Genomic DNA, 60,948 nt, shown 5'->3' on the forward strand with positions numbered 1-60,948 from the left:
AGCCTGGACCAGAATCACCTGGAGGGCTTGTTAAAACACAGGTCTCCAGGCCCCCACCCCCTCCAAGATTCTGTATTAGCAGATCCTGGGCAGGGCCGAAGAATTTGCATTTCTAACAAGTTTCAGTTGATACCAAACTGTGGGGGAGGCTTGGCCAGACAGGAGGACACCAGGGACACGGAAGGGGCCTCGCATGACTCCAGCTTCCCATTTTTCAAGATGAGGCAGAAATCTACATTTATGTGCGAAATCTCCAAATTTTCTAATGAAAGCTCGATTTTTTTTTTTAACCTGTGCAGGCCCAGAGGAACATTCTGAGGACCAAATGGCACCCCAAGGTCACCAGTTTGCGAACTTCTAAGAAAAAGCACAGTCGAAGCAAATGTGTAAATTCCACAAAAGAAAACCCCCCGCAACTAGGGACAAAACATATGAAAAGAACACTGGGGGCAAGGACCGAGATGGTCTAGGCAAGAGAAATACTGGGAAGAAGGAGAGGCTGTCTCGCTGAGAGCTGCACAAATTATCAGCGCGGCCCGGCCACGTTAATCAAATCGGCCCGATAATTACTCACCTCCTTACCTCGCGGGGCCTGCGGAGTATTGGTTCTCACAGCTGCACCCTAAATTTAGCTCTGACTCTGATAACGGGGACCTTGCTGCCCTCTCTTCTCCGACCTGGTCCTGGCTAGCAGCCAAGGCTCCGCCACCCGGGGAGGTTTGGAGAAGAGACCCGAGCTGTGCTTCCCCGACCGGCCTTCAGGCCTAAGGCCCCAGAGCCCTGCACAGAACGTGAGCGGCCACCACCTGCCTGGGGCTGGCAGGGAGGTCACTGGAGCTCAGAGAGGTTAAATAACTTGCCCGAGGCCACAGAGCCAGGAAGTGGGGACACTGGGATTTTTACCTGGGCCCCCTGACATTACATAAGTCCACACCTCTTCCCTGTACAGCTCAAAGGGCTGTTGAAATTAAATCGATCCAAACTGCCGCCTTATTAAATGTTCTCAATAATTCCCTGGCCTCGTGCATTCAACACAAAACAAAGTCCAAACTAAGGGCACTCGAGGACGATGATAGATTGAGTCTTGGCTCTGCCACTTGCTAACATGCAAACTCAAGCAAGTGACTTGCCTCTCTGCTCCTCAGTCTACTGGCCTGTGAAGTGGAGGCTCTTTCTGCTCAGGAGCATCAGGAAGGGCACATCAGTGACTCATAAAAAGGGTTTAGCCCAGGCCCTGGCCCTGGAGCTCAGTTGGTTAGAGCGTCATCCTGATACACCAAGGTTGTGGGTTCAATTCCCAGTCAGGGCACATACAAAACTCAACCAATGAATGTATAAATAAGTGGAAACAACAAATCAATGCTTCTCTTGCTCTCTTTCTCAAAAAAAAAAAAAAATCTAGCCCAGGCCTGGCACAGGAAGCACCCACTACATGGGATTTTCCCTTTCCCGGTTCTTGGAAGGCTTGGTCCATTTACACACACACCCCTCTCTCATAATACTTGGCTACTTGACAGAGTTGCCGAAGGTGGGAGCCACTTCTGCACCCTCCTCTCCTCCCAGAAAAGTGCAGAGGCCCCAGCTTCTCGGCCCCACCCCTCGGAAAGATGGTGACCATCACCTCCAGAAATATATTCCGCAGAACACAGCTCTACATTGTATTAGTAGGTCCTGAGTCCATAAAGTCCCAAGTTAAGCAAAGTTGAACAGATTTTTTTTTTCCTGTGGGGCTTTTCAGTTTTTAAAATAATAAGATGCTTTGACAACAATGTACACACCCAAATGTATTTAACTACAGTGCCTTGATTGCTTTGACCGAGAATCTTGCCAGATTTGTGTCTTAAAGAACACATATTGGGAAATACTGGTGTGCTGCTCGGGACCTGGGCCTGGTCGGCTCCCATCACCAGACAGAAGCGGTGGCCGCCGCTCCGCTGAGACTAGGCATGGGCCTTTCCAGTGCCCCTCACGCACGTGTCTAATGGCTTCTCTTCCTCATAAGCAGCACCCACTGATATCCGGGCGGATCGTCATTTCATAGCCCCGGGCTCAAGCTCCATGTGAACTAGGACTGGAGCCTACAGATTTGCGGGGTAGAAGGAGGTAATGGGGGGGTAGCGCCACCTACAGTAGACTTGTGTTTCTGCACAACGAGAGCAGCTAAGAGACGCAGTTTATTCCTAAGGCGGTAAATCCCGTTGATTTAACTTCAGCAGCCAGTAGAAATCGCTCGATCCTCTCACTACTTAAAATGGCTTAACAGTGAGAGCAGGGTTTGCACAGGTGGACCTTTTGTTTTTGTTTGATGAGGATGGGTGGAGAAACATGACCTCGACCATTTATGTTGTAACAAAATGTAGGTATTGGGGAAGGAGGGGATTTGAAGATGTTTCCTCTGCGGGGTTGGATGGTCATTAAAATATATACAAAGTGGACTCATTTTTAGTGTCTTCATATCAACCAGTTTCATTGACCTGTAAAATTGTCTTTACCCTGACAGCCGGTGTGTCCAATAGTTTGTAGGATGTTCCACAAAAAGCTTGAGAGGTCTCCATTAGAGCAGCTGAAACCTCGCCCTGGTTTCCTAGAGGTGTCTTTAGTCTTTTGAAAAATAGACTTTTCTCCCAAGAAGCTAAGGCAATAGCACTTACATTGTAAGAACTCTGTCTGATGGACCATGTTTTGAGATAAATCAAGACGAGCAGCGTGCTAATAGACGTGCACACGTGTGTTCAGGCTGATGGGCGAGCTTCCCCAGGCCTCTCGTGGCAGGTGAGGGAGGAGGCCGCGCGCCCAGACAGACCATCCCCAGCTCCTGTGTGCGTAAGAAATGAGGGTCACCCCTCCATCCGACATCCAACAGTGTTTCCCAGAGGCCTGTTTCTTACCTGACACCATGGCAGTGTGTGGATAGCCTGTGTCCTGGTGACACCTGTCCCCACCAACCAGGGGTGAGAGCAACATCTCCAGGTGGGAAGCAGCCCAGGGATCATCCTATGAAAAATTCTAATGAAGAGATGTTTCCAGGTCTAGAGTAGAATTTGCCGACAAGGAGTAAAGAGGGGCCTGTTGCATTTTGTTAGGCAGGGTAGTTGTCCCCAAAGTAGATATCAGTTTGTCTTTTCCAACAATTCATTGGAAGGCAGGACCAATGCCCTTATGAACGCTTGCCAGGGAGGGCCAGGGAGAGGAGAGGGAGAGAGAAGCCGCCTCCCCAAGCTCACCCAGAGGCACAGCAGGCTGTGGACTCTGGTGCTGTCCTGCCCTCCTGACATCATCGCCACAACGAACAGCTTGACTTTCTGTGGATTTAGGGGAGAAAACATCTCTTGAAAATGTGTATTTCCTAAAATGCTATAAGCAATAAGTAGAAGAAGACCAAAGCCTGGGGAGGCGGGGTCCCCATGGGGCCTATGTTCATAACGGCATTATTTATAATAGCGAGACATGGAAACAACCTAAGTATCCGTGGATGAATTAAACGGGTAAAAGAGACATGCTGCATATATGCAATAGTATTCAGCCATCAAGAAGAAGGAAGTCCTGTCATCTGTGACAACATGGATGGATTTTAAAGGCATTATCTTAAGTGAAATAAGTCAGACAGAGAAAGGTAAATACTATATGATCTCACATGAGATCTACAACAAACCCCATGGAAAAACAGGCCAGATCTGGGGTTACTGGAGGTGGGGGATGGGGTGGAAGAATTGGGTGACAGTGGTCAAAAGTACAAACTTCCAGTTACAGCATAAATAAGCCCTGGGGAGGTACCCTACAGCATGCTGGCTATAGTTAACAATATTCTAGGTATTTGTGTATTTGAAAGTTGCTGAGAGTAGCTCTTAAAAGTTCTCCTCACAAGGAAAAACATTTCTATGTTGTACACCTGAAGCTACTAGAATGTTACATGCCAATTATCTCTCAATTTAGAAACTTTTTACAGAATGCCAAGTCAGCTCTCTGGGGGTGTCTGGCCAGTCCCCCAACTTGCAGCCCCGACTGCAGCCTCTTCCTACCAGTGACATGGCTGTGCCCGCAGTGGCCACAGCGCCGGTCACTCCTTGCCCTTCTCCGCGCACTTCTGATTGCGCGGGTCTGTCTGGCGGATTCGCGATCCTCTGACTCTCCCCTGGAGCATCGAGAGAGGAAATACACGTCTATAATTTACAGAAAGATATGTATGTAATAAAATAAACAGAGGAGCCTGATGCCCACGGCAGGAAATGCGTGTCCACGTTATCCAGCCACATCCAGACTATGGCGTGGAGACGAGGGACGGGGAGGCCGGGCCGCACGTGGCCTCGGTGCTCCTCGTGGGGAGCGGGGCGTGTCCGCCATAAGCTGGATCCCACGGCTTTTGTCACTGCGCAATGGACCCTGACCCCGGGTCCCTACAACATCTCTGTGTGAAAGGAGCAAAAGCTCCCGGAAATGCAAGGCCAGGTAATGGGCTTGAGGAAGGGAGAGATGCGCCCTCGGGTGCTGCCTGGGAGAGGCGAGGTCTTCCAGCACATTCTCCCTCTAGGGCTCCTAGGTGCCTGGGAGTCAGGCGGCTGATGAGAAAGGGCGCAGGACGGCTAAGGAAAGGGGACAGGCGGTAGGTCCACATGTGTCCCTTTCCAGACTCAGAGAGAAAAGAGGCCCACCCTGCCTTTAAGAGGCTCAGGCTGGAAAGGATGGGGCGGCCGAAAGAAAAAGGCGAATGACAGGGTGGGCTTGGGGCGGGTGGTTTTCGGGGAGGTGACGCCTGGGTGATTTCCCCAGGCAGAGGGTCTTTCTTAGCGGCCGAGGGCAGAGGGGAACCGTTGGGCAAGGTCAACTCTCAGGACACCCGGTGTCCGTTCCCCTCCCCGTGCTGGGCAGGAGGGGGAATGAAAAGAGGTGGCAGTGGAGGGGGGTCCTTCGCAAACTCTTAGCTCTCCACGCCTCCCCAGCGGGACCCCAAGGAAATACAAGCAGGAGACGGCTCTGGGAGAGGAGGCGCTTTCCTCCTCTGCGGGCCCAGTTTCAAAGCCAGACCCTCCCCTTGCCCTCGATGTTTCCATGGAGATTGCACCTGCCGGGAAGGGGGTTCGCCTTGGGAAGTGCGCACACAGACAGTTCACAAGGACGGCAAAATTATCCTGACCGTCCGCTTTCATTCTCTCCAGCTCACCAAATTTATGCTCTTACCCGGTGACCCGGCTAACTTCTCTGCTCCTTGAATCAGTGGCTCATGTCACCTTGTTCACGATGAGGGCTGGCGAGTCCATCAGAGAAATAGGATTTGAGTACCAACTATGTGCCAGGCATTGTCAGAGAGGGGGAAACTCTAAAGTGAAAAATACCCTCATCAGAGCACTAAAGCTGCAATCACGTTTCAGGAATGAAAATGTGTTGTATGAGTAATAAAAACGCAGGTGCAGAGAAGTTGCCCTAAACACAGAGTCACCAGAGCCCGGAATTCCTGAAATGGGACCCATGGAGAAGCGTCCCTCCCAGAGGGCCCAGGGACACTGGGGCCATGTGGGGGCGCGTCAGACGTGTGAGAAGGGCTTGTAGGGGGTGTGGGTGGAAGAGGGAGGGCTTGGGGAGCTGAGGGAGGTTGGGGTGCCGGTGGAGGAGCGTCAGGGCATATGTGGCCGAGGAGGAGCATGGAGGGGTTTGGGGGGCCTGTGGACGTGGGGGCAGTGTGGGGGACATGGGGGGCTTGTGGGAGCAGCCTCAATCGTGGATGTTTCCTGCTCAGGGCTGCCCCTTCACCGTCCAGACGCGGCCCCAGCACCTGTTACCAGCGGGAGGGGGCCTGTAAGGGCAGATCGGCTAGACACGGGCGCCACCCAGTGTTGGCAGCGTTCTATTATTTTACCCAGACTTGTATCCTTTGTCACCAACTTTCGCGGAGGCGTCCTTGTGCCCTGGAGCGCAGAAATGTGTCCAACAGCAGGGCAGAAGGGGGCCAGTCCTAGGGACGCCCGGAGCCACTTGGTCCTCAACTGGATGTGGGCAGCAAGGTGAAAAACAGCCACCTTCCCGTGCAAGACAACTGCCGTGGTGCTTACTTCTACCTTGCAAAAAATTTATCCACTGCAGTCGTCCTTGCCTTAGGAAGGGCACTGGGACCCTAATTGCCGGGCACACTGCTCCCTCTGCGGGGGCAGGCAGCTCGAGCCCAGGCAGGGAAACAAGGCTTTGCCTCTAAAACCCACTTTCATGCTGCAGAGATGGGGTGCTCTTCCCCAGGGCCTGACTCCTCCGCTTTTAAGGAGCAGGGGGCTGGGGCGGTGGATGGAAAACTACTAAGAAAAAACACAGGGGGTGGGAGAGTGAAGATTCTGACTAAATGGACTCTTAAAAAACAAAATGTGACCAAGATATAAGTTTGAAGGTATAACTGTCTTTATTAAGCAATTTATGAATCTGGCAGTGTCCCATCTAGCAACTAGAAGGGCACTCTGAGGGGTTGTACAAAATGGAAGGATTTTATAGGAAGAAGGGTGGGGCAAGGGAGCTATTAGAGAAGAAAAGGAAGGATTATTTTTAGAGGAGCATCTTTTGGGGGGAAGGGAGCTGCAAGGGCTCTTCTCTTATAGGTCACCTCTTCTTTCTATGGGGCATGGAGAGGGTCCATGTGTTGACCAGGAAATTCCAGACTGATTAAGATTATATTTCTGGGAGAGGGTGAAACAGCAATAGGGCAGATATTAAATCTAAGGGTGGTGTCAGGGGCTTTAGCACAAGTGGTGCCATTTGGGGCCTGGGGTTTTCTCTTCAACACGACCTAGCCGGACTCTTGCTGAAGGCAGGCCCAGCGACCAGACATCGCCTGGGGGATGGTAGAAGATGAGGACCCTGGTCAGATACCAGGGGTGCGAGATTCTGGCTAAACCAACCTAGTAAGATTCTTGCTAAAACTAGACAACCAAAAGCAAACCCAAAAGCCCAAAAGTCAAGGCCCAGTTGGGCAGAGGGCTCAGAGGAGCCTGACTTAAGTCTGGTCCCGGAGACACTCTGTCAGCAAACCACCAGCTGAGCCCTGGGCCAGGCTCTGAGAAAACATCAGAGGGAAATGCAGAAACACCCAGAGCAGGAGGCCAGGGGGCAGCAACACAAATCACAGGAGATGTAACCTTCAGGGCCTCTGGCAGGAATTCTCAGCCCTGAACACACACCAGTAACGCCCACGGAACTTAAAAACAAGAGCAAAGAAACAACCTGTACCCTCAGAGGCTCTGAGTGGAGAAGGGACTCAGGCATCTGTATGCTTGTCGGTCTCCCCAGGTGACTCTGGGTGCAGCTGGGGTGAGGCCCCCCAGGTGGGAGATCATGCCACACTGGGTATCCCTCAAACACAGCAACCAATACAGGTGGAGAGAGTTCCCAAGAGGACACACCTTCTACGGGCTTCAGGGTTCCTGAAGCAAAGCTTGTCTTGGCAGCTCTGACCTCAGAAAGCTGCAGTTCTGACAAGGCTCAGAGGAGGAAAAGGGGGGGAAGCAGCACCCCCTTTGTCCCCACTGGAGCTGGGGCCATTAAGCAGAGATGGCCTCCTCTCGCAAGGAGTCCCTGGGTTCGCCCTCAAAAGCTGGAAGCAGGATGAACAATTACAGCTCCTTACAATCAGTCCATTTCAGAGGATCTCCTCTCATTTATTTCCTAAATAAATGGATTGTTTGGGTATGGTTTTCTTTCCCATCAATCCTGTCAGCTCTCCGTGTCAGAATGTGGCATTTCTTTGATAAAGCACTTGCTGTCCTCTGTTTTCTTGGCTGTGGCATGAGACTGTACATTCTGAAGACTTAAGATGTTCGATTTTAACTCAGTTGTTTTCCTTGCGGCCTCCTGGGTCCCTGTTTCCCTGGCATCTTAGTAATGATGGTGCCAGGACCACCACCAGCGGGGAGCTTGTTAGAAATACAACGGTAGGCCCCACCCCAGACCTACTGAGTCAGAAACTCTGAGGGTGGGGCAGCAATCTGTCATTTTAAAAAACTGTTTTTATTGATTTTAGAGAGGAAGGGAGACGGAGAGAGAGAGAAACATCGATGGGCTGCCTCCTGCACGCCCCCTACTGGGGATTGAGCCCGCAACCCCGGGCACGTGTCCTGATCTGTAATCGAACCTGCTGCCTCTCGGTGCATGGGGCGGCCCTCAGCCAACTGAGGCACACTGGCCGGGGCAGCAATCTGATTTTAATAAGCCTTCAGGTAATACAGATGCACGGAAAGATGCCTTGTTAGTTTACTCAATATTCTAGAAACCTGCACTTTGGAGGAAAGGCTGTGTTCTCAGCTTTCTAGGCTCAGTTTAATCATCTGTGTAGGGCAAGGCTGTGTCATTGATTGAGCACCTCCCAGCGGGTTCATGGACACCCCGAACCAGGGCCCCAGGAGGAGCTTTGGGTTTCAGCCTCAGAGTTGTGTTACTGGGTAGATTTCCTCTGCATCCACTGAGCTATTTACCTCGTTCATCCCTCCATCCCTCAGCCCTGCTGCATTCGAATAGGACGGGAAAGCAAAGGCTAGGACCTTATTCAAAGATGCTTTTAAAACGGAAAGTTGGATGGATCCAGGGCTACTCCTTGAGCAGTCTCCAGACTCATCTGGGAGCTGGGAGATGAGGCTACGGGGTGGGGGCTGGGTGGAGCATGGGGGAGGGCTCCTGGGTGTCCACAGTTTTAGATCTTGACCTGGGAGAGGTGACACAGGCCTTCTTTCACTTCACAAAGATCCAACTCACTGTATATTTATGTTTTATGCAGTCAGATGCTTATTGTATCCGTTTTTTGGAACACAATTTTTTTGAAACATAGATTTTTTTAAAATAGACACTTTTTTTGAAACCTTGCTTTTAAAAAAGCACCCTGAATCATCTCCAGTTTCATCACAATCGTTGCCACCGAGGCCTCCTGGAAGAGGTGGAGAGCATAAGTCTGGACGTGTCTGGGAAAGGGACATGTCACTGTCCAGACACCAAAGAAAGGAATTTGATTTTGCTCTGTGGGAGGTGACAGACAGGGGAGCTCTGCCCCTTCCAGGATCCATGGGCCCTGCCTCCATACCCAGACGATGCAGAGCAGCACATGCCCCCGGGGGGATCCCAAGGGTGCCCCTTTGGGCATGGGAGATGGAGAGTGTTGGCACCGCTCAGAGGATGGGGCAGAGGGTTGTGCCGGCAGCTGCTGAAAGAAGTAGCCAGCAGGGGCCTGGGCGGGAGCCCGCCTCCTGGTCTCTGCTGCCATCCCCACTGATCATGTGGGGAAATACGTGTTCTTTATAAGGCCACTCCCAACTTTTCATTAGCTTGCTCTTTTCCTAACAAGAAAACTAATCAGGAGAAACCACAAGAGATCGCCCTGCTGAATCGAAGCCCTCTCCAGCGTGCCCAAATGTGGCTCAACTCAGACCAAATAAAGATGTTTACTGACAACCTAATAAACAAATGGGCCCCTCTGGATGTAACCTTGATGAATGGAGCATCCAGGTGTTTTCAATAACGGCAATAAGCACTACAACTCAGAGTATTTCTGATGCGAGTCTAATGCATTATTAGGCCATTAGAGGCTGGGCACCGAGGAGCATTTGGACGCGGCCCTATCAATAATGCTCTTTCCAGCCTGCATTTAGGCCCAGGGAATTAGTCATCCTGATATTCTATTTAATAAAAACCTCAAGAAGCAGCATCAAAAATCACATTACATTTTAACAGGGTTACAGCAGCCCGGGAGAACCACAAGTTTAATTTTCATAAGAGCATTCATTCCTCAATTATGTCAGACATGAAAATGTAAATGGCAAATTTAATGCTAACAATATCCCTCAAAGCACATTGGCAGGTAAGGGTGCATTATGTTGAGTGGATGCCGGCTGCATATCAAGCAGCCCCTGAGTGAGACTTGGGGGTGCAGGGAGGAGGGGGGATTTGGGCTACTTAGCCCGGCTGCCCCTGGAGGAGCTACAGCCTCAAAGTCAGGGGGCAGGTGGGGCATTTGTGAGTTTTAGGGACACAGGCTCCCTGGTGCTTGCTCAGGGCATTTCCTGTGGGTGCCCAAAGCCCAGTTTGTTTGTTCAGTGACAGCATCGGAAGGTGCCAATGAAGGTATTGCAGGACCTAAGGGTGAGCAGAACTTCTGAGGGGTTGCCAGGAATTGTGTGGAGTATGCGGTGGGGATCTGTATTTTAAGCAAAATTCCAGGGGAGGGACGCCCCTCCCTCAGAGGACTAGACCAGCTCTTTGGTCAAGAGTGTGATAGAAACAGGAGAGTATTATTTCTACTTTTAACAGAAGCCACTGACATCAACCACCAAAGAATTTCACTGCATTTTTCCATAAAGAACATTGCCTCTGAAAGATGGCTTTAACATATTAAGTTTTAAAATACCAGGTATTAACTGAGCACAGGCACATGCGTAGAAAACCATCTAAAAGATTACACACCAAACAGCTAAGGGTGTCCAATGAGCGTGTGTTACTTTGGTAAGCAAAAACGATAAAGATTTTTTTTAAGCTAGAAAGCCCATGAGAGAATTCAGGGACAGACCGTCTCCCCGATGACAAGCAGTCGCACCGATCCTTCCGAGTTGCTCTGTGCCTGTAATTCAATCAGAATCAGAAACCATGGGAGCAGAAAGAAGGCTTAGATGCAATCTGGCCTCATCCCTCCCTTCATTCAGCAGGAAGCTGAGGCCCAAAAAGTTTCATTCATTCAACAAGGATTTGCCAGGAGTCCAGAACTGTGCAGGATGAAAAGGCAGGACTCGAGGCTCTGGGCTTCCCTCCAGGGCGAGATCCGAGCCTCAGGCTGAGGACCACGAAGCGGACGCGTGGCTGGTACGTGGACATCACGGGGCCCGACCCATGACGCAAACGTTGCCATTCTTTCCTTTTGGTGAATTTTGTCGGAAAGACCTTAATAAAGATCGACTCATATGTTTTTACTCCAAATAATGTAATGAGTTATAGTTATATTCTTTGCTTTTTTTCATACGAATAAGCCTTTATAAAGGTCAAAAAAGGAAAATTTTCAAACTGTAGTATTTTGTATGTGAAAGGTCCTACAGAAAATGAAAGAGGGCGTCATGGAGTCGATGCCTCCTCCCTCCTGCTGTCTGCACCGAACTGATTGTTGAACCACTTACTGCTCACGGCGTCCTGGGCTGTTCATCAGCGTAAATCCTGTTTCCTTTGCTCTAGAAATTGCAGTTCTAGGGAATCGCTGTGCTTCTAATCTTTTTTTAGGCTCTGTAAATCCTCACTCTTAAAAAATATGCTTTTATAGATTTCAGGGAGAGGAAGAGAGAGGGAGAGAGAGAAACATCAATGATGAGAGTCATCGATCAGCTGCCTCCTGCACGCCCCCTACTGGGGATCGAGCCTGCAACCTGGGCATGTGCCCTGATCAGGAATCGAACTGTGACCCCCAAGTTCATGGGTCAACGCTCAACCACTGAGCCAGGCCAGCCGGACTGTGCTTCTATTCTTAATTATAAATTCTGTTGCTTTGTTTTCTGATGCCTATAATTTAATCAGAATCGTTCTCTCTCCAATCGGTTAGTGGCTCCCCAAAGGCTAGATAGACATCTTCCCTTAATGTATATTTCCATGCTTTTTGGGTGTTTTTGTCTAATGGATGCCTGTTATTTTTCATTGTGGCTAGTCACAAAAGACCTAAATATCATGTTGTAGGAAAAAATGAACTCCGCCCCAAAGCCTCGGAGACCTCCCATGACAATGTGCCATACTAAGGAGCCACTGCTGTGAGGACCCAGCCTGTGGATATTTAGCCACCTGCCCCCCCCTCCTTCGTGACTCACTTGTCCCTTGAATGTGATGCTCCGTGGATGCCCCAGCTTTGTCGGCTGGTTATGTTTTGACAGCACTGGAACTTGCTACAGCCATTTAGACCCACATCCTCTCAGCGCAGCCACAGCTCTCTCTACTCTAAATCTCCTGAGAGCCACTCAAGGCTTCCCCATCTCAAGGCCGTTACCGAATGCCTGCATTTAGAGGCCATCTGCAGACCAGATGGAAGGAAATCCAACATCCAAAATCTAGGAGAACTGGTTTTCATTTAAAACATTTGGTTACATTTTGGAAGACCCACCAAGCTAGCTTTCCAGACCATCTGCAGATGAGACAACTTCAGAAGTTCATCATTCGTGGCAAAGCTCCTCAGATTCGTGTCCAAACCCAGGAGCTCGGACAGCCCCTCTCGGCGACTCTGCCTTTGGGAGCATGTGAGAACAATGCCCAGGGGTATCTACCCGGCTCTGCCCACAACAGCTCGTCCTGGGGAGGCACCAGTTAGCCAAACAGGAAATCAGGCGGGAGGCGTGGAAAACACAGTAGCATCGAAGCACCCCATAATCCTTACAAACTAGGCTTGCGCTCTCTGTTGTCCCATGTTCCTGTTGTGCTCAATGGGGCCACCTTCTGTTAGTGCCCCACTAGATGCCCTGGAGACACCTCCACCTACATCCGCTCCCCCCCTTCCCTCACACCCAACCCTTCACCGAGGCCTCTCAACCTGCATCCACGTGGGCCTCGCCAAACTCACACCTTCAGATGTCCTCTCTGGGACTTGGGCAGCTTCCTTCTGTCAACCTGTTCCCACAGTCTGCAGAGTTCTTGTCTGAAAGGAAATCTGGTCCGACCACACCCTGTGTGAGAGCAGCCCCACCCCTGGTGCACCATCCTCCCTGGGGCCTCGGGGGCTCCCTGCATTGTCCCCCAGCCAGCTTTTCTGTCCAGCCTCATCCCCCACCTGACCAGGCCACAAAGGCCACCCGTGCCCGGAACACATCAATAACAAACTATCTGAAAGAGAAATCAAAAAGATAATCCCACTTACGATGGCACCAAAAACAAGGAAAACCATCTTAGAGAAACTGAGGTGACACCGTGGCAATTAAACAGCTGTGAGGAAATGAGTTCCTGCCATCAGGGCATAGAGACGCCAAAGGCACTCGCTGGCGTCTAGAAAACGCTTGGTTCCCTTCCCGCCTGAATGCGGGGAGCAGCGGGAGCAGGATGCTGAGAAAGCCAAGCTCTCCCCGCAGTGGGAGCTGCGGGTGGGCGGGCCAGTGGTTAGCGCCAACTCAGCCAAGCTGATAAGGGACAGTGGATGCAAACCAATAAATCTCTCCTTCCGGGCAGCCTTTTATCTAAATAAGAAAAAAATCTAGACAGGAAATATGTAACCCTAGAGCAGAAGCCCGATACATTTATTAGCCATAACTGAGTTTCCCAAAGATACAGCGTGAGTTCATTGAGTGCCCCGGCTTAAAGGAAGACCTAACCTGCTGGCCTCTACCACCCATTTACAGTTCAGAAAATCACAGTGTTCCTGATGGAAATCAAGATATCTGGCCAGTGCTGCTCAGCAGTTAAGCATCAAGCTATGAACCAAGAGGTCACGGTTCGATTCCCGGTCAGGGCACATGCCCGGGTTGCCGGCTCCATCCCCAGTGTGGGGCGTGCAAGGGGCAGCCGATCATGTTTCTATCTCTCTCTCCTTTCCTCTCTCTCTAAAATCAATAAAAACATTTTTTTAAAAAAGATAGCTGTATTGCCTGAAAAATATGCCCAGGAACCACTGGACAGCAAAATGCTCTGTCGAATGCCCGCTCCGCTCTCCCCCTGCACGGAGGACGGGCCTCGAGCGAGCGAGGGAAGGCTCGCCTGCCCTGGGGCCTCGGTCCAGGCCAGTCTCCGAACCGTCCGACTCCATTCCCTCAGGCAAGGTGGCACTAACAGCTCCATCTCCCTAGCTCCGAAAATCGCCAGGGTTCGGCGAGACGATCACGAAACGGCGCAGGCCGAGATATCCTGGAAACTCAAAGGCAGTGTCGCACGTAAGGGATTTTAACTCAGGTGGCCGCAGGCATCGTGGTCCGAAAACACACAAGGTGGGAATGAGCAAAGCGACTGCCAGTCTTGCCGTTACTCCCCTGCAGCCCGGAGGGGCCCTGCTGGGGTACAGGGCTGACCACCCCGGAGCCTGGCCGGGGGAGAGGGGAAGGGAGCTCTGGCCCTGCAGAGACAGACCTGCCCTGCTTCCATTTCTCTCATTCCAGAAATAGCAGGGCCCTCTCAGCAGGGCCCAGGAGCTGCTGGGTTTTGATTTTACCCAGAAGTTCTCCAAGGAAAGAGCAGGACCAGAGCCCCTCTGAGCAAGAACTGAGGATCAGGCACTTAATTCCCCCGATTTACTAAACACTCTCCCTCGGTCAGGCTGGGGGTCAAGCAAAGGATCTTGTTTTCTAAATAGAAACTGACCCGGGGCCTGGAAAGAAGAAATGCAGGCGCAGATTAGGTCTAGGGAACAGGAGCTCACACTAGGCCCGCAGCTGTGCATCAGACACGGAGCTGGGCGTGCGCACGGTCCTCCCTTTGCTCCTCACAGCAGCCCGTGGAGTGACTGTCCCCCTCACTCTGTTACAGATGAGGGAGGAGACACTCAGAGGGGCCGCCTGGCCTGCCGCCTGCACACAGGCGAGAAGGGAGCGGGGCTAAACCCAGCCTGCCCACCTATGGCACCCACGCTGCTTCCAGGACGCTCCGCTCGCTGACTTAGTCGGGGCCCCTCCAATGCCAGGTGACCAAGGAACAGACATACCATCGGGCCAGTACCTCTGCACCTGTCCAACGCCACAACTACTCTTCCTTCGCAGATTTGAAAAGCAGCTGCGAAAGACAATAAAACGGCCTCTCCTTCTCACCCCAGAATCATAATGAGCGACACCTTTGGACGCTGACGGAGGTGTCCCTGCTTTCCTGATCTCATTTAGCACTCAACTGCTAGATTCAATCTGCTGAAAGGGGAAGGGTGGAGATACCAGAATAAATCAGCCAATTAATCACCAGAGGTGACAAACCTGAGCCAGGGCTGTAGCCTTGGTGACAGATCAGAGGCCCCGGAAGGAAGCCGGGCCCCTTCGGTAACAGCAATGGTTCACCGGCCTCCATTCCTGCAACTCAGGAAGCATCAGGGTTCCTCCTGCTCATGGTCACACGCCTCTTAGTGACACCCCTGCTTAGTGACACCCACCCCCCCAGCTTTCCTTGCTGGGACTTGTCTTATAACTTTATGTTCATATTCTATAGAGACAGTCCTGTGTTTTGATTCTAGTGCCACATGGGACAGTGACAACCAAAGCTGTAGTGCTAATCCTAGTCACTTCGTATCTATTAAATTTTCTATTTAAATACAGCAACCTCGAATCATATACTATCGATGAGAGCTGCAACCGATCCTGGTTGGCCTTGACCAGGGTTTCAAAATGCTTCCTGGAGGAGGTACTGAGGTCAAAACCAAGTCCATCCTCTGGGTCAGAGAAGCTCAGAAATGAAGGTCTAGAGCCAAAAGTAGGGGAGGGAGCTAAGGATCCAGGAAAACAAAGAGCTGGCTGGAGGTCGTCTCAGGTTAACAGACGGAGAAGGTCTGCCTCCTGTGCCATGTATTGTATCTGTCCCGAGTGCACAGTGGGTGAGAGACCAGAACTATGGAAAGGAGCCCATCCCTGACACGCTCCATCCCACTGAAGGTCATGTTTCTCACCCCACGTCACTCATTAGCCATTCCAGCTTCTACCCACTTCTCGGCGCTCTGCCTGGCAGGTGCTGGGCTCTCGGTAAGTCCGGGATAAAGCACACGAATGAACAAAAAGTGTTAGTGTGCCCAGAGTTAGACTTACACACCTTGACCCCGCCTGAGAGGAGGCCCAGCTGGCATTCAGGATGACACCCCGTCTCTCTGTTGGGCGCCTGCACCCCCAGCTGGCCCAGCAGGGCCGTCCCCAGCCAGGAAGCCGTTGCTGCGCGTGGACAAGGAGCCCGGGCTCGCCGCTCACAGGAGCTGGACATCTGGACAGGAGACGCCCGTGACCTGGTCCTTTATTCGCAAGGGGAAAGTCTAGGAGGAAAATCTATTCCCAAACGCCAAAGCATGCGGCCGAGCTGCGACCTCACCGCTCATCGGCTGGACGCTCACCGGGCTACAGAGAGGCGCACGTGGGATTCAGCCCGGCGCGCGTGTCCTGCGATGCCCGACTCCTCCGGCTGCTGGGAACCGGCTCCCCTCCCGGGGCTAAGTGCAAGCAGGTCCCCTCGGGAATTTCCAGGGGCCAAAGGAAAGAAAGAGCCAGAGGCCGGAGGAGGGAAGAGGAAGCCTACATGGCCAGCAACCAAGACCACCCAGGAACTACAAGCATTAGGATTGTGTTGTCTTCATATGTTTCAAACTACTCGGTGCCTATTTATTTCCATCTCCCCTTCTCCTAATAGACACAAGGCTCCTATACATGCGTATTCACTCTGGAAGGAACAAGGCGGAAAGTTAATGTTTTAGTCAGGAGCAAAGATGCCTGGGTTTATATTCCGTCCACACCGTCAGCCAGCCGTGACCTTGGGCTGGCACCCCTGGCTTCAGTTTCCTCACTTGTAAAATAGGGGTGATAACAGTACCTACCTCATAGGAACACCGTGTGGAGTGACCTCCACCTGAGGCCCAAGAGAAAAATTAATTCCAGCTATTAATTACACCTGTTAAGTACCGAGACTGTACTAGGTACTTTTTCATACATTTCACCATAATCTTATAAAGTAGATATCACTGGTCACATTTCACAGCTGAAACACCAGAGGCTCAGAGAGGTGGAATAATTGGACCAAAACAATATAGACAGTCAGGGGAAGGTTGGTATTTGAACTTATATTATTTCCATAAAGTATTACCCTTTGGATTTGGAAGCCAAACAAAAGTGTAACTTATCAGCGGTCCTTTTCCCCCTTCATTGCAGCTGATGACTTGTCTAAATGTTCCACGTGGCACCAGTGTTTCACAGCTAAAGCCCAAATTTAATCATAGAATAAATTGTTTATATTGTAAGGGATAACCACTCATTAGCTCAACCCACAAAACCATTTTTCCATTTCTTACCCATACACTACTCTCTTATGGCTTCATTCATTAGCTAATTTAGATCACCAAGTGTTTTCCCCCCAGCTTTATTGAAGGATAATTGTCACGCGTCACTGTTTAAGTTGAAAGCGTACAGCCTGATGCTATGACTCACATATGTGTGAAATGATTCCTACAGCAGGTTCAGCTCATTCATCCTTATTTGCCGTCTTTATTTTTAGAGTGCGCCTTATCTCACCTGGATTTGAAGGCCCTCAAGAGAAGGGATCATGCACATCAACTGATATTTATTGAGCATGTGCTTCGTGCCGGGAGCTGCATTAGCCCCTCAGAAGGGTTTGCGCTCCTATCGCTGTGTTACTCGCTTTACAGGTTACAGTAGGCAGTAAAATAAGTTTATTGTCCTGAGCATCTTTTTGTTAATGACAGTATAAAATGTAAACAGATAGGAAGGGACAGCAAATAACAGCATACTTGCCACATATTAAAAGTAAAGTTCACTAAAGGACACTGGTGTGTGTGTGTGTGTGTGTATTTAGTGAGTCTCAACGCAGAATATTTCTCCCCATTAAAAAGATTTGAGCTTGGCCAGTGTGGTTCAGTGGTTGAGCATCAACCTATGAACCAGGATGTCAGGGTTCGATTCCCGGTCAGGGCACATGCCCAGGTTGGGGGCTCGATCCCTTGTGGAGGACACGCAGGAGGCAGCTAATCGATGTTTCTCTTTCATTGATGTTTCTATCTTTCTCTACCTCTCTCTCTAAACTCAATGAAAATATATTTAAGAAATAAGAAGTGGTCAAAAGCCAGAGAAAACCAAAGGAATTAGAAGTAGAAATAACAGCGACCATTCACAAGACACGCACCAGAAGGTATTTCCACCTGGTTACCTTGGCCCCACACTCCAACTCTGCCCTTCCCCTTCCCCCGCAGCCCGGGTCCATCCATCAGCAAGTCCCCTCAGCTGCACCTGCACAGACCACCCCAAACCTGACGTCTCCCCGCCTCCCCACAGTGCACACCACGCCAGCCCCCAGCTGCTGGAAGGATCTCTCGCCCTTGCTCTGGCTCCCATTCCCCTTCCGTGGTCCATTTGTCTCATTACAGCCAGCGTGAGCTGTACAAATAGGAAATATATATGTACATGGGATATTGAGTTTATGAAAAGATATTCAATCTCAACAAGCAACTAAACGTTTTCAAATTAAAATAACACACTGCTCAGCGTAGTGCTTGGCACAGAGGGCTCCTCAATGAACATCCATTGCATACATGAGAAACAATTTTTCATCCGACAATTGGCAAAGGCTTTGAAATATTAATTCGTAGTGTTGGCAAGGGCTCACAGGAACAGCACTCTACACACTGCTGGAGAGATCATACGTTTTATCAGGAAATCTGTCTCTAAGGTCTGAAATGGACACATTCTCTGAGCAGCCACTTTCCTATTTCAATGTTTATGGATTTAATTAGGGATGTGCACAGAGCTTATTTATATTTAGTAGTCCAGGCATTTTAAGGAGAAGTTGAGCCTTATACGTCTAAGAATGGATTTTTTTTTTTTGGTTATAAAAATTCATTCTGGAATAGAAAGGATCTTCTGTTGTCGAGGAGTATATTTATTCCCTGTGGCTGTTGTAACAATTCACCACAAATTCATGGCTTAAAACAACACCCACTGATTATCTTACAGTTCTGGAAGACAGAAGTCAGAAATGAGTCTCTCCGGTCTAAAATCAAGGCGGCCCCAGGGCTGTGCTCCTTCTGAAGCCTCTAGGAGAGAATTCATGCCTTCTCCAGCTTCCAGAGGCCTCCTACGGACAGGATACCTACATGTCTTGGCTCGTGGCCTCTTCCTCAATCGTCAAACCAGTAGAGTATCGTCTTCAAAACTCACTCTGATCTGACCGCCTCTTCTGCCTCCCTCTTCCACCTGAAGGGACCCTTCTAACTGCATTAGGCTCACCCCAATAATTCAGAACAATTTCCCATTTTACAGCCATCTGATTAGCAACTTAATTCCTCTGCAACCTTGATTCCACCTTGCCCTGTAACATGACATAGTCAGAGGGTCTTGGGATGTGGATGTGGACATTTTTGGAGGACTGCTATTCTGCCTTCCACAGGGGGCATGAGCATTTTGCTCTCACTCCTAAGCAAATGATGACCCTTTCAACCTACAGGTGGGTCTTCAAACTTCAAAAGAAGGCTTGAGACTGTGGCCCCAGGCTGCAGGTAAGGAAAAACGTCTCAGCACATTCAGAGTATCTGCATAGTCAAGATGATTGGGAATCAGCCCGGCTGGTGTGACTCAGTGGTCGAGCATCAACCATGACCCAGGAGGTCGCGGTTTAATTCCCAGTGAGGGCACATGTCTCCGGGTTGCAGGCTCGGTCCCCAGTAGGGGGCGTGCAAGAGGCAGCAGACTGATGTTTCTCTCTCATCCATGTTCTACCTCTTTCCCTTCCTCTCTAAAATCAATAAAAACATTTAAAAATATTATAGTTAACTTCATAATACCCAGCATAGGGAAGGTATGAAGGACTGTATGGAGTAGAGGTAAAGGAGGAATGCATCTCAGCTAATTCTATTTTCCCCAAAAAAGATCAATAAGACAAAAGCCCAAGTCTGTATTATAAACTCTCATTGAGCACCTGAATCCTAAAATTCTGCAGACTATGAGACAAGAGCCACAAGTCACTAATAAGCTAAAAGAAACCAGATCAGGGCGGACCTATCTTGAGATTCCATCACAAACAGTAGCCTCCCTCCCCGACCCGCGGGAACGTTTGCTTGGTATGAAAACAAATTCTCTCCGTTTGGCCACAAGCTAAGCCTGCAGAAGAAACATTTATTTCTTTCTGCCCCCGTCTGGGCTTCGTCCCAGGGCCTGTTTCCTTCTCTCAGGGCCAGGGCCCTGGAGCCAACATCAGGGGCGAGACTCCTCCTCGCCCCTCGCGAAGGAAGCAGCGTTGAAAGCCAAGTATTTGGTTTCAAGACAGGAAGGCCTGTTCTCGAGACCCAAACAGTGAGCTGTGAACCGTGTAAACCGTGCCGTGGGAGCCTGGCTGTGGTCACACGTCAAGCTAAGAAAATGTCTCTCTGTCCCACCCCTGCATGCGGCACAGAGCGGCGGAGGGCTGGGGCAGATAAACACACATGTGCTGGTGGCTGTGACACTGAACTACAGGAGCTGCTGGGAGGACTCTGCTGCTGAAAAATTAGGGCTACCATTGTATAAAATCCATGTATATTTTGCTCAGTATCGTCACCAGTTAAGCAGTAGTTATAAAAAATCTGCTGCTGCAAATGTACAAAGAGCAGGGAATATCTTATTTTTCCATGAGACAGGTTCCTGAATCTGTGTAGATTTTTGTAAGTGAAGTCACACAAGGCATACCACTATTTTAATTTTTTTTCTATTGCATTTATCACCTTCTACCATGGTGTAGAATTTACATATTTCTTGCATTTATTTATTGACTCTTTGCATATGGAGGCTGCTGCAGCTGTGCTTGTTGGCCCAGGACCAGCTAAACACTCACCCCCAGGGCTTCCTTCTCCACATCTGGAGCCTTTCCTCTCTCCCCCTCCACTCTGCAGGCCTGGGGTGCTAACCCAAACACGTGATTATCCTAAAGGTATTACAGGTCTACTTAGGCCCCAAACACGGAAAAGTTTCTCCACTTTACCAACCCTTCCACCCAACTGCGATCACTGGTTGGCATAATGTTCCTCACACAGGCCCTGGTTTACCATTTTAACCTTGAAATTTCTCAACAACTAATACTTATTGAACACCTACTACATGCCACGCACTGTCCTAGTTGCTTGGGATACAAACAGACAAAACAGACAAAAAACCCTTCTTAATTAATTCAACTAACATTTCTCAAGAGCCCATTGAAATGGGTCCTGTAGGCAATGCCTCTCTATAGATCTACCCCATATCTCCAACCCTATGTTTAGAATCAATCCCACACTGAAATCTCAACCTGCATCGATTTCTGGTGTTTGCCTTTAAGATAAGAGGCAATGGGGCCTATCACACTCCAGGTGTCCAGGGGTTTTATTAGTGTACCTGACTTTACACTCAGGTAAATGAGCAGGTGCTCACCTCCCAGGGGGCCCTGGGAAAAAGATCATTGAGTGCCAATGTCACAGGCTGCACAAACCCCATTGTCACTTCAAGGAGACTCTTCACACCCCCTAGGTAACCAAAAAAACAATTGAATTGTTGTAGAATTCTGGAAGCAATCTAACCCTTTCAGAAACCTCTGTCTCTCTGCTCCCATCTGGCCAGACTGGTCCGCGACCCACCCAAGTGGACACCCTTGCTCAGGCAAACCACTGGAGGCCTATAGCTAGAGAGCAATTGATGTACCAAGTCAAAATAACTATCTTGAAAATATTAGAAAAAGTCAATAGAGTGAAAAGCTTTCCCTTGTCTCTTTCTTGAAATTCTTTCTCCAGCTTAACCGAATTGCCTAAGTCACTTAGAGGCCTTTAAACCAAATGAAGCCCTAATGATGTCTCTGCCATGAATAATTAATTGTTCACATCCAGTCTTCTCAACAAAATCCATTCTCATTAGATTAGGGGTTTCCTCGAGATATGTGAGCTCATTATGGACATTTTTACCTCCTTCTGGTATCTTCCTTCCTTTGTCCATCTCATCTGTGTCTGGGATCTGGGATTCCATCACCTTGGCAGCCTTCCAGAGAGAAATCGTTGTAAGGCCATTAAAGGCCTTTGAGAAGTGGTCAGATGTCTTGCTGCTTCAAAACACGGCGGCTTAAGTGGGAAAGTCAACAACAGATGCTGAAGGATTGGACTCACCTGGGAAGCAAGGCGGGTGCCTGGCTCTGCCGGTGGGGAAAGGTCTGGGTGCTTCACCACCTGACTTCATCCACGAGTCCCTGTTTTCATGAGAAAGTCTTGATGACTCAAAAGCCTTGGGAAGGAAGGAGCATTATAACAAAAGAACATCTTGTCACTTCTTTTCAGATGATGAAATGCAAGGTCCCAGACACAACAGGGGAACTTTAGAGGTCATTCCCATTCCATTGACAAAGAGCTGAACGCTATCTGCGACAGTGCTGGCCATTGGACCGCAGTGACCCTTGTCCCTACCCCTCCCCAGCCCACCTTCCAATCTTCCCTCCTCTGGCCTCGCACGCAAACGTGTCCAAGGCTTCTATGGAATTGCTGAATTAAATCGGATTTATGAGATCTGTGTTCAAATTTTAAAAGCTAATCTAGAAAAAGAAAAGGGCCTCATCCGTAACTTTAAACCCGTTTTCTACTTTGCTCCTAAACGTAAGCTTGGGTTGCCCCGAAATTATTGTTTCTCAAAGTAATGGTCTCAAAAAACACTTAGGTGTAGGATGAACCTCGCAGGTGCTAGTCACAGAGCTTTTTGTTTCTCACTTTTTTACACAGCTCTACCCTCGCAATAGACAGAATCATGTGTTCTGTCCTTTTTCATGTGGCCTGTCATTTGTTCTGAGGTCACAGGATAGTCTTCACAATGGTCACCTAGGAGAGCCGCCCAACCTTCCACCGAGTGGACGGGATCTATCTGAACGCAGCGTGCTCCTTTCTTTCCATTTTTCACATTAGTAATAATCTTTCTGCATAAAACCTTTCCAATATTTAGGGTTATTTCCATAGGTTCAACTCTTAGAAGTGGAGCTGCTGCATCAAAGGATAATATTTGGGTTATTGAGACACACTGAGGAACAAAATAGATCCAGAGACACAGAAGCATGGAGCAGGCTGAGGGATCCCAGAGGGTGGGCAGGGCTGGCTGGGGGGGAGGGGGGGGGATTAGCCAAACAACTTATATACGTGTATGCACATACGTGTATGTGGACACCGACAACGGTGTGGTGAAGGCCTGGAGGGGGGGGGACAACTGTAATACTTACAACAAGAAAGATAATTTTTTTAATTATAATTTTATCATAAATATTTGCTCATCAAGTTCTCAGGATTTTATATACAGCTAAACAAAATATTTGGACAATTACTCATTGTGTGTCCCCCAGATTGTGAAGGGGTCCCCCCAGCACCCTTGAGCCACCTCTACAAATAGTTACTCTTATTGTTTTCCGTATGTTTGAAAGAACCCATCATAATGGTAAGCAATGTTTTCATAAAGTGTTTTCCCAATGAACTTCCAGCTCTGGAACCATTTCAAGTGACAAAAAAGTTGTGAAACTAGTACAAAGAAGTCCTGTGCCCCCTCACCCAGCTTTCCCAGATGTAACCATGTTTCATGGCCACAGCGCAGTGATCAAAACCGAGGAATTAACTCATAAGCGATACTACTAACGTGTCACCAGTGTCCCACTCATGCCCTGCTTCTGGCCCAGGGTCGCAGTCCATTGCATGTAGTCGCCATGTCTCCAGTCTTCATCCCCTAACACTTCTGGAGTCAACGTGAAACAGTTAAACCACTAAGTTTAAGACAATCTCCCCAAACAGTTTTAGTAATTGACAGTTTTACTCAAGGCGGCTCTTCAGATAGTTGCCAGCACCCCGGGGAGGAGCCCTGATGGGTTCTAATCCCAGACAAGTTCGTCACCTGAGCAAGTCCCCAGCGGGGCACGAGAGGACAGAAGAGTGGCTCAGCTGGCCCAGGACGCTACTTCCCCCGGGTTTCAGACAGGCCGGGATTTTAAATCTAAGGTCTCCTGGGCCTCTAACCTCAGTGCCACGCCCCTAGATGCCCAGGCACCTCACCCCACTCGCAGGACGTGTCCTATGCTATGTGCCACGCGGCCTCCTGGACCGGAGGAGACAGGAGCTCACCCCCAGCCTGTCTGAGAGCCGCCCGGGCTGCCAGGACTGTCCGTCCTGGAGCTGCCCGGGGGTCCAGCCTCCAGGGACCAGAATCCCAGGGCCAGGGGCCCGCCCTGCAGCGTCCCAGGCTGGGAAGCACCCTCCCCACGGCCCACGGCAGGGAGCTGTGGTGCCACACTGCCACCTAGTGCTGCAGATGACCTGCAACAGCTCCGTCCCTGCCTCCGCCGCAGGCATTGTAACTGATAACGGGGCGCAGGTCAAGCTGGGAGAAGCCACACGCCAAGATTTACTCGGCTTCCTCTGACCGCACAGTCACAAGCCAATGTGACTATTGGGAAGAGGCACTGGGGTCAAGGGGACCAGGAGAGAACCCCTCCTCTGTTCTCATTCACCCTGACTTGTTCGGGCTCTGGACGTCCCTGAACCTTATTTTCTTCATATTAAAATAGCTACAGGCCCTGGCCGGGCAGCTCAGTGGGCTACAGTGACGTCAAGGTTGCCAGTTCCATCCCTGGTCAGGGCACACACAAGAATCAACCAATGAATGCATCAATAAGTGGGACAAATCGACGTTTCTCTCTCCCTCTCTCTCAAATCAATCAACAAACAAATTAAAAAATAGCTACATTTAAGGTTGTACCTGAGTGAGTCCTGGGTTCATAATTAGCCCCCAGTAAACACATATCCCCTCTCATGCTCTTCTCTAACCCCTGTGCACAGAGAATTTCCATGACAACCTAGAGCCATCCAGATGGAAGGCGTGGTTCATGAGAGGATAACATTTATCCAGAAAGTCAGACAAGCTGTAAAACCAGAGGCCACGCTGCAGTGTTTAGAGCAGGGGCTCTGGCAGTGGACTGGCTGCCTTGTTCTGAATACCAGCTCTGGCAGCTGCTGGGTTTTCCATCTGTAAAACAGAAACAGTAATAAAGATATCTAACCCTAGGGCTGTCCTGATTAGGTAAATACTGCAAGCACTTAGAGTAAGCATTTGCTAAGTGTGATCTGCTAATCAATAACAGTTTTCTTAAAGATGCTGACCCAAATAAGGGGGGTACGCTCCCAGACAGCATTTACTTAATTTATAAAATGTTACATTTTTTCAGTTTTTAAATTGTATTCATTAGAGAGAGAGAGACATCAATTTGTTGTTCCACTTATTTATGCACTCGCTGGCTGTTTCTTATATGTGCCCTGACTGGGAATTGAACCCAAAACTGTGATATATGGGGATGAAGCTCTAACCAACTGGGCTACCAGGCCAGGGCCAATGTTACATTTCTTGTCCTTTTGAATGTTGCTCCTCCATCCCTTGTGTTTCCCCTAAATCTGCACACCACACACTATCTTGAGACGTTTAGTGAGTCTGGTGCCTCTAGACTGGCAGCCTCCTGGGCCATCACCAAGACCAGCCAGGCCTGGCAGCCTCTCTGAGCATCATAAACAGCTCAGCGCCCAGAGGTGCCTGTTCCATGAAGTGGTCCTCGGACTCCAGCGACGCTTCTTACCTTCAAGTCTGCTCTGGATACTAAATACACAAGCTCCCGTGGGTGAAGACTCACAAGAGAAGTCTTTCTCCATCTCTTCGCGTTCAGCCTTCCCACATCACTCTGCAGTCGGCCCTCCTATCGCGGGTTCCCCATCCACCCATCCACAGGTTTCACAGCCGCAGGTTCCACATCCACAGGTTCCAAACGTGGCATTTTCCCTCCTAATTTGAAAAGCCAAGTTTCCACAGTGATGCGGGCGTCGGAGCCAGAGAAACTATTTACAATAATGAAGGGTGATGGCATCAAACCACCCACCACACTATGAGATGTCCCCATTCTCCAGCCCTCAGGGCCCCCCTTTTCTTTTACCCACCTCGTGATCTGGCCCTCTCACCACTGCTGCTCGGCCCTAGAAAGTCTAGTCTTTATTGTGAAGTGTAAGGGGTGCAGTCCTGGGAAAGGTTTCTATCGCACGAACCCATCCTGGTGTTGGCCCAGGGACCAGTGTCTGGACTTCTGTGACTCTCTTCTGCCACCTGGAAACCAACTCCAGCCACCTCTGCCCTCCAGGCACCATCTGGCCCCGGTATGGACATAACTTCTCCTTTGTTTTGACAAAAAAATTACTGAAAGTGAAGCTAATATGAGGGAATTAGCAATGTAGGGAAAATAATTAAAATCAGTAACACATTCCAGAGTCCTTAGAACCCTCAGCCGCACCCTTCACAGGGGATCTATCACTAGCATGTTCCTCTCCTTAGGCCCCAACCCGTCGTTTGGGTGCCAGACACCTGCTCCTCCAGATGGGTCTGTCCCCCCGTGCTGCTTCCCTCTATGACTTCTGTGGCTCCCATTCTCGTCTCCAACGCCCAACAGAAGAGGCTACTCTCGTAATTATCTCTGCATCCTCATTCTCCCCACCTGCTGTTTTAGGATCTGACCCATGGAGTGTTTCTTCCAGCTTTGATGGTTTATTTATTTAGCTCCCAGGTTAAAATCCAAATCCTCCCTCTGGGTGCTATGACTGCACCAGATCTGAGACAAGCCATCCCTAACCATGGACCCAAACCCAGTACAAATGTTTGTACAGAGCTGCTCACCCTGCTGAATATCAGTTCAAATTTTTTCCTATTATAAACAATACAGTGAATATCCTAAAAGCTAAATCTCACACATGTGCTACCCTTTCAAACTTTTGCTGATTCAAAGAGTGCATTCACTCACTCACTCATTTGGTATTGCACTAACTACTGGGCACTCCTCTAGGTCTGAAAATACAGTAATGAGCATAAACACACTCCCCAACCTCTCAGCCCTCCTATCCTGGGGGAGAGACAACGAAAACAACTTAAACTGCAACAACGTTAAATGCAGAGTAATGCTTCCAAGGAAAAGCTTCCCCAAGAGACTGGCCCTGAACTGAGATCTGATAAATGACTAAGTGTGAGTTCTAAGCAAAAAGAACAGCAATTTAAAGTCCTGGGGCTGGAAGGAGAGCCGGAGCTGGGAGAGCAGCCTGGCTGAAGCGAGTGTATTAGGGAGAGCGCAGAGAGGGTGCAAGGGCCCGACCTCTCAGGACTTCGTAAGCCATGTTAAGAAGTCTCATCTTTACTGCAGGAACAAGATGACACTGAATGTGCAATGTGAAAATCTGACACTTACTGCATGGGCTACATACTATCTTACATTCCCCTATAGCTTCACCAGCACTGAGTGAATTTGATGGTTTTAACGTGTACACGTTACTTTTTTTCATGTTTACTGCCCATGCTTGTATCTTTTATGTACTTAATGTTTGTGACCTCCCCTGCCCCCCCAAATCCTAACCCCCAATGTGGTAGTATTAGGAGGTGAGGTCTTTGGGAGGTAATCAGGGCCGGAGGGTGGAGCCCTCGTGAACAGGATTAGTGCCCTTGCAAGAGACAGGAGACCTTGCTTCAGCTCTACACAGACCAGGAAGTGGGCCTCACCAGACACCAAATCTGCCAGCGCCTTGATCCTGGGCTTCCCAGCCTCCAGAACTATGGGAAATAAATGTTGACTGTTTAAGTCACCCAATCTACAGTAACTTGTTGCAGCAGCCCAAGCTGACCGAGAGAGTATGCTCATCCATTTCCTACCGGGGTACTATTGGTTTTTTTACTTAATTACCTATTACCTTTTCTTTCATCTTCTTTTCCAAATTGTTTGGCGTTTAATTATATATGTCAAAATGTTACATAGATAGCAACCTTTTTTAGGGATAATGGTATTTTCTCACCCTGATATTATATAGGTAGTCATTTATATTTTCTATTAGTATTTCTATGGTTCAACTGCTCATATTCAATCATGATGCCTTGACACCTATGAAAAGAAATCTAATTTTACTTTTCAAAGGGTAAACCAGATATCCCTTGAAATGTCACCATTATCATTGTAAGTAAACAACCTAGAGAATAACTCATGGATGTCTTCTTAGTCTTCTATTTTTCTCTGTTGTAACTGTGTGATACATTTCATGTAAGATAATGTTTGTCTATGGTAAGTCTTCCCATCCTCATTTGTTCAATTTTAATCAGCTTCCCTGCAGGAAACTTACTCCTTTCATATGACATACTGAATTGGCTTACACAGGAATTTTTTTTTAAAAAACCTATTGAGGTTTCACACCACCTGAGAGCTAGATCTCCATCTGGAATGGAACAAGGTGAAAAAGGCCTTGAAGACTTCAGCAACCTTTCCCAACTACTACTTACATTTATATAGATTTCTGCACATAATGCATACATTACTGAAGAGTTTAAACAAATATCCCATAAGACAGTTTACCATAATTGACCTTTTATTTAAAAAAATTACAGGGAATTATTTCCAGCATATCTTATTTTATAAAAGTACTGCTTATATCAAACATTTTATATCACTATTAATTCCATTGAAGAGCTGCCTTTTTTTAAGTTACGAATTCCAATCAATGGGATACTTGCCCTTAAAATAGAAAGTTCCCATTATCTATTCAAATGTCAAAATTAAGATTATTGAGAAGTTTATTGCTTTATGCTGGGCAAGATGCTACTAGCACATTTTAGGTAAATAATAATCTTTTTTAAAACTATGAGGTCATTCTGTTTAAAACTTTTAGGATAATTCACAGAAAATAGATAATATTTATTCAAATTACACATTAAAGGGCTGGGCTATTATAGACACATGTGAAGCAGCTCTTTAAAGAAATAAGATGGACATATAGGTCTGCCTGGTATAATACACATAGTTGAAATTAATAAAACCTGGAAGACCAATGTTGTTAAGCTATGTTCTGTTAGGATCTTTTATATATAAAAAAAAAAAAAAATCACACATTTAGTAGTCCATTTGTGCTTAAACTATTCGTATGCATGAGAAGCTTAAAGAAAAAAAACCTCTGTACATGATGGTGAAAAGAAAGTAATAATTCTTTTGAAATTGCACTGTTATTTAAGTCACGGTCCTAAAGCCAGACCCTCCCTGCAGCTGGCAGTTTTCCAGATCTAATTGGCAACCTGGGGAGGCCCCTCCGGTATCAGTGAAGTGAAGAAGCTGGTGATGAAAGACCACGCTGCCGCCACCAGTCCCGGCCTCTGGAGCGCACCCGCATCTTCCCCTGCATCTTCTCCACTCTCATCCTCAAGCCCATCATCCATGAGACGCTCCTTTCAAACAAAACAAGAAATACTCCTAAGTGATTAAGCAGCCAGAAAGCACTTAGGCCAGAAGAGGAGAGTTCAGGACTTCCCTGTAAGAAGGAACACGATAATGAAACGTCAAAGAAGCACCTAGCTGGTCTGTGGGAATCTCTGGGAAACCCCAGCTGACGATTCCGTGGTGTTTGCGTTCAAGGGTAACCGCCTATGTAATGCAATAAATTCCCCTCTGTGCATCGTCCTCTCTGTAGCTGTGAAGGAACATGAGTTCTTCCAACAAAGTCTAACACATGACCAAGTTCTCCCAGATGGCACCACGCAGTGTATGGATAGCCTTCTGCACGTGTTGTTCCACGAATACTCATGGACACCCCGAGGCTCTTTCACCACGCTGGCCCTCCCTAGACAATGCTGAGGACACACCTACATTGAAAGTACACAAAACCTCATTAGCGTACCATTTCTTCAAGTTCTAGGTTGTTTGCATTCTGCCCGTCATTCACGTCAGCATTATTGTTGGGAGCCTGCTGCTGGCCGCCTTCTTGCCGAAAAGGAAACCACCCAGCTTGGTGTCTGTTTGGTAAAATGAAAAGAAAATAAGCCACAACTGATTTTATTTGTGAAATTATGAAATATTAGTGTCCTACAAGAGAAAAATGACTAGAACAATATTAAATGAAAGGACCATGTCGCCCACTGTAGGCTTAGAACTGTCCCTCTCAAAGCAATGACAGCAAACAGAAATCAATTTCAGTCAAAAAGTCTATCAGGGGCTTAACTGGCTCTCTGCTAGGCATGAGAACATGGCAGGAGTCATAAAATCTTTTTTGCTATTTTTCAAAATGAAATTCAACTAGATAATTTGTTTGCTTCTTGGGGAACCAGGGGCCCAGGCAAAGTTATGAAGAAAAAAGCCTGACTTGTGCCTACAGGACTTACTATGGATGACCATAATTAAAAAGAACATCCTTGTACAAGAATGAATTATATACTTCCTCAAGTTCTAAATAATTGATGGAGCACATTTAGTTAAATTAACAATTTTTATAAATGACAATAAAGGGAAAATTTGCTTCTAGACAATTCTGATAAATGTTCTCACTAACATAACCTGGTTTGCTTCTGATGCCAGACCTATGAAATGCAACATTCACAGTCCCTCACCCAACATTCATGAGACATGACCATGTGTCATGTGCTGCACTGACACGGTTTCAAAGTCATTAAAAGGAACCACAGAAAAGTAATGAACGTGACTCACAAATAAACCAGCAGCATGGCTCCCATGACCATGACAAAGCGGCTGAAAGAGGAGTAGAAGTACACAATGCTGAGGAGGATGGCCGCGCGGGAGAAGGTGTACATCCAGTCCAGCCAGTCACGATTGAAGTCGTCTTCATTCAGCACCGGGCCCCCCTGCGCGTTCATCTGCACATTCTCATTCAGGGGTCGGTTTTCTTGGGCCACCAGGTTGGGGGCTGGTGGGGGTTCTTCTCCAGGAACGTGTGCCAAATTCAGAGGCTGTGGAGGCGCAGGCTGGGTGGGGGTGGCATTTGATGTGGCCTGAGCTGAAACTGCAGCTTGACTAGAAGAGTCACCAAAATAAATATCAAAAAGGGAAGACCTTTATCACACTATATGATTATTTTTCAAAACTTCCTGGGTAAGCCCTATGTACTTTTCATAAACCTGATATGGACTATCGCTGCCCCTGCCCGTTTCTTAGGTGAGCACAAATCTCAGTGGAAAGTGGAACCAAGACTGTGGCAGGTGTGGCTCAGGGAGGGATGCTCTCGGCCTGGCCGTGGAACATGGAGGGGAAGCGGGGTAAGAACAGCCGTGTGAATCACTGTTTTCTCCCCTTCACTAAATTTTTTTTTTTTTTTTAAATATATCTTTATTGATTTCAGAGAAAGAGGAAAGCAGAGGGAGAGAGATAGAAACATCAATGATGAGAGAGTCATTGATCAAGCCCACAACCCGGGCATGTGCCCTGACCAGGAATCGAACCCTGATCGCCTGGATCCTAGGTCGACGCTCAACCACTGAGCCATGCCCGGCCGGACCCTCACTAAATATTTTAAGGTAATGTCCAGATCTCTTTCCACTAATGGCCCCTTCCGTCATTCTACAGGGAATGAATACCCCACACCCACCACCTCCCCCTCAGACCCAGGTTTCCAAAGATTTTTCTAAAAAGTACATCAGTCATTACCCTGTGTACCCACTGCCAGTGAGAAACGGTTTGTATTAGCATTCTGAGATAGTAACTAGATTCCAGATAACAACCCCTCAGCCCCAACCCTGACTTTTGGGAACTCCGCCTGGGGACCACTGGTAGAGACCCTTTGTCAACTTATAAAGAATTATGGTCCTGAAGTTTAATCAAAAAATGATATATCTGGAATTTAAATTATGCAGTATAGGAGAAAGTTATAAAACAACACTGCCATGACTGATAAACACTGAAACTGGGTGATAAGTACACAGTGTTCATTTTACTACTCTTTTTATATGTTGAAATTTTTCTACAATCAAAAGTTTAAAAATCAAGATACCAAAATAAAATGAAACAGAAGTTTCCTAGGCTACAAAAGCCTTTTTTAGCCTGTACGCTAAGACCTTGTATCTGTTTAGGGCTTTTTAGTTCCAAAACTTTTGCTACCTCAGAGATACTCTGAATTCATAGATGAGTTATTCATAAAATGTGAGAACTTGAGGCTCAAAAGTTGAATGATATACACAAATTATATGATTTAAAAGTGAGCTAGGATAAAAGCCCCACTTATCTTACACAGTCCTTGTCAGAGTATGAATGACACAAGGGTGTAAGCATCTAGTAGGGTACTAAGCACAAAGCAGTTCCTCAAATGGTAACTATTACCATGGCAACAGGTAAGGCATGAACAGCCTGCCTGGGGTCATGCAAGAGAACATGGGAATACAAGGTTCATAACGCACGTTAGCTTCATGGGAGAAGGTCTAGAGGAAGGACAGGTACAGACTTCACACTGCAGACAGGAGAGCCATCAATTTCTTGGGGGGATGGGGAATGACTGACTCGATTCTGTGTTGAGCAAGTTAACCTGGCAGATTGGATGAAATACAGTAAAGAGCCTATTAGGAGAAAGAGCCGTGACAATAAAGTGGGTCCACTGGAAGTAAGATACAGAGGAAGGACGGAAGCTAAAAACCACGTTAACTCATCTGGGTCATGTGTTGGGTTCAGGGATAAGAGAAGCAGAATTCAAGCTGAGTATGAGCTTGGAGGATGATTAAGAGACAGTGTCACCCGGCCGGGCATGGCTTAGTGGTTGAGCATGGACCTAGGATTCAGTAGATCAGGGTTCGATTCCCGGTCAGGGCACATGCCTGGGTTGCAGGCTCGATCCCCAGTTGGGGGCGTGCAGGAGGCAGCCAATCAATGACTTTCTCATCACTGATGTTTCTAGCTCACTCTCTCCCTCTCCTTTCCTCTCTCTGAAATCAATAAAGATATATTAAAAAAAAAAAAAAAAAAAGAGAGAGGGAGGCAGTGTCACTGACAGGAAGTCAGGAAGAAGGCACTTAAGAGCACAGTGGATCAAATTTTAGACACACTGAATTTAGGGAAGAGGCAAATTTCCCTACGTAGCTCTTCCAGCAATTGGGTGGAGATTCAGGATGAAGCACAGGAGATGAAGAACCAGGAGTCATCCACAGAGAGCTAACAATAAGGCCACGGAAGAAAGAAACCCAAGAGGATGGCTCAGGACTGAATCCTGTCTTGCCTACCAGACCGACTATCACAGGCATACGGTAGGTACACAAACACATCTAACTGAACGAGAAATGCTGCCATGTAGAGGACTATCACAGAACACAGAATGAGTGATCAGAAAGATCAAAAGAATGAAGATGAAAACAAAATCACAGAAACAGGCGAGGAGAAAATTAAAGAGAAGCTGGAGTGTTAAATGAATGCACAGGAGTCCAGAAGAAGTACCATATAAATTTTTGGAATATTTGCTCTAGTTCTGTGAAATATACCATTGGTATCTTGATAGGAATTGTGTTGAATCTGTAGAATGCTTTGGGTAGTAAGGACCTATTAACAATGTTAATTCTTCCTATCCATGAACGTGGTATATGCTTCCACTTACTTGTATCTTCTTCAATTTCTTTCTTCAGTGTCTTATAATTTTCTGGGTACAGGTCTTTTCAATCCTTGGTTATATTCATTCCTAGGTATTTTATTCTTTTTTGAAGCAACTGTAAATGGGATTATTTTCTTAGTTTCCCTTGCTGATAGTTCACTACTGGTGTATAAAAATGCAACTGATTTCTGGAATATTTATTTTGTATCCTGTTATTTTACTGAGTTCTAGTAGTTTTTTGGTGGAATCTTTAGGGTTCTCTATTTAAAGTATCATGTCATCTGCAAATGATGACAGTTTTACTTCTTCCTTTCCAATTTGGATGCCTTTTATTTCTTCTTGTCTGATTGCTGAAGCAAGGACTGCCAGTACTATGTTGAATAAGGGTGGTGAAAGTAGACATCCCTGTCTTGTTCCTGATCTTAAGGGGAACACTTGTAGTTTTTGCCCATTGAGTATGATGTTGGCTATGGGTTTTGTCATATATGGTCTTTATTACATTGAGGTATGTTCCCTCTAATTCCACTTTACTGAGAGCTTTTATCATAAATGGGTGCTGGGCCCCGCCGGTGTGGCTCAGTGCTTGAGTGTCAACCTATGAACCAGGAGGTCGGGGTTCGATTCCCAATCAGGGCACATGCCCAGGTTGTGGGCTTGATCCCCAGTAGGGGGCATGCAGGAGGCAGCCAATCAATGACACTCTCTCATCATTGATGCTTCTCTCTCTCTGTCTCTCTCTCTGGAATCAACAAAGACATATTTTAAAAATAAATAAATAAATGGGTGCTGGATTTGGTCAAATGCTTTTCTGCATCTATTGATAGATCATGTGGTTTTTTTGTCCTTCATTTTATTTACATGGTGTATCGCATTCATGACGTGTAGATATTGTACCATCCTTGCATCCCCAGAATAAATTCGAGTTGATGATGGTGTATGATCCTTTTTAATGTATTGCTAGATTCAGTTTGCTAATATTTTATTGAAGATTTTAGCATCTATGTTCAGCAGGGAAATAGCCAATTGATTTTTTAAAAAGTATCTGCTGAGATGTTGGTGAACTCCTCATAATAATTTTTAAAAGCTAGTGAAATACATCAGTAAATACAATCCCAAATCAAGTTACTTAGGATACAAACAGAAAATAAAGCAAATAACACAGTGAGCAACAGAAGGAACTGAAATTCCCTTACTATTGCATGTAATACTGGTGAGCGTACATCTGCTGCCACCACAGCACCTGCAGCGGGCTGAGCGCGGGGTACACTGGGAATCCGGCTGCAACAGCTTGCCCAGGAAGTTGGTTATCTACATTTCTGCCATAAAGAAATAAAGACATGTCTTTGAATGCTTTAGATGTTAAAAGCATTTCATTTCTGAACTACAAGTCATCCTACTGAATCAGAATGTGCATCTTAACAAGATCCCCAGATGATTAGCACAGACATTAAAAACTAATATAGCCCTCAATGATTCTGATGTATGAGCAGCTTTCAATAGCACTGCTCTCCTTAACCCTCTAGTTCTCAAAATATGTACTCAGGTACAGGAATAAATTCCAAATGCACTTTGGATTACTGCAGAGGGCTCCCATGACAGTGAGGAAAAATAGATTCTGAGGCAGCCACAGCTTCCAGGAATTCACTCACCCTTGCATTACGTACGGGAACTGGTGACTCTGTGCGGGGTCGGTCTGTGCTTGGGGAAGGGTACGCTGCCTCAATCCTTCAGAGGAAGGACTGACAGCTAACGGCAAGGTTTCTTGACTGGATGATGGAGTTGATGATCCTGACTGATCTGAATTCTACAAACAGAAACGTAACTATTTTTTCAAGAAGATTTAATTCCTTACAATCATGAGATTATAAACATGTTGCTAAAAACGTACTTATGAAATCCCTCTGCAAAGAGTGAATTTTAGGAATTTACTAATTTGAATCTTGTGCCCGGCATAATAGGTAGATACTTTAATTCTGATGAGACTAAAGAGTTCAGAAAAATAAAAATTGCTTAACAGTTCATTTACCAACTAGAAAAGGCTAAGTAGTGGAGTAATTGTATACAAAAAAGAGCACAGAGAATTGAGAGGATTAAATTACATGCAAAGTTCTTTTCACGATGCCTAAACTTAGAACGTGCTCAATAATGGTACTAATTACTGTGTCATTTAAACAGTCACTATGTGGCAGGTACTGTATAACATGCTGTTAGTAACACACTGGTTTAAAATTATGAGGAATATGCTAGCAATCAGAAGATCTAGAATCTGGTATTATCTCTGACATTAACAAGGAACATCACCTTAAAATTTCACTTAACCTCTGAGTCTCAGCTTTCCTACAAAAAGCAAGATTGAACTAGATTTTTAAGATTCATTTCCATTCTGAACTTGTTTATAGATACCACCAACAAATATTGTTGTTTTTCTTAAATGAACAGGATAACAATCAGGATGTTTAAATTCTCATGCTCCAATGATGTCAGAAGCTCCCCAGACTCAACAACTTTAAACAATAAAATCCCTTGAAGATCACCCCACCTTGTTACTATCTGAAAATAGTTTATCAAGTGTCTTACGTAAATTTAAAACACAAGTATATTTTATATAAATTATAGTTCTTCAGCTTAAAAAACTTGGGTACAGTATAATGTGAATGAACATCCAAGTTTGTTAAAATTGTGTTTTAGCTGCACTACCTTCCGACAGGATGTCTTTTTAGCATGTGTACCTTCCTACGTCCTGCCATGTAAAAGGTCCCAAGGACACTGGTCTTTTGCAAAACTAACAAAAGCTTTCTTTAGTATGTTACTCCACACAAAAGAGATACCAAACATCTTACTAGAGAGTCTGATACTCGGAAAGACTTCTTTTTTGGCAAGATTTCTCATTAAATGAACCATTAAAAGGTGGTTAATTAAAAATTAATAGAGGAAAGGTCTAGTCACTTGGCAGCCCAGCCTAATTTCTCTAGAACTAAGAATTTCTGACCTTCTTAGACAATACTTTCATGACTAGATTTTTAGGACATTTTCAAATCCCATTGAAATTTCTGTCATAAAACACTGAATGGAATTCAACTTTATTTGCCTTTGATACATTTCAGATTTCTATAATACACCTTGAAAAACTGAATACATATACTAAGGACAGGAAATCATGGCTGAGGAACCACTAGACAAGCCAGAGGCTTTTTTCTCAACAAGAAGTGGAGCAACACAACTGTGTCCCACGCCTACACACAGAGCTTCCTGCAGATGCCTACGCCGTCTCTTCCGGTGCAAGGTGGGAAACAGATCCAGGCCCGTGGTTTACTGACAAAACACAGTTCAGTTTAATGTAAGCTAAGTTCCCACAACTGGTACTAGAAAATACTTACCAATGAGGACATACTAATGAAATAGAGCAACTAGAGGATCTAGTTCTTAAAGAAGCAGTTAACTAGTATCTACTGGAAGATCCTCCACGCATCCCCTCCTTACACTTCGGCTTGACTCTTGCCGAGAAGGAAAGTATACTTAGCGGTATAGAAGTCCCTGCCCATGAAGTTTAGAGCAAGCCTTCCACTCAGCCAATTCTTTTCTCTCACCTTCAAAGGTGCCATATAAAGCTTTTATGGGAAACTAAAAATAATTTAAAGTAAAAGGATTTGGGACAGTGTCTAAAACTTGTAGAGGATGTCTAAGTTGAAAAGTTTAACTATTAAGAAAAATTTCCAGAACAATTTTAGGCAAATGAAAAAGGTGGGAGAAATGAATACTCAAGTCTGAAAGAGCTGAGTAGGTTAAATAATTTTTCCTCCTGCAGCTGAAATGCATGCCCAAATCCAGTCATTTTTTAAAAATAAAATTCTTGCCCCAGCCAGTGTGGCTCAGGAAGTTGGGTGTCGTCCTGTGCACTGACAGGTAGACAGTTTGATTCCGAGTCAGGGCACATGCCCAGATCCCCAGTAGGGGGTATGCAGGAGGCAAACAGTCAATGTTTCTCTCTCTCCCCCCCCCCTCTTTTTCTAAAAATATTTAAACATAAAAAATAAAAAAATTAAAAACCTGCCTAAGAGGATTTAGCATACTTAAAACTGAAATAACTTAATCCACTTTGAATAAAATATACTATATTCAACACTTTAAATATTTCTGAATCTTTAGTGGCCTTAGAGTTTATATTATATAACCATGTCATAATTCTGTTTTCTTATTATTTTAGTAATTAAACTCCTGAAGATTAGATCTATTACTGACCTGCATACAGGGGACAGGTTTCAACAGATAACACTGTATACTGGATTTCTAAAAACAAAGTTTAAATGCCTGACTCAGGCCATTCAAAACACAATTTCACAACCCACAAGCTCCAATTGTTCTGTGTGGTTTTTTTCCACTTAAGTTTTTAGAGACAAAAAGGATAATCAGTAAACGTCAACATTCACTCCTCCCAAACCACTCACAGAACTGTTGCTGGACACCGACGCTTCATGATCTTCTCTACTGGTGCTGGACTGTGGAGAACTGGGAGGAGTCCGGGAAGTACACACTAGATGAACCATATGATACTCATCCTGCTAAAATTGAAGAAGGTCACACTGAAAGGGCAGCACTGGGAATGCACAGTCAAAACGTCAGCAGCAGCGAAGCTGAAACACTTAACTCAAAACTTAAGTTCCTTTCTAGCACAGCCATTTATTAGTAAGAAATTGTTGTCATTTGAAGGTGAATTTGCCATTTTAGAATTTGGAGCCCTCATAAATTCTGTATTTTCTCCATGCTGGGAAAATGGTCTAAATACTCAGTAACTGCTGTATGAAAAGCGACTACTCTGTCTACAGAGGAGTCTGGAAGCACGCAGTGCTATAAAGCCGTGTCAATGCGCCCTACTATTTCAACATAAAAACAACCAGCGCCTCGATATCAGAACTGGAACAGTCGCTGAAGCTTAGACCTGCACACTTTGAGTCGTAAAAACATTTCCATTACTTAGACTCTGCAGCTATAATAAAGAAACTCAAATAATTTCACCATAATTTCATTTGCCTTCATTTTAGTGAGGATTCTAGTTTATTTTTTAGGACAAACACTGGTTTTATCCACAATACTTATATTTAAATAGAACACAGATTTGAACCATATTTTGTAAAAAGTTCCTGTGTTTCCATACACCCACAACTATGACTGAAGAAAAATATTCCAGTAATGATTCGGTTGACATTGTAGCTTCACGATTAAGTGAGTACTTACGCTGAGGCACGAAGCGAGGAAGTAAGGTGCAGAAAGGAAAGAGAATTAGAGGGCAGAGAATACGGGACCGCTGAGTAACTCAGAGAAAGAAGAAACAGAGTATGATGAAGGAGGACAGAGAAGATGCCTAGTCATGAGAAAGAGGACAAGGCGACCAGAAACAGAATTTGTCAACTGCCTGCCAAACCTAGAATTGTGCTTAATTCTGAGGTGAATCCCAGAACAGTGAGAACCAGCCCTTCCCCTAAAGAGGCTCATGATGCTGCTACAAGACCAGACTAGTGCATCAGAGCACAACTGGAGAAATATACAACACAGTCTTTTGCACAGAACTGAGAAGCACAACTACAGCTGCTCTAGTTTAAAGAAAGAAGTTAATGGGGTTAGGATGCTAAGAGGCACCTCCAGAGACAGTCTGACTTGAGATGTGCCTAGCAAGGCAGACAGGAGCACTAGTGATTCACACTGTACCCCCGCTGCTTCAGAACACAGAACAGTAAAAAGCACCCTGGTTTCAAAAGTCATATTAATTGAATTAACTCATAGTACTTGTTCACCTTTGGGGAATGTTTCTATAAAGCATTTTATAACAACAGGTAAAACTAATGGCAGCATTTAATTGAAAAAAGAAGGGGCCACACTGACTTTAACAAAAGCAGTTCAAAGATCTATTCAAAATGCAAACAAACTATTCAAAATGTTTTCTATCAGGGGCCAACAGTCCTTTGACTGAGCATTTTTATTTTAAGTCTTCTGGTCGGAAACCATTTCTGACAGCGAGAACCTTTTAAAAAGTATTCGTGTGTGAACTTGCCATCTTTGGGTTAAAATAATAAAATGAATTTCTATTTCAAAGAGTATATGGCAGCAATGTTTTTAAGCATAAAAACGGAGAAAAATGAACAGGTGAGGCACAGGATTTTTAGGGTAGTGAACTATTCTGTATGAGACTCTAATGGTGAACACATGTCATTATACATTTGTCCAAACCCACAGAATGTACAACACCAAGAGGGAAACCTAATGTAAACTATGGGCTTTGGGTGACAATGATGTGTCAATAATGTTGGTTCATCAATTGTAACCAATGTACCCCTCTAATATGGAATGTTGGCAGTGGGGAGCCTGAGCAGGTGTGGGGGCAGGGCGATAAGTGAAATCTGTACTTTATGCTCAATTTTGCTATTAATCTAAAACTATCTTAAAAAAGATAGAAAATCTGCTGCAAATTCCACTATCTTTGGGAGAGAAAGAAGTTATTAAACCACCTTGGCAAACTGAAACTACATGACTAAAATGAAAATGACAGCAAGAAGTCACACTGGCAAAGTTAAAATGTCAACTATCTAAACAGAAGGAATATACTGGTATAAGACTTCTTAAAGTTTCTCAGATGATCATAAACAAGGAGAGTATACAAATTTCCTAGATCAGTCCAGACAACATTAAGAGCTAAGCCAAATATCTAAAGCAAAATATCAAAGCTATATATCCATAAACAAAAAGCAGCATCGCAAATGCAGAAATGTTATAAAAGTATAAATTCTGTAAATAAACATGAGTTAAAAGCTGCCATTAAAAAAAAAACCAGCATTCCAGATGATTGTCAAAATCTTATTGAAATATATTTTTGCTCTAAGCACCAGCATTCAAGGTCACTAACTGATAGACCAATTGGGCTTCCTTCTCTTTCTTGCCCTGAAATTAGACTCCTAACCCAAGCAACTTGTATTAAAATGTCATGCAGTTTGGTCAAAAGGGATAAAAGAGAGGAGACTGTTCTCAGTGGAAATCCTTCACCGCTCCTTGAACACTCTACTCCTGCACCACGGATAAGCAGATAGTTTTCCTACACAAAATTTCAGCTACCTGAACACAAGCACATGGTCCTCGTGCAGATGTAGCTATCAGATAGATATACAAAACTGCTACCTAAACTAACCGGAATCTATCATTCTGTTCTTTACTTCCTAGTTCATGTTTACAAGTTATGCTACCTTGGGTTGATTTTAAGTATCTAAAAACTGAACTGGTTGGATATCGATAAAATTCCAGAACAAATCTCCTCCCACACTCTGGCTGTGTTGGGTATGGAGTAGTGTTAGAAATCTGCTTACTTTTCTGAGAATGTCTTTCAGCTGCAGATGATCGGGAAGCAGTCTGCCCGAATACACCAATCTCTGATCCTTCGTCAACTAAGAAATGGGACAAAGAAAAGAATTCAACTTTTTCTAATTATACAAAATAAATGCTGGGAATAACATGCCTAAATATGGGTAAACTCCTTTTAGGCACAAATAAGCAGAAAACTGACATATTTTAAGAATTCTGTTTTTCAAAATTCCACTTAAGACATTAAGAATTCAGCAAATGGTAGCATATTTATTGTAGACAGAATAAAATACACATAATTACCAAGTTTGTTAATGACATTAACAAACAAAATATGCCATTAGCAAAGTTACTTATATGCTTTATCCTACTATACACAATTTCAAAATAGGAACAAAATCGGGTGAAGTTTACGATTTCTTGTGGCTTTCTTCTGTCCTTACATATATCCCACTAGAAATACTGTGTTTCAAAATTACTTGGGATAATTCCTCTCCCAGTTATGTCACCATCCTGACATTAAATTATTGTGTTGCCATTGAGGGATTACATTTTGTTATTTACTTTTTTAAAATTATATGGCAAAAGAGTAAAAATTATAGAATGAGGTACACTGAAAAAGGTTTTGTTTCTGCCCACTCCCTAATTTTGAATTACCCTTCCACCATTTCTTTTTAACAGAACAACAAATCCAAATATAAGCAAGCATTTCCCTTATTTTCTCACATAAAAAGTAGTACACTCTACCTAATCTTATGTGCCCCGTCCTCTCACTAATATACCCTGGAGATTACGCCTTAGCAGTATTAGGATGTCGTCCCCATTCTTTTTGATAGGTGTGTAATGCTTCATCATATAGAAGTGCTACTGTTTACTAATGGATATTTGAGTATTTCCAAGCTTTTGTTATTATTCAGTGTCCTTCTTTCATCCTGTCCTATTTATTATTTATTTTTGTACTCCCTCAGAGTATCGTGCAACATGGAAATCCCTAGTGGTCTTGTTAAAAGCAATCTTGGTGGACAGTAGGGTAAAAATTGAATTGGGATGAATATTAGAGAAAAGGAGAGTACAGTAAGAGACATCTTTTAAAAATGTAAATCAACCCTGTCACTATGATGGATTCCCACCACATTGGATTTAAACCTAATTCCTTACCATCACCAGTCAGTCCCAGCAGATCTGGTTTCTGTTTCTCTCCAGCCTCCTCTGATGGTATCCTTTCCACCTCACTTACTAGCCATACTGGCATTCACTTAGATCTCCAATATGCCAAGCTCGTTCCCAACTCAAGACACCCTACCTGCATATTCTCTCCCAGTTCTTTCATGGCTAGCTAAATTACCAAGCTGGAAACACCTTGATGGGACTCTGAGTAGCCTAGAGACAGACCCACACCACCCCTAAAAAACAGCTGCTTAACCAGCTGACCCAAAAAACTCTGCTACCCACTAAACAGACACTGCTAAAAAGCAAGGTGAGGAAAGCTCACTGGCTAATACAATATGCAAAATTCAATCATAAACTGTGGAAGATTTTTCTCTTTCTACAAGGTTTACATATATTATCTAAAGTATCTGACTTTTCAACATTTAATCAGATATCAAAACCAGCTAAAATACTATATGCAACCCTAAATCATGTTAAATATTCCCAAGAGTCTGGTAGTTGAGTTTTACAAAGCCAGCAACACTTTTTATTTCTAAAACTCCCCTAGTTGGTATCAAAAGATTACACTTTTTTATGTGAAGGACTAAATGGGTCTCTCATAATTATGTATGGCTTAAAAAATCATGTTCTTAATATATCCAACTTCAACATAACCAAGTAGCTCAGTAAAAGCAATCTACAACTTATATGTTAATTCAAAGCACTATGACCCAAGTCCCTTGAAAGTAGTAACTACTAACATTTCAGACTTGCATACAGCTTTAAAGAGCTGTTCCCAAGACATGCACAAAACATCATTTCTGTGGGAAATGAATTCTGTGGATTTGTACTGGAACACATCTTGCACTCCCACTAAACTCAACCCACCTAAAGCCCCAGGAAATTCAGAAACACTATAAATGGAAGCAGCTTACCCAAACTGTCTCTACCCCTTATCTCCTTGCAACAACTGTAAGCAAAACCAGCACACAGAGCTCAAAGAAGAATTTCCTCTAGAGCTCCAAAGGGACATTCCCTGCTTAGCTGTTTCCTCACAGGCCATTCACAAAGCAAGTATTCGTACAACAGAGAATGCCAGAATACACTGCCTGCTATGGCTCACACAGGCCAGCAGGGGTGTGGGAAGACAGGGCAAGGCAAAGCACGTTGCGGTCTTAAGATAGTAAGTTCCCATATCTTCCCCATAATTTATCAAAATAAGCAGAAGTAACTGTACACTAAGTTGATATGTATTAGAACAGTATTAAGGCTGTGTTATCCACTCTTTTGCAGCTGTTAGATGACAAACCATCTAAACACATAGACCTCTTTTTATAGTTCTTTTAATTTGAGAGAATATGACTGAGATGGTGAAGTCTCAAAAGGCCTTTCTTAATCTTATTACACACAACCATCATATATAATGTGAGTTTAATGGTTAAGTGCTGAGGCTTGCAAGTCAGACAAACTTGGGTTCAAATTCAAATTCTACTACATAGAATTCTATGAACTTGGGCAGGGGAAAAAAGCTAATAAAACTTAACATCATGAGGTGTGATGAGGAATGAAATGTGATAAAACATTTATAAAATTTAAATAAAAAATAAGCAGAATGCCTGGTACACATGGTAACCACTTAGTAAATGGCAGTTAAAGTAGTTAAATAATAGTTAACTATTACTTAGTAATATAACTATAATAGTTATATACAAACATGCCTATCAATTTAGTATTTATGATGTAAAGGAGAAAAACATAAAAGAGAAGTTCTGGGAAAGCCCTATTTTAAAAAGCACTGATGCATGACTAAACAAACTTCAAAGTACTGTTATTTTCCCAAAAGACATTAGAAAAAGGCTACAAAGGGGTTAAATATAACAAATTTTAACCCACATTCATTCAAAACTTTTAACTTTTCATCAGTCTTCACACTCAATTTAATATCCTTTGTTCAAAAAGTTTTAAAATTTTGAACTATCCTGCTACATGACATGAAACCCTCCTAATTAATGTACTAAAATTTTATGACAATAGTCTAATAAAAAATTTTTTTTACGTGTATGGATTACAGCCCCTTTAAATCAACAGTTCAGAAGTGGTTAAGCAGATAGGGTTTTTAAATGACCTGCCTAAATAAAATAATAGGGAATTACAAGAGACAAAACCTCAAATTATATTACACAAGCTATTTTCACTGGTAATGAAAGTCAGGCAATTTGATTTTGAAATGTTGTATTTTCAGAATAGAACTTATACAACTGCTTCTATTCCTGTTTCTTCATTTCTAACAGAATCTCAGAGCAAAGGAACAATTTGAAAACACAGCACAAACCTCCCTAGCTTAACAGGAGTATAGAAGACCTAAGTAATGAAATTGATTGCTTTCACTTAACAGTATGATGCGCCAAGACACAGGAAATCTACCCTGAACTGAGGGACATGTTGAGTCTCTGTATCCCCCCACTAGACCTGAGCTTCGTAAGAGCAAAGGACTCTTACTATCACCTTCATGCTTGGCATATAGACATTCAAATGCCAGGTCAATGAAATCCCAATTAAATAAATAAATGAAGCGCAAGAAAGTGTGCTTGGGTGGGGGGGGGGGGGGAGTAGTATATTTATTGTGGGTTTAGTGAGGCAAGGGGATTGAACTTAAATCCATGTGGAGACTACCTGTGATTAAGTCAAGTCAATATATGACCTTAAAATTAGAATCTAAAGATTTTACACACTGTTGCTGAATCCTGTTAATAGCATGTAGACACGTGGCCTATCCTTATAGAGATCCTAAAAGGACAATTTCAAATCTCTATTTTTCTCTCCAGCAGCTTTCATTTATTTTCCTAGTAGCCACTGCCCACAGGGACCAAGGAGTCTCCACCTACTAGCGACCCATCAGACCCAGTTAAGAGCAGTGTTGACCAGAGCCGTCAACTTCTCTACTTCTTACTGGGAGACAAGTGCTTCTACCAAGTACTGGAACCCTACTCTGCCTCCAAGTCCACCCACTCTGCGCCAGGCAGATGTGCAAGGAACAAGGCATGAGAAATTATCTCTGTTAAATACCAACACAGCACTTGAGATACTCAAACACAGAATTAATGGTAAGTAGTCACTGTGGGTGGTCCTGAGAACCTAAACTTCCTGTGTAATGTATTATGTTAGTCATGTAACATTGCTTACATTGCAAAACTACCTATGGCTTTGGGGTATCATTAAACAGTAGGTCTGTTTAACAACTGTGATACTTCAAATTCTCCTGTGATAAGTTAGAATGTAAGCCTGTCAAATCTAATCACCATACAAAGTTTGAAAATAAACACAGGTGCCCCACCCCCAGGTCCCCTCACTCCTATTAACCTAGAAATAACCTTCAGATTTTGCAATTCACTAGAAGACTTGCTGGAGAAGGGAAAATGTCAGGTTTGCCATAGTTAGGTAATTACTAGGCTGCATATTACTTGTACAGCCTCAAAAAGCATTTCTAGTGTGTCCAAGCTGCAGGCAGGTAAGGAAGGTGGGGTGTAAAGAAGTTGGCAACAGCTCAGTCTCCAGCAGCTGACTGGCCCACATGAGCAAGGACAGCCCTGCACTGTAAGGTTAGCACTGCAAGGGGTGGTGCAGGAATGGCAGACCGGCTTCTCACTCCTCTTAGAAAATTTTTACAAAAAGAAGACAGTTTTAGAAAAGTGAGAACTATTGGTCTATCATAGTGCAAACCAAGTCCCTTTTTTGGTGTAATACTAAAATACAAAGATCCTCACATGAATACATCCTTGAGCATATACACTGGGACGTAGTACTATGTAAGTCTATGCCCTTAAATTCTGACTGTTCTGACCGAAAAGCTATTTTCCACTTCAAAATGTGCACAACAAACCATATGCAATAAGAAATCTTTTGTAAAGCAGAAATTTTTAAAACAAATTCTTATCCCGTGTAAACTTTTTCAAACAAAAGATATGAATAAACTAGAGTTCCAGCTAGTTTATTCCAAGTACTCAAATACCTCAGGGTTTTTATTTCCTGTACTAAAAATATTTGTATCACAAGGTGCTGACAGCTAATGCCAACTAAGAATTGTTTTTCTAAACCTCCTATTTTTGCAAAAGCCACAATATTTCTGTAATTATTCTAGAAATCTAAACTGACTATGATAACCTGAAACAGTCCTAATTTATCAGTATCTGAATGTAGATCAAATGCCTTCTTTACTTATCGAGCCTTCTTAATTATCAACTATGTCCTTTTACACCTACCTCTGAGGACAGATGGAACTGTACTCTTCGTATTTTATTGATTATCTTTGCAATACCCAGATATAATTCAAAATGGAAAACACTGCCACACTGATTTACAAATGGCCATATGAAAGGAATAAAAAAGATGTACCAAATGGTGGAGGTAGAGAGGGAGTTGAAGGGCTGTTGTCTTCTAAATTAATGAAATTTCTGTGTCCAGTACAAGAGAAAAATGAGGGAGGGGAGGGGCAGAGGAATGTGACTCTAAAACTCGTAACTCTTTGCTTCTTAGAACACATATACTAGCCTTGAAAGTGTAATTTTTATAGGGGCACATACTTATTTCCAAGGAAAAAAATTGCTCTTCAACAGTGAACAACTTTCTGGGCCAGGCGCTGAAAGTAAAACGGAATTTTAGTCTAAAAAGCAAAAAAAGCTTTAATATGAATTGAAGTGTTTCTTTATCTTTTTTTTTCTTAAGGATGCATATGTCATCCCATATTAGGTTGATGATTTTAAGTCCACGGAAAAAATGGTCCTTTTTTTTATGCCTACCAATTCTTATGTCCCTTGATATTTCTGTATACTCTTATTAACTGAACCTCATCAGGAAGATATTCATGATGCCTCAGACACTCAAGAGACACATTCAACTTCGGAACTCAAATTCTTCGCAGTCTACCAAAAGAGGCCTATTTGATTCAAGAGGGGAGGGGTGAGCCAGGGGAAGGTGAGTCCAGGGCAAGACAGGCTGCGGGCCAGGGCAGGACAGGCTGCGGGCCAGGGCAGGACAGGCTGCGGGCCAGGGCAGCTGCGCCCAGCTTTTAGACACTTACTGGTTTGCTAGGGTACACGTTAGACAGATGCGTTTTTAGTTTCCCCACGGTCCAGTTCAAGAAGCAGCTAATAGTCTGGTCACTGTATTTCTGATTCGGTGCTTTAATGATGAGGGTCACAGGAATCTCCATCCCACTTTGGTCCATGGTGCCCCCCAAAGCCGAAAAGAGTCAGGAGGAGCAGCAGTTAAGAGCCCAACGGAGACTAGGTGGTTCCTCCCGGCGCGACTGGAATGGGGACGGAAGCTAGCGGGTTAATATTTCGCGTCCAAGTCAGTCACCAGTGCCTCGGGCGATACAAAGGCCATTGCCGGTACGAAGGATGATGGACGGTGGCGGCGGCGGGGTCTGGGGGCCCGGCCGCGGGTGCAGCGTTCCCCGCCAGGTCCGGGCTCCGCTAGGCTCCACCGGACTCGGGACTACGGAGGGGGCCGGGGGGAGAGAGAGAAATCGGTAAGAAGGGAGAGGTGGGGGCGCCACGCCCGGAGTCGCCGCCCCGCCCCCGCCGCGACCCCCGAGCTGAGACGCAACAAGGCCCCGACGCGCCGGCCCCGCCACGCGGCTGGAGAGGGGCCGGGGCTCAGGGCGGCCGGCCCGCCGGGCAGAGGTACCTGAGAGACGGTTGCGCGGCCCGCCACCACCGCCCTCCGCGCCCAGGTCGGGCAGCCGGCCGCACGGTCGGGCCGGGCGTCCTGCGCGGCGGCCGCTCCCTTCTTGCTGCTCGGCGGCGGCCACGGCCAGCGCGGGTCTCGCGAGGCGGCGGGGGCAACGGGAGAAGTTGGCCGAAGGGCGCGGCCGGCTGTCCGCCCGGTCCCTGGGGCAGGGCAGGAGCGGGGCGGGAGCGCGCAGGGCGGCCACCAAGAGGCCAGGAGCGGCCCTGCGGCAGGTGGCAGGAGGGCGGGCACTGCAGCCGAGGCGGTGCCGCCGGCGCGCACGGTTTGTTGTTGTTGTGAGCCAGGTCCGGGCCCCTTTAAGCCGGAAGCCGAGGGCCGGAAGTGCGTCACGCGCGGCCCACCTGACGCGCGGCTCGTCCGCCCCGCCCACCACTGCCGCGCGAGGGTTCCCTAGGACACCCGGGCGGAGCTCCAGGCCGCCCCGGGCCGCTCGGCGGGGGGAGCCGCCGGGGCCTCGCCACCAGCTCAGCTGGCGTCAGCCCGTCCTGTTTTGGCCACACCCCGAAGATCTGGGAAGGGTTCCTCCTTCCCAAGAGTTGTCTCTGCGAAAGTTAGTGTCTGCCTGATGCGAAAGCAGCCTTCCCGAGAGGCCTAGGCCGCCCGCCCGCCCCGCCCCGAGACCGCGGGCCCGCAGGCGCAGAGGCTTTCGGGAGAGCCCGAGCGCCGCCCGCCGACCCGGCTGCGCCTCCTGCGCCGCTCGGACCGAGCCGCGAGCCCGGGCTGCCGCCCCCCGAACGCCGCGGGGGCCGGGGCCGTGTGAGGGAGCCGCCTGGGGCAGTTCTCGCCTGGGGCAATCTCTCGGATAAAGACTAATTTCCATTTCTTTCCCCTCGGTCTTCACAAAGCCTACCGGCGTGTCCGGACCACCTGCTGGGTGGGCAGCGTTATTCGCGTTTCAGGGCTTAGACCTGGGAGCGCACAGGCCGAGTCCACTGCCAGAGCTGCCTTACTCCCATTTTCTGCAGTGTGGGAGTCGCTGCAGTAAGTTCAGGCTTGTTAGATGTGCGTTTTCCCAGCTCCAGGCTTCCACTTAGAGGATGCAAGCAGGTAAATAGGGGCCTTTGGGGAGCTGGTCCCTTTCCTCTGGGTTTCAGGGCGGTTAGTGAGGGTTAGCTACCACTGTGTTAGTGACCGAGGGCATGTTGCTCTCAGCAGCTCTGAGGCAGGATCCCTTATCCCCTCCTCCTCTGCTGGTTCTTTGTGGCAGGACACCTGCCCTACCAGCCAAACCCTCTCAGTGCTCTTCTGAAATCAGAGGAAGTCCCCTTTATTTCTTGTCGTGGAATAAGGGCAGCTTGCTCAGGTGTCCCATAGCAGAAGTCTGCTGGTCGTCTTCTGCCTAGTCTCTAGTCATCCTAATGGAACCTACATCTAGGAGTAGCCATTTGACACAATTCTGGCCAATAAGATGGAAGTTGAAGTTGCTCCTGGGGCTTCTGGGAAAGCTTTTCAATAGACATGTTCTGCAGATCAAGCTCATCCTGGCCCTGCACCTGTCTTTCCTCCTGGAGGGATGGAGGTGCAGCAGCCATAGTTCAGTCATAAAGCAACAAACAGGAGAACCAAGGCCTGCATTCCTAGCATGGCAGAGCAGAACAATTAAGAGGCTGGGTCCTTTATGGCCTCATTGTGCCACCATATGAGTCCTAAACTGTCACCTCTATGACTCCTTTTTTTGTCTAATTCCTGTTTAAGCCAAGAAGTCTCCACAACCACCCAAACCTGCAGATCTTGTCATTTATGCATGTGACTCAGACTTCCAGGAATCCTTTAGAGTAATAGGGTTCTCTCACTTGGCACTGTGAAATGTACATTATTGGTGAGATATACATGAGTAATTCTTAATATTAAAACAATGTGCACTTCACTATGATAAGCACTATTTAAAGCAGAAGCCACAAAAATATTTTAAAATGTAATGAACATTCAAGAGATTGAAATAAATGGATATAAAAGTGATATAGGGTCTGAAAACTGTATTTTTTTTTTTTACTTTACAGCCACCTGAATTAAGTACTTAAAAGTGCTTTGGATGCTGTTGAACTTGGCTACAATAAAAAACAGTACATAAATATCCCGCTTTTGTTAAATTATGTATGTATGTGTATAGAACAATGTATGAGAGTGGTCCCCAGAATACTGATAGCGTTTAACTTGGAAATTGGAGGTAGAAAAAATAGATAGCATTGAGGGGATGCAAGATAGCAGTTACTCAGAGGCTGCTGGTTAAGTCATTGTACATGTCACAGATAAGAATGGAAACGTGAAAGAACCATTGCACATCAGTTACCATTTGTTACTTAAGGGCAGCCTGTAATGAGAATGCTTAAGAGTATGATGTTAATAGGTAATAAAGAATTTGTAATTGTTAAGACCAAATCTACGTTTAGGTGTTAACTGTTCAGTACATGTAATCTGTGGCTAGTTCGAGAATTCAAGTTGATCCGCCATTAGGACAACTTTCTTTGTTAACAAAGTAAAAACAAATTTTTAAAAAATTACTTGTAAATAATAATAATTGATTTCCAGTATTTGTGGGGTATTCATTTACTCCCAATTAGTTGAATCTTTGGCGTGGGAAAGACAACTATAAAAGCCTATATTGACTCATTCTGTTAGATCCAGTTTCTTTTACTGTGTTAAAGAAAATAAAGTGCTTGTTACTGAATTTTTCTTACTGAAATTTGGAATACCTTTCAGGAAGATAAAATACATTATTAATGTTGAAAGATCTAGTTCACAGTGTTTTGATTTTTATTTTTGTTTTGGGGTTTTTTGACAACTCTTGGGAAGAAAGACTTTAGTCAAGTGATGATCTTGCAGTTGCAAATTTCAAAGATGATGTTGGCCATCTGGCTTCTGATTCCTTCTATTTCTACTCACACCAAACTTGTCTTTTCCTTTAAAAAAAAAAAAAAAAAAGATGCTATGCCACAAAGCATCTAATCAAACTTAATCAAGTTTATTGTTGAAAAACAACTGAAATCACTTGAAGCCTAGGAAAATTAGCTTGTTTAATTGCACTCTCAAAATCTTAATTGGTCCCAGATGTTTGATTACAAACCATATCGTGGAAAATGGAAGGAAAAAAACCACATATGCATCATACGGCAAATAGGTGATGTGAGGGATGTGTCATTGGGTGCATTCTCAGGACAGCCCTGGAAGGTAGTAAGGACAGCGAAGCTCGGGAATGCTAAGTGTCTTGCTCAGAGTCCAGATAAAGTTCTGACTCCTCTATAACTCACACACTTCCCTGTACACCTAACCTTCTTATTTAAACATATTCACGCATATAAGAAGTCACATTTAAGAGGGAAAGGCTTTCAGGAACAACATCCTAGGATCCTCCAGACCAGTTTCCCAAGTGCTGCCAGACTCACTCTTACCACATCGAAGGGCAGTCAGCCAATTTCGGATTAAACCCTTCCAAGGAGAGGAGGTGCCCTAGTTTTCACTACAGCATGACCTGTTGTTCAACAGCTATGGTTGTCATAAGTGAATTAGAATCTGCATTCCTATCATTTCTCATTAAGCAACTTTTCTCCTCTTAGTCAACCCAAAATATAACTCATTTCACATGCCAGCCCTTCAGATGTGTGCCTATTAAATGTTCTCTCTCTCTCCCTCTCCCTCTCTCTCTCTCTCACTCTCTGTCTCTCTCACTGTCTGTGTTCTCCAAACTAAACAGCCCCAGACCCTTCAACCCTCCTCGTGGTTTCCAGCTCCCTCAGAATATTGACTCCATGGCACACACTATTTTGTATCTCCATCAGTTATGGGAGCCTTAACCATCATTTAGACACATTGTGACTTTAGAACAGTCTTCATAAGGATGCATCTGTTATTTCTATTAATTTCTGCATTAGTAGAAATCTTCATAAGCTAGCTTAGTGGTTGGATTTCCTGCTTTTCAGAAGCTACATGTCCAGTCAGTACTTAGAGTGACCATTTGGCTAACACAGAGGCCTCTGATAATTCAGTCTAGTCACTTATTTAGGATAATGCCTGAAGAAAATTGTAACTAAATAGCTATACTGACTTCTCCTTTAGGTGACCAGAGAAGGAGGTCATGGGTTTGATTCCTGGTCAAGGGCACGTACCTGGGTTGCAGGTTCAATCCCCCGCCCAGGGCACATATGGGAGGCAATCAATCGATGTGTCTCTCACATTGATGTTTCTCTCTGTGTGTCTCTCTCCCCTCCTCGCTTCCTTCCACTCGCTCTAAAAATCAATAAAAAAAAACTCCTTAAGTGGGGATTACCCCCCCAAAAAAAGATGAACATTTATAAACTTTTGAGAAACATGGCCACTAGTGTTAAAGATAGTTCTAGTTGGGGGGAGGAAACTGGTGAAATTTCTCTGGAAGAGAGAGGCTGAATACCAGAGGAAGGGTAGGCAGCTGTGAAGCAATTGCAAGACTGTCGCTGGAATGTGGACTTGGGTGGTGGCATATAGAAGGGACGGGTATCTGTCCTGACCTGCTCTGCATCGGTGAGGTATGTTATGGCAGCTGGCCTCCAACACGACACTGATGGCCCTTACCTCCCGGCGTTCATACTTGTGCTGTCTCCTCCCACACTGACTCGGGGCTGGTCTTTGTGACCATAAAGCACTGTGCAGGCGACAGAGCATGATTTCTGAGGCTAAGTCACGAACAGCATTTCTGCATTTGTCTTGGTCCCTTGGATCTCTCGTTCTGGGGGAATCCAGCCACCATGCTGTGAGGAATCAAGCAGTCCTGTGGAGAGATCCACAGGGGAGGAACTGAGACTTTGCACCAAGAACCAGCCCAACTTGCCAGCCTTATGCGTGAGCCACCCTGGATGTAGACCCTCCAGTCCCAGGGGAGCCTCCAGGTAACTGAGTGCCATCTGCAAGCTTGACTACAAGGTCATGAGAGACTCGAACCAGAACCATCAGCTATGCTGCTCCCAGTATTCTGACCCACAGTCTTGGGGTAATTTGTTTTGCAGCAATAGATAACTAATGTGTACACTTGGTCAGAATTCTCTAAGGGGTGAAAAACATAAGGGATTGGTCCCTAGCCCTGATTTTCTTATATTCTTTAGAATTCCATCTCCTTATCTTTCTGATTCCCTGTTCTAAGTAAGATTTCTTTGTATCTAACCTTCCATGTTCAAAATATTGTTCCATTCCTGTCTCCTAACTGGCCCCTGACTGACACAGAATTGGCGTCAGAGGAGATCCTAGGAGACAGACACTCGGGAATTCGAGGATCGCTCCTCCCCCGTGGGAAATGTGGGAATTACCATTCATCAAACTGTCATCTGCGGTTGATAGTGATGACACGCCAACTGAAGCAAGGGGTTGCCCAAGCGGTTGCTGCACTTGACCATATGGCGGTTAGGGTGTCTATAAGGACAATGGTAGGAGACAGATTCCCCTGAAAGCACCTTAGCACCTACAGAAAGGAAATGACAAGCTCGTGTCTTTCAACTCTCAGCTCAAGTCACAGTCGGAGGCCAGAATGCTTCCCTGACAGCTCTAAAGGAATCATTTAGTTCTTGCAGACACAGCAGTAACATCGTTGAAATTCAAGCACAAAATTTTAACTTAAGGATTGCTGAATTAAAGCAATAGTCAAATCCACAGTCCCATCAGATTTTCATATGACAGGGTATTACACGGGAAAGAATGGGATCCTGAGAACTGGAATGGGGACGTCGGCTTGGACCCAGGCGAAGCTGACAATCTGGAAACTACGAGTCCCTCTAAGCCTCCTCCGTTTGTGAATGGAGCCGACCTTTGCTGAAAACCCTGTGATAACCTCACCTGGGGGCAGGCTCCTTAAAGGGGTCTCTATTCTCCTCAAGACCCACCAGAACCACCCCTATTGCCACCAGACCTATAACTAGGGTGCTCGGGGCAAGTGCACAGTATGGCCAGGAAGAAGTCGCTTACACAACAAAATATTTGCAAGATGCTGCTAATATATTATCAGCAAAAATCAGGAACATTTGTGGGGGTATATTCTAAGAGGTAACACTGAGGAGGGTGACCTATGACACTAGATTTGGGCAATTAATTGATATGAGTACACTTACTAGAGATTCCGGATTTAACATGTTAGTTCATGAACCTAAAGGTGACTCTCACAATTTATCAGGATTCATGGCCTACGTTTGATACGGCTAAGATACCAGAGCTTTCCCAGCATGATATAGATAAAGGAATCCCAGGACCCAGGCAGACAGGGATGTTACACGGTACCATGAGTTACCTGCACCCCCATCCCCTCCAGCACTCCATGAGAAGACCCAGAAGACGTTCAATTGACTAAGACATCGAAAATACATTCGTCGGGGAGCACCGCATCCTTGTCGAGCTCTGGGCTGCCCTCATTGCAGACCAGGAGTGGCAGAAGGGGCTGCCACTGAGATGAACTCGCTCATTAAAGTGCCGGTTGGGAGACATCCCCCGAAAGATTGGGAATCTGTTCTATGGGACGCACTGTATGCTTTGAATCAGAGACCACTATGTACAGAGATGCACGTGGGCCATTAGCTCAACTGCAAAAACACTTAATGTCCACCGTGAGCATTGATAATATCTGCTACTCACTATCGTAGAGGACACAAAGAACAGTAAGATGTAGCTGCCTTCAAGGAGTTTGCAATTTAGTAGGAAAATATAAGCAAGTAAGTGACTGTGAAACACGGAGTAGGGAGGTGCGTGCCCCAGGCCCTTCTGCAGCCCAGAGGGTCTCAGCCGAAGGCAGAGGAGGGGAGTGAGGGGAAGTGTGCCACCTGCCCAGTCGGAGTGGGCTGGGGCACGGGCGGAGGCCACAGCAAGCCGACCAGATTCTTCCTCTCCTCTGCCTTTTCCAGCTCTTCCTCACATCTCCCCAGAGTTTATGTTCCTTATACCCCGTCCCCGCCTTCCTCAGGCCCAGCGGGGACGCCCAGCTCCGCCTCCAGGAAGCCCTCCGGCTGCGCTGTGGAGATAAGATGGGCCTGTGTGAGGGGTGCGCAATGCCTGCCCTCCTAAGGCCTGCCTCTCGCTGGCCAGTCCCAAGGCGGCCTCCACCCGCTCCACCATCCCCCTGTCGCCTCCTTTATGCCAGCAGTGCCTTTCTCATTAACTTGCTGAGGTTCTGGGGCCCGATCTGGGACCAGCAGAAGAATGGATGGTTTGACTGACAAGGGAAAGGAAGGAGGGGACGACCGCTAAGCCACAGACTTCAAACCCTGTGCACCAGGAGCCCGGTTCCTCCCTCCCTCCCTCCCTCCCTCCCTTCCTTCCTTCCTTCCTTCCTTCCTTCCTTCCTTCCTTCCTTCCTTCCTTCCTTCCTTCCTTCCTTCCTTCCTTCCCTCCCTCCTTCCTTCCTTCCTAGCATTTTGCACTCCTAAGATTTTGTGGTTTCAGTCTTTTATTGAAAAATATTTCCAAAATCCAAGCCTAACAATTTTTAAATAGTTACATAACTGGTCAAGAGAAAAGGCCAAAGTTCCTGAGAGAAACCTTGGCTGACTTCGCATTTCTCTCCCCTTCTCAGTGTCTCTCTTTGTGTGCTACTCCTCATGACTCCCTGGTGTTTAAAACTAGGTTGCGCCTCTGGAAGAGCGAGCCAGCTTTGACTGAGGGAGCTTGTTCAGCGCCAGGCTTCGGGGAGTCATGGGACAGCTCCTTGAGTGCGGTCCCTGTAATACTCACCGCTGAGGAATGCCGGCGTGTCTCTCTCCCAGCTCTGATGCTGCCCAGTGCAAAATGCTCAGTTCTGTTGCAAGAAGCTGTAGCTAAGGTCACGAAGGGAAAGCAACTTAACATTGGTCGGGTGCCTATTGCAAGTGTGGAGTGTGCTGGGTGCTTTTATCTAGTGAGTTCTATGAATTCCTTCAGAGTAAACCCTAAGCTCCCCCTTTCAGACTCCCCCTGCCACTCCTTAGCTGTTTTCTGTGCTTCCAAGTGGGATCGACTGCATTTACCACGTGAGAATTGTCTCTGTGTAAGCCTGTCTCCCTCCCTAGACTGTGAGCTCCCTGAGGCCAGGTATTATTCCTAAATCATATTCTTTCATCATTGCCCAGAACCATTCCTGCTGTGTAATAGCAATAAATACGGACTAAATAATAATAATAATACTCATTTTACAGAGAAGGGAAATGAGGTATAGAGAAGTAAAGTAATGTGCCCAAGGTCACCCAGTTAATAATTGATAGCGCTGTTGATACAAAAGCCCAAGAAATTGATGGCATTTCCTGTTTGTTTCTACTTAACACCACGTCTGGCGTCCGCCTCCATAGGACTTTTGTTTTCCCACGTGTCCCCTTCCTCGGTGCATAAGGGAGCGCAGAGCGTCAGGGAGGCCGCAGGATGGGAATCCGGCCCGCCCGAGGAGCTGCACCATGGGGCTAGCAAAGAAATACGGGGGCCAGGGGGTTACTCTTCAGGCCTCACAGCTGAAAGCAGCATCACCCAATTAACTTGCTTGTTCTCTCTCCAGAAAAGCCACCGCAGGCGTTTCAGCTGCGCCTGATTCTCTCTCTTGCACGTTTCTTCTGTCATTTAATCACTGGCCGTACCCCAGGCTTCCTGCCAACTCCTCAGCCAAACTCAGGATTGTAACCTATTACTTACTATTGCACATGTGCCTGGAATCTCCTGTAGCTTACACGCTCGCAGCTCGTTACTCTGTCTGCGAAAGCCTTTCCTTGGCGAACATATTCTCTGTTCACTCTCGCAGCCTATCCACAGGGGCACCGCAGGGAGGGGAGACTGAGGCACGGGCCCAGGGCCTGTGAGAGCAAGTGAGCTTGGAAGGGAAGGAAGGCCCGGCACCGACGCGTTCTCTCCCCGATTCAGACCAGACATGACCCTCTTAGGAGTCCGTCCTCCTGCATTTTCAAAATCTCTGCTGAAACTTCTATCTTTAAAAGACGCTCACAAATTCTTCAGCCTTTTACGTGAAGACTCCTTCGAGAGTGATATCCCAGTTATGGGTCTCATATTTACTACGGCATTGTTACATTTCACCGCCTCGGCCGCTGGGGGGCGCCCCCGCCCCACTCCTCAGATCCGCCCGCGAGGCTTGGGGAGAGCAGGGGCCGAGGCTGGCCGCGCAGGCCTAGCTGGGCGCCGCCGCAGCGCTTACAGCCTGGACATTTTACTTAGAGGCGGTTCTGCTCAGGCGTGCAATATTTGCTTCTGTTCTTTGATAACTGGGCATTTGGTTTGCCAAGGAGAGGAGGGAAGGAAGTTTGATTTTTTCCTTAACATCTCGTCATTTCCTATTCCAGTGTTTTAATCAGAACCAAAATTTCTTTGTGTGTGTGTCATCTCGGCCAGCTTCGTAGCTATCCTTTTCAGAGCTCTGAAACAGCTCCAGTGGGAAAAACTGCAACTTACCACCGGGCAGGAATACGGCACGATCTCCGCTCAGATAGGAAGAGGGCTGCATGGCTGTGGCCTCCCCCTGAGATGCCACTGTGCTCCCGCGAGCGCTCCTCGGTGGAAGCTCACGAACGTGTGCCACTGACCTCTGGATAAGGGACAGATCTACATACACCGTGGGTCTGGTCATTATTTAGACACTGGACCTTGATTTATATTTCACTTGCATTTTGTGTTTATGATCAACTTTTTCTCCGTCCTATCTCCTGTGAGTGCAACTTTTCTACCCCAAACCTATCACTTTCTTCTGTGTGCTTGGTTCCTTTTGCAATCTCCTAGCCCCATTTTATTTATTTATTCTTTGCCATCCCCTTTCATTGGCTAGGTTGAGAGTATAATTTTTGAATGAGAGTCATTATTTTAAAAATTCCACTTTAGCCCCGAATCGTTCCATCAGAGGAAAGGAATTCCAGAAATCTAGCATAAACGGTTGGGAATCTGAGGCGCCCCCAAATGTGGATACTCTTCGATACTTGAGCTAGTGACCACTAGCATCTAGTCAATTAGCTGTGCGGCTGACTGACTCAACTGCTTGGGGGAACTAATGAATGGAGGAACCAGATGAAACACATTTGAATTCAAAGAGCAGTGACGTTGGAGAGAGAACATATTTTTCTGATGCTACAAACTATAAATAGAGGGCCTAAAATCAGAACTTGGTGTAGACGACAAAACTCCAAGTGAGAAAGTAGAATTTAAATATCAAGTTCACCTTATCAAGAAAAAAATACAGCCGTAAGTTAGAGGCACATCACCTTAAATATATTCAAATAGGTGAGGAAGGAGAAGTAATGTGGGATCTTGGATCTCAGGGTTGGGAATGATTTAATGCCATGGAATTCACAGTTCTCTGCAGATGTCGGGGGAGAGGAGGAAAGAATATGACTGCTGATCGGAGAGGTGGATCTCAGCCATCATCCAACCAGGAGCAGGTAAGTCCACACAAAACCCTAAAAGCCCAGGCTGGTCATCTATCCTTAGCGTAGGTCAAATCCCTTTTCTGGCTGTCGCATATGTCAAAAGCACTATCTCCCCTGTCAAAAATAGAGAAATTTCCAGAGTGTGGGATTAAATGGCAGCAGCAACACCCACCACAGAGGATTCCTTCTCTCCTGGGATTAGACTTGTGTTTTTTTGAATGAGACTGCAGTGGCCGGGTCCCATGGGACACTAGTTTATATTTAGGTTACATTCAAGTTACATTTGAGTCTCGAATGGTGCTAAATCTAAAATACTCTTCATCCATAAATAGTTTTGTGTCAATAAAGATTTAAACTAAAAATGTACTTAAAGCCCTGGCCGGTGTGGCTCCGTTGGCTGGAGAATCATCCTGTGCATGGAAGGGTCGTGGGTTCAATTCCTGGTCAGGGCACATACCTGGGATCCAGGTTCGACCCCTGGCTGAGGCACCATGGGAGGCAACTGATCAGCGTTTCTCTCCCATCAATGTTTCTCTCTCTCTCCCTTCCTCTCTGAAAATCAATAAAAACATATCCTTGGGTGAGGATTTTTTTTTTAAGTATTTAAATATTTCCAAATACTTAATATATGTGTGCAAATATGCTGTCCCATCTTCCGGCAACTTGAGTCCACTGTTCTTCCTTCCTTTCTATTTTAATAATGAGGCGTTTCCAGAATAAAGAATTCTAGAATGAACTTGCAGTACCTGCCGTTCAGGCAACTCAGCTTTTAACATCTTCCTTACTTGCCTGAGCACTTTACTTCAAATTTGTAAAAAACAATGAAAACATGCCAGGTACGGATGAGATCCCTGTGCCATGTCTCCCAAACCCAGTCCCCATAATCCTTCCCTCGAAGTAGCCAGGAGCATGAATTTGGTGTTTATCATCTCCCCCGGGTTTTTATAGTTTGACAACAAAGGCATGAATTCCTAAATATATATATATATAAATGAATGTTTTAACCCTTTTATAAAAGCACAATACTGTATGTAGCCTTCTGCAGTTTGCTTCTTTTACTTAACGTTGTATTTTTGAATTTCTCTGTTCTGTGACATTCCCAGTCACTACGTTTGTTTTAACTTAGAACTGAAGCTGTTTTCTGTGCTTTTGTTCCTTGGGCAGCTTGGCCACAGAGAAGTTTACCCTCTATTGGCGAGAATGTGGACTTGCAGGTTTTTTGAAACAGCCATCAATTTAATCCCATCTGTTTATCATAGAGAAACATTATTTTTAAAGGTATATTTTCAGCCTTTTTCATTTCATGTTAAAAGATGACAGCTATTCAAGTAATTCCCCAGAAGTTCTTCTATGGGTTATGAAGACCAGTGAACACATCGCTGAGCTGTTAGGCTACAAAATTGTCCTAGGAGCCAGTGAGCCTGCAGCCTAGTCCTGGCTCTGCTGTCTTTGGCAATTTATTTAACTTCTCTGCCCTCTCGCTTTTCTCACCTATAAAATGAATCAGTTGGACCAGGTCCTCTTGGTGCTAATTTTCAATGATCAGTAAAATATATTTAAATAAAAATTATAAAGGCTGAAAATGTAAGTCATATGGCTTAGTAGAATTTCATTTTCTGTATGAAATACAATTTTATTACAATACTTTGATATGGAAAGTGCATAGTGTATGAATGCTCATTTCTTTTGAAAGACAGTATATTAATCTATTTACATCAGTGTCTAGGGGTATAGTTAGAATTTTGCCTTCATCGCACATGTTGCTCACCTCTGTAATCTACTTACCTCTACATCCTTAGTGATGCTGCTTTTACAGGGAAATGGGATCCACTTCCACAGTCCACTTCATGCAGATTTTTACAGCTCACACTTGGGGTCTCTCTGTAGGCATATTGTAAGGACTGTGGCCCAGGGCGAATGGTATGAGAACCTACAGGTTGTTTGGCAGTTTAGTTACTATTCCTGGGCCCTTTGGATACAAGGAGAGGGCTCTGTGATTAAAGCTGCAGTCTTCAGAATCCCTCCCCAATGTTGTATCAAAAAAATAAAATCAGTCATTCAGAGGATTCTCGAATTCCTATTGCACATATAAATACCTATCAGTCTACAAAATAGCTGCATGTAATAAAAAATATAATCTTCCTTGTGACATTGGAAGCTTTACAGCAGGAGTGGGGAACGTCTGGCCCGAGGGCTGCTAATCATTTGGTCTGGCACTGCCAAGGCAACCGCAGGCAGGACATGAAATTCAATAAATCTACGAGGTTTTTTTCTTAGCTAATTTTTAACCTGATAATTTTGTAGGGCCCGAGAATGATGTTATAAATATCCAAATGGCCCTTGGCAGAAAAAGGTCCCCCACCCCTGCTTTATAGTAACACAAAGATGCCCCCTCAGCCTCCCTCCTCCTCCTGTCTACAATCTCAAAAGTGACAATAGAAAATCCCTTTAAAGCATCCTTGACCTTGAAGTAAGTTTAAAAGTATGATCAGGGATGGAAATATCACAGGTGCTAAAGCTGTGAAACTTAATCTTGATACTTGCCCAGTAACTTTCTCACCAGTGCTGTTTGAAAAATGTAAGTTCCCTGAATAATGGGTGATTGTGATGACTTGCCTTTGAACGGACTGTCTTGCCCTCCTTTTTAGTGCAGGAACCATCCTGATTTACTCCTATAGAAAGTTGCCCTATTTTGCTTTATTTCGGAAACAAACCATCTACTTTGGTGGAAAACCATCCCCACCATGTAACATCTTAGCCCGTTGTTTCCCAAGATTTTTGCAGTCATGGACACCAATTGTATCATCTTTGGGGAATATAATAAAATTATGTTAAAAACTCCCATTAAAACTATAGATTTCCTTTACTGCTCTATGTAACAGCCTCACCCCCATAGACCCTGCACGTTATATTTAAGGAATTAGGGAACTTCCTTTCTTAATTTTATTCTCATTAACTCTTCCAGGACAGTCACTTATTAAATAGGATGGGTTGTTAAAACTGGTCTGCCTGGGTGGGGTTTCACGGTCAAGTACAGCTCTCCTAATATGCACAATGTCCTTCTCACATCCCCCCGAAGCCTTTCATTTCACTGTCACCGACTCCTACTGGTCACTCCGTTAGAGCCTCTCACCCACCTCCTTTCCCACGACCCCTCACCCTAAGTCCACCTTTCCCACGTACATTTAGTCCCATCTGCCCTCATCTGTGGGCGTATTTTGACTCAAACCCTGGGCAGGTGAACAGAGGCAACACTATCGACCTGTCCAAAAAGTGCTGCGATCGTGGAGGGGTAGATAAGCAGGTGGCGACAGGAGCATCCGAGCGAACCTGGGCCCGGCCTGGGGACGGCCGAGCAGCGCTCAG

General features: G+C 45.7%; 1 protein-coding gene and 1 long non-coding RNA gene across 3 annotated transcripts; one reads left to right on the forward strand and one right to left on the reverse strand.

The window, feature by feature from the left end:
- Window positions 1-28,009: 28,009 nt before the first annotated feature.
- HERPUD2 (HERPUD family member 2) lies at window positions 28,010-47,250 on the reverse strand. Of its 2 annotated transcripts, none has more exons than XM_087821258.1 (9): window positions 47,186-47,250; window positions 46,575-46,993; window positions 40,354-40,431; window positions 37,450-37,560; window positions 34,654-34,808; window positions 34,198-34,320; window positions 30,130-30,453; window positions 29,327-29,441; window positions 28,010-28,877 (listed from the first exon to the last, which is right to left on the reverse strand). In XM_087821258.1, the coding sequence occupies exons 2-9, from the start codon at window positions 46,719-46,721 to the stop codon at window positions 28,716-28,718; spliced, it is 1,215 nt and encodes a 404-aa protein (XP_087677384.1). In that variant the 5' UTR covers window positions 46,722-46,993; window positions 47,186-47,250; the 3' UTR covers window positions 28,010-28,715. The 2 variants fall into 2 exon arrangements, with proteins under 2 accessions (XP_087677384.1, XP_087677383.1); XM_087821257.1 differs by having other exon boundaries at window positions 37,450-37,563; window positions 47,186-47,249.
- Window positions 47,251-48,063: 813 nt separating this feature from the next.
- Window positions 48,064-49,322, forward strand: LOC148092307 (uncharacterized). The gene is made up of 2 exons (XR_015715209.1): window positions 48,064-48,295; window positions 49,249-49,322. It is a non-coding gene; the product is annotated as an uncharacterized LOC148092307 (long non-coding RNA).
- Window positions 49,323-60,948: the final 11,626 nt, after the last annotated feature.

Source organism: Miniopterus natalensis, chromosome 10, assembly GCF_054644295.1.
Source record: "Miniopterus natalensis isolate mMinNat1 chromosome 10, mMinNat1.hap1, whole genome shotgun sequence".
NCBI classification, from domain to species: domain Eukaryota; kingdom Metazoa; phylum Chordata; class Mammalia; order Chiroptera; family Miniopteridae; genus Miniopterus; species Miniopterus natalensis.

What these genes read in the sequence shown, in the direction of transcription:
- HERPUD2 (XM_087821257.1), bottom strand. Translation starts at nt 46,721, where the DNA reads ATGGACCAAAGTGGGATGGAGATTCCTGTGACCCTCATCATTAAAGCA. An exon ending in TGAAAGACATTCTCAGAAAA is followed by an intron (nt 37,564 to 40,353) that starts GTAAGCAGATTT and finishes CTTCAATTTTAG; the next exon opens with CAGGATGAGTATCATATGGT. An exon ending in TTCCCGTACGTAATGCAAGG is followed by an intron (nt 34,321 to 34,653) that starts GTGAGTGAATTC and finishes TCTTTATGGCAG; the next exon opens with AAATGTAGATAACCAACTTC.